Source organism: Bombina bombina, chromosome 4 (genome assembly GCF_027579735.1).
Source record: "Bombina bombina isolate aBomBom1 chromosome 4, aBomBom1.pri, whole genome shotgun sequence".
NCBI classification, from domain to species: Eukaryota; Metazoa; Chordata; class Amphibia; order Anura; family Bombinatoridae; genus Bombina; species Bombina bombina.
Window position 1 is genome coordinate 904,927,110 of NC_069502.1, and position 72,089 is coordinate 904,999,198.

General features: G+C 38.4%; 1 protein-coding gene across 1 annotated transcript; it reads left to right on the forward strand.

The window, feature by feature from the left end:
* The first annotated feature begins 15,527 nt into the window (after positions 1-15,527).
* LOC128657474 (sulfotransferase 6B1) lies at positions 15,528-55,430 on the forward strand. The gene is made up of 7 exons (XM_053711829.1): positions 15,528-15,806; positions 32,124-32,233; positions 36,027-36,116; positions 37,909-38,035; positions 45,293-45,387; positions 52,601-52,757; positions 55,220-55,430. The coding sequence occupies exons 1-7, from the start codon at positions 15,587-15,589 to the stop codon at positions 55,348-55,350; spliced, it is 930 nt and encodes a 309-aa protein (XP_053567804.1). The 5' UTR covers positions 15,528-15,586; the 3' UTR covers positions 55,351-55,430.
* The last annotated feature ends 16,659 nt before the right edge of the window (positions 55,431-72,089 follow it).

A 72,089-nucleotide genomic window follows, 5' to 3' on the forward strand; every position in this document is an offset into this window, starting at 1 on the left:
CTACAAATGATTGGATTGATAATCATGGAGGTGGAAAAAAAGTGGGGGGGGAAGAGGATGATAAAATATAACTTTTATTTAGATATTTACTTAAAAGGGGGGAAAAAAACCAAACAATTAAAAACACACACAATGTCGACTCATGCGTAAAGTAACCTTGTATATCTGTATATCAGATTGCCCTTTGTGAATAGGGAATAGGTTTGAGACCAGTCAAAGAATCCGGACTACAGGTGGTGTTGGTAACAGTTGGTCTCCAGATGTACTCATTACATAGGTACACAATTGTAAATATAATAGCACGATTGATGAAACTGATCAAAATTGATCCAGATTATATGTCATAAACTCATTTCAATATGGTTCACTATCATAGATTAAACAAGTATATGTCCAGTATCAATCTAGTGTATTTAATAGTTTTACAACCTGGCTCAAATCTGGTCTTGATAAATTAAATCTATCTGCTGACCATTGCAGTTATACTGCAGGTTGCTAGTAACGGTGGTATAGTGATATAAATTATATATATATAATCATTATAGATTTAATTATGGAAATAATAAATATATATAATATATCATTGAGTATGATACCACAATTTTGATAGTACACTGAATTTGTTTGGACAACAATAGTATGTGTTAGGTTTGCATTGCAAGCTTCATTGATGATTTTGTATATTGATTACATGTATATATGGGTAGTTTGACTATAAGTTTGGCAGTTTGTGCTCTTAATGAGTCTTACTGCAACTATGTGTTTAACCTTGCAAATTGTATGTGTTTCTTTATATTTTTACACCACTCTGAAAGTTTATGTATTGATATCTGTCTGTTTATAAATTTTTGTTTTCTAAATCAATACTATTATAGTTGTTTTTATTAAGGAAATATCCAATTTGTATATTGAATAAATCTATTTTGTAAGAAGTGAAGACAGTGTTGCAAAGCTAATTGAATGCGTGTTTGATTCAATATATATATTTTGTTTTGGAGTTGAAATTCCAGTTGTAGCTTATTCACTGTTGCCACATACTAATATATATTCATAATGTCATGCTTATGAATTGTATATTGAAGTTTCATTAAATTGCATTGCACATATTTTGTTGTATTGGTGTATACTTGTTAATGAGTGCCTAAAGGAACTGCAGTTGTGTCACTGCTATTGAAGTACAAGCTACTAAATATAACATTTTAATAAATTTATAGATAATTTAATGAAACTTCAATATACAATTCATAAGCATGACATTATGAATATATATTAGTATGTGGCAACAGTGAATAAGCTACAACTGGAATTTCAACTCCAAAACAAAATATATATATTGAATCAAACACACATTCAATTAGCTTTGCAACACTGTCTTCACTTCTTACAAAATAGATTTATTCAATATACAAATTGGATATTTCCTTAATAAAAACAACTATAATAGTATTGATTTAGAAAACAAAAATTTATAAACAGACAGATATCAATACATAAACTTTCAGAGTGGTGTAAAAATATAAAGAAACACATACAATTTGCAAGGTTAAACACATAGTTGCAGTAAGACTCATTAAGAGCACAAACTGCCAAACTTATAGTCAAACTACCCATATATACATGTAATCAATATACAAAATCATCAATGAAGCTTGCAATGCAAACCTAACACATACTATTGTTGTCCAAACAAATTCAGTGTACTATCAAAATTGTGGTATCATACTCAATGATATATTATATATATTTATTATTTCCATAATTAAATCTATAATGATTATATATATATAATTAATTTTATATCACTATACCACCGTTACTAGCAACCTGCAGTATAACTGCAATGGTCAGCAGATAGATTTAATTTATCAAGACCAGATTTGAGCCAGGTTGTAAAACTATTAAATACACTAGATTGATACTGGACATATACTTGTTTAATCTATGATAGTGAACCATATTGAAATGAGTTTATGACATATAATCTGGATCAATTTTGATCAGTTTCATCAATCGTGCTATTATATTTACAATTGTGTACCTATGTAATGAGTACATCTGGAGACCAACTGTTACCAACACCACCTGTAGTCCGGATTCTTTGACTGGTCTCAAACCTATTCCCTATTCACAAAGGGCAATCTGATATAGAGATATAAAAGGTTACTTTACGCATGAGTCGACATTGTGTGTGTTTTTAATTGTTTGGTTTTTTTCCCCCCTTTTAAGTAAATATCTAAATAAAAGTTATATTTTATCATCCTCTCCCCCCCCACTTTTTTTCCACCTCCATGATTATCAATCCAATCATTTGTAGTGAATAACACATAGTTATTTCATCACAATTTGTTGTTATATAAATATATATATATATATATATATATATATATATATATATATATATATTAATAGCTCTTGAGTGCTATATGTGTATTCTTTCTTGGTGGATTTCTACAATCCTCCATAAACTCGTTTTTATTCATCAATGAGTTTGGTTGTGTGATTCAAGGAAAGTGTGTCGTTTTACAAATGAGAAAAATATAACAAAGTTGACATTCCAGAAGAAACAGGTCTGTTGAGAACTGATATTAAAAACTGGAGGACTGAACAAGTTTAAAGGGACAGTGTACTGTAAATTTTTCTCCTCTTTACCGTGTTCCCAATTGTTTATTTTACCTGCTGGGGTGTAAGAAATTAATTACAAATAACTTATTTAGCTTTATTTTGTCATTTGAACTAGCTGCTTTTGCCTGTTGTATACCCAACTATACTGAACATTTCAATTAGTATTTGCTATTGAAAAGCTATCGCCTAGATTTAGAGTTCGGCGGCCAAAGGGGTGCGTTAGCTACGCATGCTTTTTTCCCCCCGCACCTTTTAAATACCGCTGGTATTTAGAGTTCACAGAATGGCTGGGTTTTCAGTGCGTTAGGCTCCAAAAAGGGAGCGTAGAGCATAATTTAACGCCACTGCAACTCTAGATACCAGCGGTGCTTACGGACGCGGCCAGCTTAAAAAACGTGCTCGTGCACGATATCCCCATAGAAAACAATGGGGCAGTTTGAATTGAAAAAAAACCTAACACCTGCAAAAAAGCAGCGTTCAGCTCTTAACGCAGCCCCATTGTTTTCTATGGGGAAACATTTCCTACGTCTGCACCTAACACTCTAACATGTACCCCGAGTCTAAACAACCCTAACCTTACACTTATTAACCTCTAATCTGCCGCCCCCGCTATCGCTGACTCCTGCATATTATTATTAACCCCTAATCTGCCGCTCCGTATACCGCCGCAGCATACATTATCCCTATGTACCCCTAATCTGCTGCCCCTAACACCGCCGACCCCTATATTATATTTATTAACCCCTAATCTGCCCCCCACAATGTCGCCGCCAGCTACCTACAATTATTAACCCCTAATCTGGCGAGCGGAGCTCACCGCTACTATAATAATTTTTTTAACCCCTAAAGCTAATTCTAACCCTAATAACCCCTAAGTTAAATATAATTTTTATCTAACGAAATAAATTATTTCTTATTAAATAAATTATTCCTATTTAAAGCTAAATACTTACCTGTAAAATAAACCCTAATATAGCTACAATATAAATTATAATTATATTATAGCTATTTTAGGATTTATATTTATTTTACAGGCAACTTTGTATTTATTTTAACCAGGTACAATAGCTATTAAATAGTTAAGAACTATTTAATAGTTACCTAGTTAAAATAATTACAAATTTACCTGTAAAATAAATCCTAACCTAAGTTACAATTAAACCTAACACTACTCTATCAATACATTAATTAAATACAATACCTACAAATAACTACAATTAATAAACTAACTAAAGTACAAAAAATAAAAAAGAACTAAGTTACAAAAAATAAAAAAATATTTACAAACATTAGAAAAATATTACAACAATTTTAAACTAATTACACCTACTCTAAGCCCCCTAATAAAATAACAAAGACCCCCAAAATAAAAAAATGCCCTACCCTATTCTAAATTACAAAAGTTCAAAGCTCTTTTACCTTACCAGCCCTTAAAAGGACCTTTTGTGGGGCAGCCAATAGAATGCAAGCTCAATCTGATTGGCTGATTGGATCAGCCAATCGGATTGAACTTAATTCTGATTGGCTGATTCCATCAGCCAATCAGAATTTTCCTACCTTAATTCCGATTGGCTGATAGAATCCTATCAGCCAATCGGAATTCGAGGGACGCCATCTTGGATGACGTCCCTTAAAGGAACCGTCATTCTTCAGTTGGACGTCGGAGGAAGAAGATTGGTCCGCGCTGGAGGTCTTCACGATGGAGCCGTTCCTCATCGGATGAAGATAGAAGATGCCGCTTGGATCAAGATGGTTGCCGGTCTGGATCGCCTCTTCTTCCCGGATAGGATGAAGACTTTGGAGCCTCTTCTGGACCTCTTCAGCCGCAGGATTATGGATCGCTAGGCCCCGCTTGGGTTGGATGAAGATTTCAGAGCCAGGACCGATCGGTGATACCCGGCGAGGTGAAGATAAGGTAGGAAGATCTTCAGGGGCTTAGTGTTAGGTTTATTTAAGGGGGGTTTGGGTTAGATTAAGGGTATGTGGGTGGTGGGTTTTAATGTTGGGGGGTATTGTATGTTTTTTTTACAGGCAAAAGAGCTGAATTCTTTGGGGCATGCCCCGCAAATGGCCCTTTTCAGGGCTGGTAAGGTAAAAGAGCTTTGAACTTTTGTAATTTAGAATAGGGTAGGGCATTTTTTTATTTTGGGGGTCTTTGTTATTTTATTAGGGGGCTTAGAGTAGGTGTAATTAGTTTAAAATTGTTGTAATATTTTTCTGTTTGTAAATATTTTTTTATTTTTTGTAACTTAGTTCTTTTTTATTTTTTGTACTTTAGTTAGTTTATTTAATTGTAGTTATTTGTAGGTATTGTATTTAATTAATTTATTGATAGTGTAGTGTTAGGTTTAATTGTAGGTAATTGTAGGTATTTTATTTAATTAATTTATTGATAGTGTAGTGTTAGGTTTAATTGTAACTTAGGTTAGGATTTATTTTACAGGTAAATTTGTAATTATTTTAACTAGGTAACTATTAAATAGTTCTTAACTATTTAATAGCTATTGTACCTGGTTAAAATAAATACAAAGTTGCCTGTAAAATAAATATTAATCCTAAAATAGCTACAATATAATTATAATTTATATTGTAGCTAAATTAGGGTTTATTTTACAGGTAAGTATTTAGCTTTAAATAGGAATAATTTATTTAATAAGAGTTAATTTATTTCGTTAGAATAAAATTATATTTAACTTAGGGGGGTGTTAGGGTTAGGGTTAGAATTAACTTTAGGGGTTAAAAAATTTATTATAGTAGCGGTGAGCTCCGCTCGGCAGATTAGGGGTTAATTATTGTAGGTAGCTGGCGGCGACGTTGTGGGGGGCAGATTAGGGGTTAATAAATATAATATAGGGGTCGGCGGTGTTAGGGGCTGCAGATTAGGGGTACATAGGGATAATGTATGCTGCGGCGGTATACGGAGCGGCAGATTAGGGGTTAATAATAATATGCAGGTGTCAGCGATAGCGGGGGCGGCAGATTAGGGGTTAATAAATATAATATAGGGGTCGGCGGTGTTAGGGGCAGCAGATTAGGGGTACATAGCTATAATGTAGGTGGCGGTGGTGTACGGAGCAGCAGATTAGGGGTTAATAATAATATGCAGGGGTCAGCGATAGCGGGGGCGGCAGATTAGGGGTTAATAAATATAATATAGGGGTCGGCGGTGTTAGGGGCAGCAGATTAGGGGTACATAGCTATAATGTAGGTGGCGGTGGTGTACGGAGCGGCAGATTAGGGGTTAATAATAATATGCAGGGGTCAGCGATAGCGGGGGCGGCAGATTAGGGGTTAATAAATATAATATAGGGGTCGGCGGTGTTAGGGGCAGCAGATTAGGGGTACATAGGGATAACGTAGTTGGCGGCAGTGTACGGAGCGGAAGATTAGGGGTTAAAAAATTTAAATATAGTTGCGGCGATGTGGGGGGACCTCGGTTTAGGGGTACATAGGTAGTTTATGGGTGTTAGTGTACTTTAGAGCACAGTAGTTAAGAGCTTTATAAACCGCCGTTAGCCCAGAAAGCTCTTAACTACTGACTTTTTTCTGCGGCTGGAGTTTTGTCGTTAGATTTCTAACGCTCACTTCAGCCATGACTCTAAATACCGGCGTTAGAAAGTTCCCATTGAAAAGATAGGATACGCAATTGACGTAAGGGGATCTGCGGTATGGAAAAGTCGCGGCTGCAAAGTGAGCGTTAGACCCTTTCCTGACTGACTCCAAATACCGGCGGTAGCCCAAAACCAGCGTTAGGAGCCTCTAACGCTGGTTTTCACGGCTACCGCCCAACTCTAAATCTAGGCCTATGTAAATATAACCAGGAGATTAAATTACACTCTCAGTGGGGAGGTCATAAAGATAAGTACTAAAAAGTTAATTTTAAAAAAAGTTAATTGTGTGTAAAAAGTGATAATAGGTGAATTGATCTCCCTGGTAGCAAAAACCAGCTACTTCATATTCAAAAATAAACATAAAGGAACATTTTCCCATTCATTTTATACTCTTCAGCTGGTATATACAGCTGAGACCTGACTCTGTGAAGCCTTGGCTCTGAGATTCAAAGTGGCTCTGAATTATAAGTGGCCGAGTTAAGAACTTGAGGGGAAACTGCAAACCCCACCAACAGGTAATCCTTACTAACTATACACCTGCACAATGCTCTCTATGTCCTTTATGCTCTTTCTGTCTGCCATCTTCCTAAAACTCACTGCATGCCCTTATAACATCAATAATCCCCACACTATCCTTATCTCTCCCTCCCTTCTCTCATCCCCTATGCTGTCCTCTCATGAGCTACTCTGTTTCCTTAGCAATACTTCCCCATCTAACTCTCCTGTGTCTAGTCATACCTGCTCCTACAAGTCTCACTCTCACCTTCTGTCACTCTCACTGCTGCTACTGCTTGCTTCTGGTGACATCTCTCCTAACCCTGGCCCTTCAGCAATCACCACACTCTTACACTCTCGCTCAGTCCCCCACAATACAAACTCAAGGTCACGCGATCCCAACAATCTCATCTCCATTAACCCACAGCGCTTATCACCTCTCTTTTCTTGTGCCCTCTGGAATGCACGCTCTGTCTGTAACAAACTTACAACTGTTCATGACCTGTTTGTTTCTAACGCTTTCAATCTTCTAGCAATTACTGAAACCTGGCTTTCTTCCTCTAACACTGCTTCCTATGCTGCTCTAACGCACGGCGGTCTCCACTTTAGCCACACACCTAGGCCAGGTGAGAGACATGGTGGCGGTGTTGGAATCTTACTGTCCCCCTCCCCACTCCTGCTCCTATCAGCACCTCCATCCTCATCCATCTCTCTCTTTCTCCTCCTTTGAAGTCCACTGCATCCGCATTTTCTCCCCCCTCTCCCTCAAGATGGCAGTTATCTATTGCCCCCTGGACCAACCTCCAAATTCCTCGACAACATTGCTGCCTGGCTTTCTCACTTTCTCTCTACAAATACACCTGCTCTAATCCTAGTGGACTTCAACATCCCCATTGATAACCCATCTACCCCTGCTGCCTCTAAACTTCTCTCACTCACAAACTCCTTTAGTCTCTCACAATGCACCCTATTTCCTACTCACCGTGACGGACACTCTCTTGATCTGGTATTCTCCTACCTTTGCTCTCCTTCTGATGTCACCTGTCGCCCATTTCCCATCTCAGAGCACCATCTGCTCACCTATAATCTCAATGTACAGGCTAAACCTATTTCTACCCCCCTCCTCCGCACCTGTAGAAATCTGCACACTGTGGATCCTCTCCAACTTTCTAACCTTATTCAAAAACGCCTTCCCCACATTTCCACGGTATCCTGCCCTGACCTTGCTACAAGCCACTATAACAATACTCTCTCCTCTGCACTCGACACCCTTGCTCCTCCACAAATATGCAAAACCCCACGTTGTCCGCTCCAGCCCTGGCACTCTCAGCAAACATGCTATCTATAAAAATGCTCCCATGCTGCTGAACGTGCCTGGAGGAAATCCCGCTCTGAGCCAGATTTCCTACACTATAAGTTCATTCTTTATTCTTACTCCTCTGTCCTTCACTTAGCCAAGCAAAACTACTTCTCTTCTCTCATATCTTCTCACTCCTCAAACCCTAAACGTCTCTTCTCCACTTTCAACACTCTCCTCTATCCACCTGCACCACCCCCCTCATCTGACTTTAGTGCTCAAGACTTGGCAGACTACTTTTTCAACAAAACAGTTACCATCAGAAGTAACATCCCACCACAAGACTGCAACCTTTCATCTCCGCCCCCGGTCACCCCCTCCAACACCCTCAGTACCTTCCCCCCAACCACTGTGAATGAAGAGAGTTCCCTAATATCTTCCTCACACCTCACTACCTGCCCCCTCGACCCTATCCCTTCAGATCTAATACCTTCTCTGTCCTCTACCCTCATGCCAGCTCTTACTCACATATTCAACCGATCCCTTACTACTGGTTCATTTCCATCATCCTTCAAACATGCAAAGGTTACCCCCATCCTCAAAAAACCCTCCCTCGACCCCAATTCTCCTGCAAACTACTGCCCCATATCACTACTTCCGCTAGCTTCTAAAGTCCTGGAAAAACTAGTTTTCGATCGCCTAACACACTTCCTATCCTCCAACTCATTACTTGACCCCCTGGAATCTGGCTTCCGTCCACAACACTCAACTGAGACTGCCCTCACCAAGGTTACTAATGATCTTCTTTCTGCTAAAACAATGGCCACTATTCTATACTTATCTTACTTGACCTGTCTGCTGCCTTTGACACTGTTGACTATCCCCTCCTCCTACGGACTCTCAGTTCCCTTGGGCTCTGTGACATTGCCCTCTCCTGGATCCACTCTTATCTCTCTAGTAGGTCCTTTTCTGTCTCATTTGCTGGCGACTCATCCTCTGCATTGCCTCTGTCTGTTGGAGTACCTCAAGGCTCTATCCTAGGCCCTCTACTCTTCTCTATTTATACTTCCTCACTGGGTAAACTTATCAGTAGCTATGGCTTCAACTATCACCTCTATGCTGATGATACTCAGATCTACCTATCCACCCATGCACTCTCTCCTTCTGTCCTTTCCCACATCAGTGACTGCTTATCTGGCATTTCTTCCTGGATGGCCTCTCACAACCTAAACATCAACATGTCCAAGACTGAGCTTCTTCTAATCCCCCTAACTAATTCTACTCCAGTTTCTAACTTTACTATCACTGTCGGTGACACCACTATCTCCCCATCACCCCAAGTCCGCTGCCTAGGATTTACACTCAACTCCAATCTGTCCTTCATACCCCACATCCAATCGCGCTCTTCATCCTGTCGCAACCACCTATGCAATATCTCCAAAATTCATCCTTTTCTGAGTGCTGAAACTACTAAACAGCTAATCCATTCCCTAGTAATTTCCCGGCTTGACTACTGTAACAACCTACTAACTGGCCTTCCTCTCTCCCGCTTCTCCCCTTCAGTCCATCCTAAATGCTTCTGCCAGGCTAATCCACCTCTCCCAACGCTCTGTATCCGCCGCACCCCTCTGTGAGTCCCTTCACTGGCTCCCCATTCACAGTAGAATTAAATTCAAAATTTTCACTCTGACCTACAAAGCCCTTACCAATGCAGCCCCCCCATACCTGTCCTCACTCATCAACAAATATACTCCAGTCCGTCCCCTAAGATCCAACAACGATCTACTCCTTGCCTCTTCTACCATCACCTCATCTCATGCTAGACTACAGGACTTCTCTCGTGCGGCACCAACCCTCTGGAATGCACTTCCTCGAGCTGTCAGACTTTCCCCCAACCTCTCCTCCTTTAAACGCTCCCTAAAGACCTTCTTGTTCAGGGAAGCCTATCACCAAATCAGTAACAAATGAATTCCACTTGCCTAATAGTTGCCCTCATCTAACTTCACACTAACATCATTGCCACCTTTGCAGTCCCCACCTCCTGTTTCTCACCCTCCTACCCATTTAGATTGTAAGTTCCCACAGGAACAGGGCTCCCAATTCCCCCTGTATTTGTTTGTTAAATATTGTCTGGTGTCTCATATTGTACTGTCCTTTTATCTTTGTTACATATGAACAGCGCTGCGGAATCTGTTGGTGCTTTATAAATAAAGAATAATAATAATAATAATAACAGGTCTTTGGAAACCCATCCAGTTTTACAATACACTGTCACTTTAACTTTACAAAGTGCAAAATATGACCATTTGAATGTTAGTAAACAGTGCATTAAGTCATCAGGTAAGACCAGTGGAATGCTTGGTTTTATAGGAAGAGTGAGGCTCATATCAGAGCTCCTAACTGTCCTTATTTAAGAGGGACAGTCCCTATTTATATGCTTTGTCCCGCTGTCCCTCTGAGACATCCATATGTCCCTATTTGCAGAATTTCCCTTAGACACACCCATACACCAACTAGATATGTCCATAAACTGCCCAGACACACCCAGTGACCACTCAGATACACCCATACTCCCGCCCACAATCCACCCATGACACCTTGCCCCCTTCTGACATGGCCCCACCCACAAAACAGTGACAGCCCCCTCAACCTCTTGAGTCCCAAGTACCTAATCACAAATGTTGGGAGGTATGTCATATGTCCATTAAAAGATCTCTAGTCGGGCCTTATCTTGTGTATATTTCTGAAAACTATGGGGCCGATTTATCATGGCCCGAATGGGGCCAAATACATCTGTTTCCGCGTGAGCCTTTTCGCCGGAAACAGGAATTAAGAAGCAGCGGTCTTAAGACCAGCAGGGAGGTGTCAATCAACCCGATCGTACTCGATCGGGTTGGATTGTGGCGATTCCTGTCCACCTGCTCAGAGCTGGCGGACAGGGTTATGGAGCAGCGGTCTTTGTAACCGCTGCTTCATAACTGCTGTTTCTGGCGAGTCTAAAGACTCGCCAGAAACACGGGTCGTCGAGCTCCTTTAGGAGCTTGATAGATAGGCCCCATAATATCAGTTCTTTGCACCTGAACTTTACCATCACTTTATGATCTCTTAAAGGGACATTTTAAAACATTTTTACTACTGCGTCATTAATAGACCAGCTGATAAACATGTTTTTTTTTGGGAGGGTTGCATGAAAAATGTTAAAGGGACATTATAGTGAAAAAATGGCATGCTCTAATTCGTCAGCGAGGTACCTTATATGTTTAACATCTTTGTGGGGGTTAAACACATAGCATTGCGGGATTGTCAGTGATACAATTACATTTATGAGCATATATTTTCTTTCAGTGTAATATCCCTTTAAATAAAAGTTTTTTTTTCAATTTAAAGGTACATTAAAAGGGCCCAATACTTATTCTTTATTACTTATTGTTATATACCAGACAAGCATCTTGCAATGGGTTCCGCGTCTATTTATGGGGAATGCAATGCTGCAAAATGCCAAACCAGAACTGCCCCACAAAAAAGCAGGACATCCTAGAGGCAGTAATGGTTCTGAGAGCTATCTTTTTATGTAGGTTGCACTCTTATATACAGGCTGTTCAGACCTTTACACCACACTTGCCTACTGTGAGTTCATATTAGGTCACAGCAAGCAAACCTCTTTTTAAAAGATGCTATAAATCCCTCATTGCATAGATTGGCTATACAGAACAAGACAGTTTGCAGAAATCATAACAGAAATGAGGACTGCATCTTAAATTGATCAATATACTAACTGACAAACACAGCTCTGATGTATATATTGCAGCATAACACATTTCCCCCTTTTTTTCTTTAACAGACATTTTATTGCAAAATAATTTGTTCATACATTGCTGCCATCTAGCTCTCAAAAGAATTACTGGAAACTTCTGCCATACAGCTCTCCAGAAAAATGCAGGCTACCTACCAAGGTATTCTCTTTAACAAAGAATACCATGAGAAAATAGTAAATTTGATCATAAAAGTAAATTGGAAGCTTTTTCAAAACTGAATAATGAAAGAAAAGTTTTGGGTTTGATACTCCTTTAAACATAACTAGGTAGGCTCAGAAGCAATAATGCACTATTTAGAGCGAACTGATTGGTGGCTACACACATATGCCTCTTGTAATGTGTTCACCAAATGTGTTTAATTATCTAACTTTAACTATGTGTTTAACACATTTGCAGGGGGTTAAACATTGGACATGCAAACAGTAGTGCATTTATACAATGTTCTAACACATTACTATTGACTTTTTATGTCCCTTTAAAGTTACAGACCTGGTCACAATGAATTGGTGTTGCTGAGAAGGACACAATCAATCAGCCAATCATGAGTAGTCTTTGTACATATCCACCAATCACTGGGCATATCCTGCTCAGGAAAGCACAGGAGCATACAATGTGTTCAGCTTTAACCCTTTCATGCCAGGGTTAACTTGTCTACATCAGAACAACTGTTCCGATGTAAACAAATTGAAATATCGCAATCGTGCACGTGATCACGAGATTTCAATGATGGGATTGCATAGTTGCCAACAGTCCCTGATTTCCAGGGACAGTCCCTGGATTTTGTGGTATGTCCCTGGATTTATATTTGTCCCTGGAAATGTCCCTGAAAATCTCTTTTGCACAACATTTGTTGTTTGTATATATATATATATATATATATATATATATATATATATATATATGATAAAGTAAGATAGCGTCAGCACTTCTTCATACAAAATTCCACTTTATTTTGTATGAAGAAGTGCTGACGCTATCTTACTTTATCATATCCATAAATGTGGGCTGGCAGACCCCACTCAGTGGTCGTGCACTGCTATAATCTTGAAAAAATGCTGAAAAAATAGCATTAAGAAAGGTGCTGGACTTACCTGTTAAAGTTGTATATATATATATATATATATATATATATATATATACACACACATACATATATACAGATAGATAGATGATAAATAGATATAGTGTAATATTTAAATATAATTAATTCCTAATGGAATATTATTATTATTGAATGGGTTCACATATTATTAGTCTTTCTAATTTTGATGCTGTATTGTATGCCCAGAATGTGTTCCAGAGACTGGGTAGGTGTAAGAGCTTGGTGCTGTAATCTGTATAATAAACTATGGATAAGTCTAAATTATACTATTACTTTCAAATGGGTGCGTTTTGATTGCAGAACTGAGTGGGCGGAGCAGTTGAGCAGTAGGTCGTCAATACTCTAGTAACCCGCTTGCTTGCTCTGCTGCAAAGTGTCCCTGGAATTTTTTTGAAATGTTGGCAACTATGGGATTGTGTCAGGGGGGGAGTCCCTATGATGCCAGGCATGCAATGTAGACTGCGATCCCATCAGGGAAGCGCCAGTGGCTTCAGGAAAGCCAATCGGTTACAACGTTGTATTTCGTCCTTCGGTGCTAAAGCCCAACAAAATACGGATGAAATACAACGTCCCAACGGCGTTAAAGGGTTAACTATTTGTAAGCATTTTGCAATTGTTAAAGGGACAATGAACCCAGTTTTTTTCATTTGTGATTAAGATAGAGCATGCAATTTTAAGCAACTTTCTAATTTACTCCTCTTATCAAAATTTCTTCATTCTTTTGGTATCTTTATTTGAAATGCAAGAATGCCGGCCCATTTTTGGTGAAAAACCTGGGTTGTTCTTGCTGATTGGTGGATAAATTCATCCACCAATAAAAAGTGCTGTCCACAGTTCTGAACAGAAAAAAAGCTTAGATGTGTTCTTTTTCAAATAAAGATAGCAAGAGAATGAAGAAAAATTGATATTAGGAGTAAATTAGAAAGTTGCTTAAAATTACATGCTCTATCTGAATCACGAAAGAAAAAAATTTGGGTTCAGTGTCCATTTAAACACAAGATAATATAAGAAGGGGAATCTTCTCCCTTCTTTTTGAATTAAAACTAATATAACCTGTTTTTGGCCCCTGCTATATATTTTTAAGCACCAGGTTTTAACCAACCAGTTGTGCTTTGATTAGGGTGTCCATTTTTTTAAATGTTTTATTTTTTTTACTTTTTTAATTTTTCTTGGTAATGAATGCAATGTACCTCATTCTATATAAACAAACTAAAAATGAATAATTACACATTCACTCAGGAAACAAATGTATTGAATCCACACACACACAAAGGTCAGGAATGGGCAAGATAGCGGTAAGAGTACATTTTGGTTTTGCTAATTGGGAGAGGTTTAATGTGGGATGGTCAAATGAGGGTAGGGTTGCCACCTCGGCCAAAAGAGCCCTCAAGGACATTCTATCTTAACACCCTCATTTAGGGTTGCCACCACGGAAATGTTTACCTGGACACTTATGAGTTACACATGCTGTAGGGTAAGCTGGGAGGAACATGTATTGTGCGGTTTATCAGCACTAATAATATGATGTCCAGAGGCACAATACGAGTTCCCCCTGCTTACCCTGCAGCATGTGTAACTCATAAGTGTCCAGGAAAACATTGCTGTGCTGGCAACCCTAAATGGGGGCATTAAGATAGAATGTCCTTGAGTGCTCTTTTGTGATCAATCCTTAGCAAGTGCATATTCCAATTGTAAACTTAACTAGCACTGATGACAAAAGCATAAAAAGATTTATATTGTTGTTATGTTTACAACTATAATGTAATCTAGCATCTAATATAACTTATATCCCCCCCCCCTGTAACAGTATACCACTTTACAGTTCCCGATAGATAATGTAAAATTCCCATTGTAGCCCCCAAACTGCACATTTGCTCTCCTGAACGTTCCTTCCTGCTTTTCAACAAAGGATAACCAGAAAACCAAGACAATTTGATAATAGAAGTGAATTGAAAAGTTGTTTAAAACTGTATGCTCTATCTGAAACATGAAAGAAAAAAATTTGGGTTTGATGTCAACACATTAGATTTGCATAATCAACAAATGCAAGATAACAAGACAATGCAATAGCACTTAGTCTGAACTTCAAATGAGTAGTAGATTTTTTTATAACAAATTTCAAAGTTATGTATATTTCCACTCCCCTTGTACCATGTGATGGCAATCAGCCAATCACAAATGCATATACGTATAGTCTGTGAATTCTTGCACATGCTCAGTAGGATCTGGTGACTCAAAAATTGTAAATATAAAAGACTGTGCACATTTTTTTTTATGGAAGTAAATTGGAAAGTTGTTTAAAATTACATGCTGTATCTGAATCATGAAAATTTAATTTAACCTGAGTGTCCCTTTAAGCATTCTTCTTTTATCTCTGGCAAGAGAAACCCTGTAATAGTGTTGTCTAATACCAATTTTTAGAGTAAAACAATGTTGTGTGGCTAAGAAAATAGTTTAGAACTCATAAAAATGGTTTCCTAAATGATGATTTAAAGAAAACCAGGGCTTTGCGTGCAGTGCATGACTGTAACTTGACACTGGGTCTATAAACACACCCTTTACATTTTTTTTTTCTTTTCATTTAATTTAAAGTCAGTTCCTGTGAGAGCTGAACTCATTTGTATTCCCTTTACACGATAGAAAAATGTCGAGCTCTGAACAAGAAAAAACAAAAAAGGAACAATTCCAGGAACAAATGAGGCAAATAGCTGAAGAGGCCAGCAAGAAAACTGCAGAGGAATTGGTCCTAGATTACAAAGGGCTCCTATACCCCAGTGTGTTGTGCAGTAAAGAGACTTTTGAAGCCTTAGAAACTGTTGAAGCCAGAGAAGATGATTTGCTTATTGTAACGTATCCTAAATGTGGTAAGTAATTCAATAACAATCCCAGAATGCATTGTAACAAAATGCCTGCATGTTTTGTAAAACTGCAAAAACTAGTATCTTGTAATGCAAAAAAGAAAATGATCTAATTGCTTGTGGTTTGTGTGACTTCCGCTACTGATTGGCTCACTGGCCGTGTCTGCACATTTTTACACTAGAATGTCATTTTAAACGATTATTACATTAAATGGAGATTTCTAGGCTAGCAAAAAAAAAAAAATATTCCTGCTTTTTAAAGGGAGATTCTAATGAAAAAAAGCAAAATGCTCTAATTTGGTAAAGCACACTATATTTTTTGTCCCTTGTTAGTTATGTATTTAACCCTCTTCAATGGATTAAATACATAGCTAAAGTCCAGACTGGGAACCTTTTCACATTGCATCTCTTTCAGCAGCACATTGTTGGTGAGCTAATTAGACTGGCTAATTTATCTGCCAATCATAGGCTGACCATATTTCCTTGAGACAAAAACGGGACATTGAGCGGTCAAAAACGGGACGGGGTTAATATTCTTTATTTATATGAAATAAAGTAAGATTGTAACAAAAGTTAAGTTTTATGACATGAATTTAAACTATTGAGCCAACATTTATCCTTCAGTGACAGAAGAACTCATACAAAAATTTTAGGTAGACGTAGAGCTAGAGGGGGTCTGTATTTCATCATGATTGTACCATGAATATTTGTCTGATGAAACAAATTTACACAGCAAATTTCGGTCTTTCAACACCATATAATAAAACTTCTCACACTCCATGGGCTGATGTATCATGTATATGAAATTATTTTTACTTAAAATTTGATGCACACAGAAAATTGGCAAATCTATATAAAAATAAAGCACAAATGTTCTGACTTATAAAGACACCCTATAAAATGCTTTTTATTATAACTGTTGTTAAGGGAAATAAAATTACTTATCCAATAACCATTCTAAATACGAAGGTTCCCTCCATTAGATCACATCCATCATGCCTCCCCCCCACAATATTCATTAATATTAATATATATTATGGAACTTGTCTCAGACTCATTGTCACTTTTAAACAGATGGATAGCCAAGCCAAATTTGTTGTTTAAACAAAGAAAATCAAAGAGAACATGCTTATATAATAAGAAGAGCTGATTCTGAAGCTTGTGAACAAAAGTATTGCAATTTAATTTATCATACAAACAACAAACATGCTTTAAAAAAGTGAGATTATCCTATGTTGTCAAGGCAAATTCCCCCATATTAACTGATTTTAAAGGATAAAAGCCTCTGAACTTGCGTTTGGTTTGAATATCTGGATAGTTGTTGTAGATTTTTTTTAGATGAGTTGCCCAAAATCATTGTTGCACATGTAAATGGTTGAAGAACTGATAAAAATGTGGAACTACATAGTTACTTGATAATAACCGTTATTTTATAACGCCTGTACTACAACCAGCACTGCAGCAGCATAATAATAATAAGCATATGATATAATAAATGACAATTAATTTAATTTAATTGATTGCCAGGCACAGACACTGGTCTTACCTTGGCCGTGCACAATTCTTGCAGAAGCTGAAGTTCAGAACATAGACTGTAGACCGTTGAATCGATCTACTTCCAGACCAGACCATAACACTAGTTTGTATGTTCACTTCACACGTCTGTTACACAAACAAGAAGAAGATGGCAACAAGAATTATCTCTCTGGTGTCTGGTGATGGTCAGGTCAGCCTATAATTCGGATGATGGTGAGGCAGCGGCTAAAAGCAGATGATTGATCATCACATCCGATCCAGATGATGACTGACTGAATCTCAGATATTTTTAGTCCGACTCCTGCTGACCCCTGTGCTGAGCCTGTCCTGAGTGTAAGTTACTAGTAAAGTATTGGCACTACTGCAGCTGAGCTAGCTAGTAATCTAACTTCCCTCACGCTGACCAGTGACCAGTTTCCCTCCTAGGCTCAGTACTGACCTACTGTCACTGACTCTTTATAGGCACCTATCAATGACATGCCCCTAATTTTGAAGAGCACGGGCGGCATAGACTGCTAAGACTGCATGAAGACTGCATGCTGTGGATCATGTGGGAACGGCCACCCAACGCCAACCCAGCTGCAGTTAAAAAAAAAAGTTTTTAAAAAAACTGCCCTCCCCGCCGGCGGGGAGTTTAAAAAAAATTTAAGTAGTGTGTGTGCAATAAAAAATTACACTTGCGCTGCCCGCACGGTCTGATAACCCTCAAAACGGGACAAAATGACTATTAATAAAGAAAAGACGGGACAGGGGAAAAAACATAAAATAACGGTACTGTCCCTTTCAAAACGGGACATATGGTCAGCCTAGCCAATCACTATATGTGTTCTAATCCGGAGCTGCAATGTGTTAGCGTTCCTGAATGGGACTTTATCTGTGTATTTAAGGGAAACGTGTAAAAAGAACATGATCAAATATTCTCTCTGTCTCTCTCTCTGTCTGTCTCTCTCTGTCTCTCTCTCTCGTGCCCATAGTACCCTTTTTCATTTAAAGGGACTTTGAAGTTATTTGTATTTTAAATCCATAATATAAATCAACAATAAAAACTTTATTGCTAATATATAGCACAATTTCATAAAATAATAGTTAACTAAGCATTACAGTCTTAGCAAATTAAATCAAGTAGTAAGGAGCAGCCCAGTGACAGAATGTCAAAACATTTGTTATGAATGAAATGATGTCACCCAAACGCTGAATCCACTACAGTCTAAACCCAACCTGTCGGCAATCTCAATGATTCAGCAGACTTTCATTTCACACAAGGGCAGGCTGATACACAGGTGATAGATAATATATGAGAATAAATTCTCTTAAAACAGTATGAAACTGAATATGCTCTCCTTAAGTACACATTCTGCTATAGTCCCACTTAGTTCAAATATTGTGCGAACTTTGGCACTAGTACCATATTTTCACCACCCCTAAATAAGAGTATTTTATTTTTGCATTCAAATATTCTTTTAAATTAGATTTGCCATTATAGGCAAAAAAGTATATGCTCTAAAAAGAGCATGCATTTTTTTTAAAGGGACAGTAAAGTCAAAATTAAACTTTCGTGTTTCAGGCAGAGCATGCAAATCAAATAACTTTCCAATTTACATCTGTTATCAAATTTGCTTTGTTCTCTTGGTATCTTTTATTGAAGAGTAAAACTAGATAGGCTCAGGAGTGTGCACGTGTCTTTAGTACTCTATGGCAGCAGTGGTTTGTAACATTGTATAACAAAGCTACAAACTGCTGCTGCCATAGAGTACTAAAGACACATGCACACTCCTGAACCCTTGGGAGCCTAGCTAATTTTACTCAATTTAATAACAGAAGTCACTTGGAAAGTTGTTTAAAGGACCACTAAATGCAGTAGAATTGCATAATTAACAAGTACATAATAACACCTACTCCAATTTTTTGCCCCCCCTGTATCATGTGACAGACATCAGCCAATCACAGACTAGTATATGTATACACTTTGAGCTTGTGCACATGCTCAGTAGGAGCTTGTTCCCTAGAAAGTGTGAATATAAAAAGACTGAGCAAAATTTGATAATGGAATTAAATCGGAAAGTGTCTTAAAACTGCATGCTCTATCTGAATCATAAAGGTTTATTTTGACTTGAGTGTCCCTTTAAAATTGTATGCTCCATCTGAAAAATGAAAGTTTAATTTTGACTTTACTATCCCTTTAAGACTAGCGACCTTTTAATGCTATGTGTTATTTTTTCACATACATACTCAGATGGCAAAAATACTTTGACCAGCAAAAATTATGTAATAGCTTTCCTTTCTATGAGTACTGGAATACTAAATAATGTGTGTGTGTATATGTATATATATATATATATATATATATATATATATATATATATATATATATATATATATATATATATATATATATAAATTATACACACACAATGCTAATCATATATACTACTTAACTCTCTCTGCCAATCCTCTCTCTGCCAATCAATACCAGCATTTTTGTTTTTCTTGCAAAGCCTCTGCATGAGGTGTATTTTTACTGTTCAGTAAACTTGGCAGTTTGAAATATTTATTTTGCAGGTACCATATGAAAAAAATAAACATTGCATTTCTACATATATTTATTTTCCAGAACATTTACAAAACCAAAAAAGTCTCTGTATCCCCTCAGCTGTTTGTTTTGTTTTTTTGCACAAGATGATTTGGAGTAAATATGCATTTTAATATACAGTTGCTTTAAAACCGACCGTTCATTTTCACAGAGGAATGACGCAGCAAATTCTGAAAATGTGTAGAAACACTCCTACATCTTAAAAAAAAAGCAATGGGGGCAGCACTATGTGCTGTATCTAAAGGAAGATATTTTAGAGCTGTAAAGTTACTGCTTTAAAATAGTGTGACACACTATTTGACATCTGTTCTCCAAGTCAAACCATGTATTCGAAAATAAAAAAGCACACTATGAAATGGAAAATCAAATTTTGCACATTTCTTCCTGTTTGATCACATAGACATATTCAAAAAGTTTCCTTTTAACCAATTTTTTGTTTTTTACAGTAAAAAACAATAAAATGTTTTTGAAATGGGTAAATTTTCTCACAGAAATTATATTATATATATATATATATATATATATATATATATATATATATATATACAGAATTACAAAACTTACATAATCAGATTATTACAAGATGTTAATTATGAAAAGTAGAATAAATCAGTCATTTTAATATGCACATATACTGTATTTTGTTTAAAGGCCGAAAGTTATGTGATTCAATGCATTTCACTTTTGAATAGAAACATTTTTGCAATATACAGTCATAATGGCCAAAAATATTGGCACCCCTGCATTTCTGTCATATAATGCATCCCTTTGCCCAGAAAATTGTTGCCATTACAAATATTTAGGCATTCTCCTGTTTCTTTTGTTTTGTATTGTTATGACACAAAAAAGTGGAGAAATAAAAGGTAAATCTGACACTTTCCACGCAAAACTGTAAAAATGGACTGGACCAAATTGTCACCGTCTCAAAATTGTAAGAAATAACTGCATTCCAAGTGATGCTCCTGTAATTTGTAATTAAACTCACCTGTATCAATTAACAGGTGTTGACAATATAAGAATCATACCGGTAACCAGTTAAAATGGTGAAAAATTGACTCAACCTTTCTGGGGGTCGATCCGATATAAATCGTCGCCCGCAAAAGCCGGCGACGCCAATATTTGCGCGGATTTGGTATCACATATACGGCGTAACCTAGAAGTTACGCCCGTATATTTCTGCCGTCGCCCGCAGTTTTTTGGGCCATAGGCAGGTATACCAAACCCGCGCAGTTTGGTATCCAATATGCAGCGTAAGGACTTACGTGGCGAAAATGGAGAAAACTTACTCCATTTTCACCTCGCCACAAAAAGCAGCCGTAAGAAGCCTTACGCTGACTATTGGAGCCCCGTAACTCCCTAAACTAACTAGAAAATAAACCTAACACCTAACGCATGCGCAATGTCTATCTCCCTGTCAACCGCGATCTGCTAAAATAAACCTAACACCTAACGCATGCGCAATGTCTATCTCCCTGTCAACCGCGATCCCCCCCCCGAAATCCCTAATAAAGTTATTACCCCCTAAACCGCCGCTCCCGGACCCCGCCGCCATCTACATAAACTAACCCCCTACTGTGAGCCTCTAAAACCGCCGCCATCTACCTTATCTATCCCCTAATCTGACCCCTTACACCGCCGCCACCTATATAAAAATTATTAACCCCTAATGTAAGCCCCTTACACCGCCGCCATCTCTATTAAAATGATTAACCCCTAATTTAATCTACCTACCCCGCCGCCAGCTATATTATCTATATTAACCCTAAGTATATTATAGTTAATATAGGTATTACATTATATATATTAACTATATTAACCCTAATTATATTAGGGTTAATATAGTTAATATAGTTACTATAGTATTTATATTAACTATATTAACTCTATCTAACCCTAACTAAATTTATATTAAATTAATCTAATTCATTTATAAACTAAAATATTCCTATTTAAATCTAAATGCTTACCTATAAAATAAACCCTAAGATAGCTACAATATAATTAATAATTACATTGTAGCTATGTTAGGGTTAATATTTATTTTACAGGTAAATTGTTAATTATTTTAACTAGGTATAATAGATATTAAATAGTTATTAACTATTTAATATCTACCTAGTTAAAATAATTACCCAATTACCTGTAAAATAAATCCTAACCTAAGTTACAAATACACCTACACTATCAATAAATTTAATAAACTACAAACATCTATCTAAAAATACAATTAAATTAACTAAACTAAATTACAAAAACAAACAAACACTAAATTACAAAAAATAAAAAAAAGATTACAAGATATTTAAGCTAATTACACCTATTCTAAGCCCCCTAATAAAATAATAAACCGCCAAAATAAAAAAAAATTCCCTGCCCTATTCTAAATTCAACAAATTTCAAAGCTCTTTACCTTACCAGCCCTTAAAAGGGCATTTTGTGGGGCATGCCCCAAAGAATTCAGCTCTTTTGCATACAACAAATACAATACCCCCCCCCCCCATTACAACCCACCACCCACATACCCCTATTCTAAACCCACCCAAACCCCCCTTAAAAAAGCCTAACACTACCCCCCTGAAGATCTCCCTACCTTGTCTTCACCACACCGGGCCGAACTCCTGATCCGATCCGGGCGATGTCATCCTCCAAGCGGCAAAGAAGAATTCTTCCTCCGGCGACGTCTTCCTCCAAGCGGCAGCAAAGTCTTCATTCTTCCGGCGGCATCTTCAATCTTCTTTCTTCGCTCCGCCGCCGCGGAGCATCCATCCCGGCCGACTGCTGAACTTGGAATGAGGTACCTTTAAATGACGTCATCCAAGATGGCGTCCGCCGAATTCCGATTGGCTGATAGGATTCTATCAGCCAATCGGAATTAAGTTAAAAAAATCTGATTGGCTGATTGAATCAGCCAATCAGATTCAAGTTCAATCCGATTGGCTGATCCAATCAGCCAATCAGATTGAGCTCGCATTCTATTGGCTGATCGGAACAGCCAATAGAATGCAAGCTCAATCTGATTGGCTGATTGGATCAGCCAATCGGATTGAACTTGAATCTGATTGGCTGATTCAATCAGCCAATCAGATTTTTTTAACTTAATTCCGATTGGCTGATAGAATCCTATCAGCCAATCGGAATTCGGCGGACGCCATCTTGGATGACGTCATTTAAAGGTACCTCATTCCAAGTTCAGCAGTCGGCCGGGATGGATGCTCCGCGGCGGCGGAGCGAAGAAAGAAGATTGAAGATGCCGCCGGAAGAATGAAGACTTTGCTGCCGCTTGGAGGAAGACGTCGCCGGAGGAAGAATTCTTCTTTGCTGCTTGGAGGATGACATCGCCCGGATCGGATCAGGAGTTCGGCCCGGTGTGGTGAAGACAAGGTAGGGAGATCTTCAGGGGGGTAGTGTTAGGCTTTTTTAAGGGGGGTTTGGGTGGGTTTAGAATAGGGGTATGTGGGTGGTGGGTTGTAATGGGGGGGGGGTATTGTATTTGTTGTATGCAAAAGAGCTGAATTCTTTGGGGCATGCCCCACAAAAGGCCCTTTTAAGGGCTGGTAAGGTAAAGAGCTTTGAAATTTGTTGAATTTAGAATAGGGCAGGGAATTTTTTTTATTTTGGGGGTTTATAATTTTATTAGGGGGCTTAGAATAGGTGTAATTAGCTTAAATATCTTGTAATCTTTTTTTTATTTTTTGTAATTTAGTGTTTGTTTGTTTTTGTAATTTAGTTTAGTTAATTTAATTGTATTTTTAGATAGATGTTTGTAGTTTATTAAATTTATTGATAGTGTAGGTGTATTTGTAACTTAGGTTAGGATTTATTTTACAGGTAATTGGGTAATTATTTTAACTAGGTAGATATTAAATAGTTAATAACTATTTAATATCTATTATACCTAGTTAAAATAATTAACAATTTACCTGTAAAATAAATATTAACCCTAACATAGCTACAATGTAATTATTAATTATATTGTAGCTATCTTAGGGTTTATTTTATAGGTAAGTATTTAGATTTAAATAGGAATATTTTAGTTTATAAATGAATTAGATTAATTTAATATAAATTTAGTTAGGGTTAGATAGAGTTAATATAGTTAATATAAATACTATAGTAACTATATTAACTATATTAACCCTAATATAATTAGGGTTAATATAGTTAATATATATAATGTAATACCTATATTAACTATAATATACTTAGGGTTAATATAGATAATATAGCTGGCGGCGGGGTAGGTAGATTAAATTAGGGGTTAATCATTTTAATAGAGATGGCGGCGGTGTAAGGGGCTTACATTAGGGGTTAATAATTTTAATATAGATGGCGGCGGTGTTAGGGGCTCACTTTAGGGGGTTATAGATATAATATAGCTGGCGGCGGGGTACGGGAGCGGCAGTTTAGGGGTTAATAGCTTTTTTATTGTTAGGCTAGTGAGGGGGGATAGCGGATAGAGGGTTAGACAGTGCGGGCTATGTTAGGGAGGCGTGTTAGACAGTGCGGGCTATGTTAGGGAGGCGTGTTAGACAGTGCGGGCTATGTTAGGGAGGCGTGTTAGACAGTGCGGGCTATGTTAGGGAGGCGTGTTAGACAGTGCGGGTGTTTTAAACTTTAGTCAGGTTTTATAGGCGCCGGCAGTTTCTAACGTGCCGCAAGTCACTGGCGACGCCAGAAATTTGTACTTACGCAGATTTCTGGACATCGCTGGTTTGTGAGACTTACGGCACGTTAGCATCTGACGGCGACCTATATGGGATGGCTCGAGTTGCGAGCTGAAACTGCGGGCGACGCCGGTTCCCTCGCTTGCGCCGCAAACTGCGATCGATATCGGATTGCGCCCCTTTTATGTGCAGGGATAGGCACAGACCAAGGCTGTGGCGGACATTTTCCAAGGTACAGACCTTAGTGAAGGACACCAAGGTACGTTTCAATTTAAAAAACTTCAAAAAACACTCTCTTTACTGAGAGGGTAGTGGATGCATGGTGGAATAGCATCCAGCAGAAGTGGCGGCGAAGGGCAGTACACGAAAAGTGCTGCCCTGTACTAGTCTTTATTACAGACACCAATTAACTAGTCAGGGCAGGTTTTTTTTTTTTTATAATCCCTCCCTCACTGGATATCACCCCCCCTGCAGCACACCAATCATCCATACATCATGGGCAGCACGTTTCATGTACTGCCCATCAGCATGCAGAAATAAAATTTGTATATGTGATGAAGCATGACTGAATTCCACCTAAATACAAGCAGAACAGAATTGTTACCTGCTCTCCTAGATCTATTTCCAGCAGAAAGCCTGTTTTAACCCTTCACTCTCCCCTGGGTGGTCTCAGCATGCAGACCCCCTGGCTGCTAAGACATTCACTGGAAGTCCCAGTACGAACAGAACAGCAGGCAGCTTGCTTCTTCCCTCTCTCTCACTTACTTTCCCGCTACTGAGCTGTATCACGCCGGTGTACCCAGCCCCACAAAACTGGGCGCTGCGTACATTAAGGAGGAGTCAGTACCAGCATTCATCTGTCCTACTTCTCCCTTCCCACCACAAAATGGACGGTGGACACTGCAAGGGCCAGTCACGGACACCAGTGTCCGTGTATTGACAACTTGCCTATCCCTGGGTGTGTTCTGTGTGTCACACTGAGCATGGAGAAGAGAGAGAGCAGCAAAGAATTGTCTGAGGATTTGAGAACAAAAAATGTTGAAAAGCATTGACAATCTCAAGGTTAAAAGTCCATCTGCAGAGATCTTAATGTTCCTGTGTCCACTGTGCGCAACATTGTCAAGACGTTTACAGCCCATGGCACTGTAGCTAATATCCCTGGACGTGGATGAAAGAGAAAAAATGATCAGATTGCAACAAAGGATTGTTCGAATGGTGGATAAAAAACCTTGATCAACTTCGAGACAAATTCAAGCTGACCTTCAGGCACAGGGAACAAATGTGTCAGCTTGCACTATTACGTTGCCATCTGAATGAGAAGGGACACTATGGTAGGAGATCCAGGAAGACCCCACTGCTGACAGAAACATAAAAAACCAGATTGGAGTTTTCCAAAACTTACCTGAGGAAGCCAAAATCCCTTTGGGAGAATGTGCTGTGGACAGATGAAACAAAATAACAGCTTTTTGGTAAAACCCATCATCCTACTGTTTTCAATAAAAGAAATGAGGCTTTTAAGGCACTGGATGTCTTGACTGTGTGCATGGCATTATGAAATCTGAAAAGACAATTTCCCCAAAGCGTGGGGGGAAAACCCTTCTACAACAAGAAATTGTAAGTGTCTCTACGTAGAATACTGTACTTGGGAATGTGTACTCCCCCCCCTCCCGTTTCCTACCTTCTTCACGGTTCCAATGCAGAACTAGCCTGGTGCAAAGCTGCCGTTAGGGAGACCTCTCTCCTGGGCAACTGTCAGTCCGCGTACTCCGCTTGGAGCCTCAACGCTCTCACAAGCTGCTTGGTCAGGACGCCAATTACTCGCACACACTCCGGCTCAGGTACATGACATCATCACTCTGTGCCGACTTGCGGAGGGTAAGGGATCTCCAAACTTCAATCTCCGTGGCCACCTCCAAAAAGCCTCCTTCATCCACCAAGTAAGTGTTCTTGTAATGACAGCTTGCAAACGGCTTGAGGGGTATTACTGCTTGCTCCAGAAATGACTCAAAATGTTATCAAAAAGGAACTTAGGAGCTGCAGTAAAACATAATCTCTTTATTTTCATCCATAAAAACGGAACATAAACATGTGGCAAAAAACAACAAACATGCCCTTAGTAGAAAGAAAAGCTTACGCGTTTCGGCATACGGGCCGTACTCATAGCTCTCTGATTACCCTTGTTACTAATGGGCTTTTTAAAGGGTGTAAAATTGTGTGATTGGCTGAAGGGCATTGCATTGTTTAACTCTTCCTTTGCTGCAAATGCTTAACCTTTAAATATTGCATTAATACAAAATACTTTACTATCTATGTTCCCTGTGTGTATACATATTAAATGTTAAATGTGTGTTTATGGCTATACCATAAATGACCATATATTTAACCATTGACTAATAAGAAATTGTCTAAACCAAAATTTAATTGATATGTGGCAGGTGTTATTATAAGAATTCTTCATACACTCAACCCCTCACTACATTCTTTTCAGTGCACTTAAACAAAGATTGTCTATACTATGTATCTATACTGTGGCCTCACTCCCTTAATTTGTTATATACATTCATTGACTAGCTAATACAATTACTACACCAATACAATTGCTAGGCTTATCTGCATATAAATAAGAGATCCTATACTCTGTAACTAAGAGTTAAATGAGGGGATAAGTGAGCTTTATATTAAAATTATCATACTGAATATATTTATTGGTTAATATTATTAAGTACATCTAATACCAATGGTTAATAAGATGGATGTCTGGTTTTTAACTGAAATATCCAGTATACCTCTCTCTTGGCAAGTGCCCTCTCTCTATCTCCCCCTCTGTCCAGCATCTACAATTTCTATTATGGCCCATTTGAAGCTAGTGCTGCACTAGTGGGGTAGTTAGGGACCCTGTTTTGATATCAGAGAGGTGTTCCCTGATTCGTACCCGTGTCTCCCTTGTCGTCATTCCTACGTACTGTAGGTTACAGGCCGGGCAGCCTGCTAAGTACACAGTAAATTTTACTTCTGCAGTTCATGCACTTCTTATGATTGCAACTTTTATTGGTAACACAACTTTTGAAACTTTCACCCACCAACAAATGCTCACAGGCTTTGCATGTAAAATTGCTGCATTTATACACGTCCTTGAATCTGAGCCACGAGCTTTGTTCTTCCCTCTGTGGAATTTTAAGTTGGATGGGTGCCAATAAGTTACCCATCAAGACTCCCCTCCTAAAGGAGCACTTACATCCCTTTTCAACTGTCTCTACCAAAGAATCATCCACTGCCAATAATCTAAAATGTTTTCTCACTATCTGGCAGATTTTGTGATACTGTGTACTGTAATCAGTTACAAATAAAATTCCATCACTTCTGCCGGACATTGATTCCATTTTGTTCAGCAAATGCTTTCTATTGGCTGATGCTCTTCATTTCTAGCTTTTGTGATATCATGGGATTTGTACCCTCTTGTCATGAGACGGTCAGACAAATGATCAGCATGTGCCTCATATTGTTTTGTATTACTGCAATTTCTTTTAAGTCTGGTAAATTGTCCCTTAGCGACTGACTTAAAAACCTGTTTAAGGTGACTGCTCCTGTCGTGGAGAAGCGTATTACCTGTAATTGTTTTTCTATAAACTTCGGTTTCAATCCCTAAATTGGGTGTCCCCCTCAGGGTTAGATCAAGAAAATTAATCTTTGACCTATTATGTTCAAAAGTGAACTCCAACCCAATGTCGTTATTGTTCAACCATTCAACGAATGACTTTGCACTCTCTTCAGTACCTCTGCACACCAGGAGCAGATCATCTATATACCGTCTGTAAAATTATATATTCTTCCTGAAAGGGTTTCCATCTCCATAGATGCGGGACAACTCCCACCAACCCATATAGAGGTTGGTGAAAGAGGGCGCAAATTTTGCGCCCATAGCTGTCCCGCATCTCTGGAGATAGAAAGCCCCTCAAAAGTGAAATACTTATGCATCAAGAGATATCTTACAATCCTCAACACATATCCCACAAGTTCATCAGAATAGCCGGTGTTCCTTCGTAGGAAAAATTCAATGGCCAATAGGCCCTTGTCATGCGGTATGAAGGTATAAAGGGCCCTAACATCTATAGTGAGACACATATCGGTTTCCTCCCAATTCAATTTTTCCATCAGGTTTAGTACATGTGTCATATCCTGTAGGAAGCTGCTTAGGCTCCCTACCAAGGGTTGTAAGATGCTATCCAGCCACTGTGAAACTCTTTCCAGTAGTGACCCTATACCACTTACAATGGGTCTACCCATGACCCCCTCCACCAAATAATTTTTTGGTGCAATATAGGGCCCAGTGTCAGAAAGTTGGGTTTCCGTCAGAGGTAATGGGTGTTACAGCAGGACAATGACCCAAAGCACACGTCAAAAAGCAGCCAGAAATGGTTTAAGACAAAGCGCTGGAGAGTACTGAAGTTGCCAGCAATAGAGCACCTGTGGAGAGATCTCAAAACAGCAGTTGGGGAAAAGGAACCCTTCTAATCTGAGAGACCTGAAGCAGTTGGCGAAAGAAGAGACAATTCCAGTAGAGAAATGTAAGAAACTCATTGATGGTTACAGGAAGCGATTGATTTCAGTTATTGTTTCCAAGAGGTGTGCTACCAAATATTAAATTGAGGGTGCCAATAAATTTGTCCAGTCCATTTGTAGAGTTTTGCATAGAATGTGTCAGATTTTGGCCTTTTTCCTCCACTTTTGTTTGTGTCATACCAATACAAATAAAAGAAACAAACATGAGAATGCCTAAACATTTGTAATTGCAACAATTTTCTGGTGGAAGTGGTGCATTATCTGATAGAAATGCAGGGGTATTTTGGTTATGAATGTACTTGCATTTGCAGCAATGCTTCTAGTAAAAGCTGTCTTTAGTGTGAACATTTACTTTGCATGTGAAGCATATCCAAATATGCTTCATGCACCAATACAGGAGAGCTGTGAATTCCTGTATTGTGTTAGTGATTATTTGATTTACAAGCTCTCTGAGCAGACACTGTTTAAAATGCTAGTTCATTAAGCAAATGCAATCATACTGCAAAAATGCTTCTATCCAAAAGAGAAACGCATTTAATGGTTATTTCGATTTTGTCAGGAATGTTCTTTTTGGAGTAATAATAAATACATTAAAAACACTTAAAGGGCCAGTCTACACCATAGTCATCTTAAAGTCTTACCTTAGATTAAGCTACACATGGCCTCCTGCACCTTTTCTATATTATTCAGCAGGATTGGTAAAAAAAGCTATTTTAAAATGAATATTTTTTCTGACCACTTTGAGATGACTGCCAAGCTCAGCCCACTAATGACATCATGATCTGGGCAGCATATGGCATCCAATCACAAAAGGTTCACTAGTTGGATTCAACAGACTGTTAATGCTATTCAGCAGAGTGCCTAGATGTAGTCCATATCATGATGTCATCAGTGAGTTGAGCTTGGCAACCATTTCATACTGGCTTGAAACAATATTAATTTTAAAATATTTTTTTTTTTACCATTCCTGTTGCATGATATAGAAAGGGTTCAGGAGGATATTTGCAGCTTAATCTAAGGTAAGACTTTAAGATTACTAGGGTGTAGGCTGTCCCTTTAAATTGCAAAAGATTTTTTAAAAAGTGTTTCTGCAACATTTCATGTTGAAATAATTGAGTAGCAGATTTGAATAAATATTCTGCAATAAAAAAATGAGACTCAAATTAATAGAGAGAGACCCGTTTTGTGTGTTCTAGTAATTTTCTTAAACTACTTTCTATGATATCCAATCTGCAAGCAAATGCATACTATGAAACTTTTTTTTTTTTACTTAAAGTGAATGTAAAGTTTAAAGGGACAGTCTAGTCCAAAATAAACTTTCATGATTTCAGATAGAGAATGTCATTTTAAACAATTTTCCAATTTACTTTTATCACCAATTTTGTGTTATTCTTAGTTGAAAGCTAAACCTAGGAGGTTCATATGCTAATTTCTAAGCCTTTGAAGGCCGCCTCTTCTCTAAGGGCATTTTGACAGTTTTTCACCACTAGAGGGTGTTAGTTCATGTGTGTCATATAGATAACAATGTGCTCACACATGTGGAGTTTCAGTGAGCCAGCTCTGATTGGCTAAAATGGATGTCTGTCAAAAGAACTGAAATAAGGGGACAGTCTGCAGAGGCTTAGATACACTTTTTACCTCTGTGATTACCTTGTATTTATATAATTGTGTTGGTAATGCAAAACTAGGGAATGGGTAATAAAGGGATTATCTCTTTTTAAACAATAAAAATTCTGGTGTAGACTGTCTCTTTAATGAATATGTGTCCGGTTTTTAAAAAACAGCGGCACATTCATTAAACTTTACATGGAAGCGACTTTTTTAAAATACCTTTTTTTTTTTTTCCTTTATGAAACCAGACCGACGATCCGCTGCCCCCAGCTCTTGCTGTACTTGGCACTGCAATGATGAATCCGGCTTCCTCCCATCATTGCGTGGCCTAACAAGCTGGTCACCTAGGATGGAATATAATGATTGGAGGAAGCCAGGTTCGTCATTGCTCTGCTAACTACAGCAGGAGCAGCGGGCGGAAGATCGCTGGTCGGCTTTCATAAATAAAAGGTAAGTATTATTAAAAATTTGCTTCAATGTAAAGTTTAATGAATTAAAGAGCCCCTGTTTTTAAGAGTTTATTTAAATACCGGGCATTCATTCATTCATTCAACTTTACATTCACATTAAAGGGACAGTCTAGTCCAAAAAAAACTTTCATGATTCAGATAGAGCATGTAATTTTAAACAATTTTCCAATTTACTTTTATCACCAATTTTTCTTTGTTATCTTGGTATTCTTAGTTGAAAGCTTAACCTAGGAGATTCATATGCTAATTTCTTAGACATTGAAGGCCGCCTCTTAAGAATGCATTTTAACAGGTTTTTCACCACTAGAGGGTGTTAGTTCATGTTTTTCATATAGATAACACTGTGCTCCTGCACGTGAAGTTACCTGGGAGCCATCACTGATTGGCTAAATTGCAAGTTTGTCAAAAGAACTGAAATAAAGGGGCAGTTTGCAGAGGCTTAGATACAAGATAATCACAGAGGTAAAAAATATATAACTATAACTGTTGGTTATGCAAAACTGGGGAATGGCTAAAAAAGGGATTTTCTAACTTTTAAAACAATAACAATTCTGGTGTAGACGGTCCCTTTTAAGTTGTCCAATCTGATATTTAAATATAAATTGTGTTGTTTTATTAATATATTTTTCTAAATAACGTCACAACCATGTATTTCCTCGGGGACAGCTAGAGGGGGGAACATCTCACTCAACATGATACAGGAGGCCAGCAAATTTAAGTAAATTCAGAAATTTGTCAGAAAAAACACTGCTCAAGTTCTCTCTCTCTCTCTATTTCCTTTTCTCTCTTTCTCCCACATTGACCTGAATTTTAAAGGTACCGCTCATGTATGTAAAATACTGGCTGAATGACAACCAAACTGGAAGTTAATGATATTTTTTTTTTTTTAAAGGGACAAACTGGGCCGTAAAAATCCTGCATGAAATGGTATATTCAATTCATGGTAAGGAACCAGCTTTAATTCAAGCTATGATAGAATTTGGAAAACCCGAAAAAGTAGAGGTAAGAAAAATGTAAAGTGAAGGGTGTGTCACAAGCTTTTAGAAATCGTTTATAAATGATTTATCTACAAAAATCCCCAAAGACATTAATGCTGGTTTTCTTTAAAAAACAAAAAACATACGTTTTTCTAAAAGATTTTTACAACCCCAGACTGAAAAGCTTAAAAGGATTTGAAACCCCCAAAAATATTTTCTGATTCAGACAGAGCATACAATTTAAAAAAGAAAAAGATTCAAATTTGCTTCTGTTATCAAATTTGCTTTGTTCCTACGGTATTCTTTGTTGAAGAGATCTCTAGGTAGGTGTCTGGAGCATTACACTGCAGGAAATTGTGCTGCTATCTAGTGCTCTTGCTAATCTGCTTCCATATGGTGTTTTAGAGTTTGTCTCTGATTTTAAACAAGATACCAAGAGAACAAAGAAAAATTGATCATAGAAGTAAATTAAAACGTTGTTTCAAATTGCTTGCTCTATATGAATCATGAAATAAAACAATTTGGGTTTCATGTCCCTTTAAATGCTTTAAAACATGTATTTTATATGTAGATCTTTTACAATATAGTGCTTATTTAATGATATATGCAGATCACATGACTGGACATTTTCACTAATTCTTTACACTTGGACGTTTTTTTTTCTCTTACTGGTAAACAATAATAATAGCAATAGTACAGTTTACGGATAACTTTACTGTAGTGAGCTCCCGCACTGGATAAGCTGACATGCTTTTTCCAGCACTGGAGTGTACTACAATAAAATGAAGACGCTATCAATTGGATTGATTAGGTTAATTTGCCAAAGGGCTAAGAAGAGAGAATGGTGGGCTGTTTTGGGGTACATAATTTATTGAAGAGGGGCTTTATAACAGGTGAGTTACTGACTACCATATACTATACACTCACCAGCCATTTTATAAGGTACAGCTTGCTAGTCTAGGGTTGGACCCCCTTTTGCCTTCAGAACTTCCTTCATTCTTTGTGGCATAGATTCAACAAGGTGTTGGAAACATCAGACATTTTGGTCCATATTGACATGATAGCATCATGCAGTTTCTGCAAATCCATAATGCAAATCTCCCATTCCACCACATCCCAAAGGTGCTCTATTGGATTGAGATCTAGTGACTGTGGAGACCATTGGAGTACAGTGAACTTATGGTCTTGTTCAAGAAACCAGTTTGAGATGATTTGAGCTTTGTGACATGGTGCATTATCCTGCTGGAAGTAGCCATCAGAAGATGGGTACACTGTCATAAAGGGATGGACATGGTCAGTAACAATACTCAGGTAGGCCGTGAAGTTTAAATGATGCTCAATTGGTACTAAGGAGCCCAAAGTGTGCCAAGAAAATATCCCCCACACCATTACACAACCAGCCTGAACCGTTGATACAAGGCAGGGTGGATCCATGCTTTCATGTTAATGCCAAATTCTGACCCTACCATATGAATGTCACAGCTGAAATCAATACTCATCAGACCAGACAACGTTTTTTCAATCTTTTATCATCCAATTTTGGAGAGTCTGTGCAAATTGTAGCCTCAGTTTCCTGTTCTTAGCTGACAGGACTGGCACCTAGTGTGCTCTTCTGCTGCTGTAGCCCATCTGCTTCAAGGTTTGACGTGTTGTGCATTCAGAGATGATATTCTGCATACCTAGGTTGTAATGAGTGGTTATTTGAGTTAATGTTGCCTTTCTATCATCTCGAACCAGTCTGCCCATTCTCCTGACATCAACAAGGCATTTCCGTCCACACAACTGCTGCTCACTGGATATTTTCTCTTTTTCTGACTATTCTCTGTAAACCCTAGAGATGGTTGTGCATGAAAATCCCAGTAGATCAGCAGTTTTTGTGAAATACTCAGACCAGCCTGTCTGGCACCAACAACCATGCCACATTCCAAGTCACTTAAATCCCCTTTCTTCCCCATTCTGATGCTTGATTTGAACTTAAGCAAGTCGTATTCACCACATCTAGATGCCTAAATGCATTGAGTTGCTGCCATGTGATTGGCTGATTAGAAATTTGTGTTACCAAGCAATTGAACAGGTGTACCTAATAAAGTGGCTGGTGAGTGTACATATAAAATCACATACTGCACAATAAGGATAAAAGAAAAACATTTGCTGTACCATTAAGTAATCATTTCCAGTCAAGAATATTTATTCAATATATGTAATACACTGAACTTTATTTGTAGTAAGTGCAAAAAAGAAGTAATATTTTTGTCTTTTCTACTTGCTCTTGGGATTATATTTTGTTTTCTATTATAGTTTGATATAATACAGTAAATAGAAGGCTGTATTGTCTCATGATTTTAACAGCATACAAGTCCTTAGGCCATTAAGACGTGTATATATACGTTGTGCGGTTCTGTGCTTATCGTACCGCACAACGTATATACACGTCAGAGCTGCAGTAAGCTCTAGCAGTCTCGGCTGTTAAGTTACAGCCGAGAGCTGTCGTCCCTGAGCTCCAGGCATCTGCCCGCATATGGAACTGGAATGCGACCTGTGCTCCGGTTGCATATGAAGGCAGCTGCTAGATCTTTACAGATGGTGACACTGTGTGTATCATCATCTGTAACAATCAGCTGTTGGTGTGGGAGGGGGAGGGACTGGGAGGGCCCTACACTGTAAAAAATGGAGGGAAGGGGCACTACGCTACAGAAAAATTTGGGGGTGGCAGTTCCCTAACTAATGATTGTGGGAGGGGGGAGGTTGGGGGACCACTACACTACAGAAAATGGAAAAAAAATTACATTTTATAGGTACTGGCAGACAGCTGCCAGTACTAAAGATGGCAGGCATAGTTAGAGGGGGGAGGGTTAGAGAGCTGTTTGGGAGAGATCGGGTATTGGAGGGTAAAGGTGGATCCTACACTGCAGAAAATAGATTGTGTGTGTTTTTTTTGTTTTTGTTTTTTTTTTAAATACATTTGCTTAGAACTTCACATTGTCAGAGTGTCTGTCAATACCGAAGATGGGGGTAACCAGTGTGTGTGTGTGTGTGGGGGGGGGGGGGGGGGGGGGGGGGGGTTGAGGGAAGGAAAAGAGTTGATTGGGAGGGATCAGGGGGGTGGGAGGGTAATCTCTGCACTACAGCTTAAAGTAACCTTACAAGCTACCTGATTAACCCCTTTATTGCCGGGAATAATAGAAGTGTGGTGCGCAGCTGCAATTAGCGGCCTTCTAATTACCAAAAACCAATGGCAAAGCCATGCATGTCTGCTATTTCTGAACCAAGGGGATCCCAGAGAAGCCTTTACAATCAGTTGTGCAATGATTGCACAAGCAGTACATAAATCATTTCAGTGAGAAACCCAGTTTGTGAAAAAGTTAACTATTTATTTTTATTTTAATCGCATTTGGCAGTGAAATGATGGCATGAAATATACCAAAATGGGCCTAGATCAATTCCTTGGGTTGTCTACTTTAAAAAATATATATATATATATATAGTTTTGTCAGGTAAATAGAAAAAAACAAGGCTCTATTTCTGTTTAAATGGAGTGATAGCAAAAATGCTAAAAAATATCTGGTATTTTGAGCAAGTTCTTCTCTGAAAGTCCCGGTAGTGAAGGTGTTAAAGGTGTTTATCCCTGAACTGCTCCACATAATTCTCCTTTAACATCTAAGGTGGAATTTTGTAGACCAATTCTGTGCTAAACTTTTCAGCAGAAATATCATATCATATATCTATAAATCTCTTGCAATTCAAAGTGACATCAATAAAGAAGTCTGAATAATAACACCGAATTGATTAATTTTATTTCTGTTTTCATCTATTTAAAGTATCTGAAGCAACAACCTTCACCAAGAGTCTTTTGCACGCATCTTTATTACGACGACATTCCAAAATCTTTCTTTGAGAAGAAAGTAAAGGTATGAATGTTTGTATAACGATATTTGCATTCCATTTCTACTTTTTATGTTTTTTTTTGTTTCTTTTACTTAAACGGATATGAAAAACAAATGTGTATGATTATCATATTAGCTTTGTTCCCATGTTTTTCTTTGTTGAAGAGAGGCTTAGGTAGGTGTCAGGAGCATTACATAGAAATAGTGCTGCCATCTAGTGCCCATGGAAATGGATAACATTCTTGCAAAATTGCTGCCATATAGTGTTCCAGAGACGTGCACTCTCCTGAGCATACTTTCCTGCTTTTCAACATAAGATACCAAGAGATCGAAGAAAATTTGATAACAGAAGTAAATTAGAAAGTTGTTTAAAATTGCATGCTCTATCTTAATCGTGAAATAATAATTTTGTTTTTCATGTCCCTTTAATACTATTTTTTTATCTAATTATTTCAAGACAAAGTTACCTTTTATAGTGTGAGCCTATAAAAGTGACTTTTTTGTTGGCACCAAAAATACATTATTATTATTGCATTCTTTTCAAGTATTTCTGTGGGTTTAAAGGGTCTGAATTAGTGTGAGACGCAGATGTAATAAAATTGATGTTTACCATTTTTCTGGCAGAGCTTAATTACATTAAAGGGATGTAGTGGGGGGGAAAAAAAACTGAATAATTCATAGTATCTGCCACATACGTATCTATAAAAAAAAAAAATTTTTATTATTTTTTTTTTCTTTTTCTTCTGCTTGTCCATCAAGATACAATTATACATGTTGTGTTTTTACATCAGTTCTCAATTAAAATACTGCTATATACAAACCTCATGTTAGAGTTGCCCAGTGCATGGGAATTAAAGGGAAATTCTAAAGCAAAATTGACATGCACAAATTTAATATAGTGACAGAAGAATCATGCCCAGCATGTCCACCATTACCTACATACAAATGACATTCAGATGGTTAAGTAGTGGTGAGGATGGAATCGGATAGCAATAGGTTAATGCCACACATGTAAATGAGCATTTCCATTACATACTGAACGTTGGGCTTAATTCAAGAGCACTTTACTGTAACCGTAAGAGATGTGAAAGGGCTATTGTATATGTCAGTTTCCCAGATCCTATCCCAAAAACAAGTACTTAACACACAAAAAGGCCTTTTCAGGGACTTTTCTGTTGAAAAGGCATTGTGGCTGTGAGCTTTTAACTCAAAGACACATTTTGCATTTTGATAAAAAAAAAAAAAACAGACCAATTAGGCTGGAAAGCAAAATACATTTTGAGAGCAAATCACTAATAGATTATGATTTATCCCTATGTGTTTAAACCCTGAATATTATTAAGTTTAGCTAGGTACTAATAGCGCATTGCTGCTTTCAAACTGACTTTATCTGCTGAGCCAATGACAAGGGGCATATGTGTGTAGCCACCAATCATGAGCTATCTTCTAGTAAGGCAATGGTGCTCCTGAGCCTATCTATGTATGCTTTTCAACAAAGGATAGCAAGAGAACAAAGTAAATTTGGTAACATTTAAAAGTCTCTGAAAAAGGCATTCTCTACCTGAATGAAAGTTTTTGACAGTTTATTTTTATATGTATTTACAACTTAATCACCTCCATTGGTTTTCTTTTCTGTTTTAGTAAAATATAATATTTTTAGTGACACTTTTATTTAAAATATTCTTCAGACATAATACATGGCATTAAGGTATTTTTAATAGTGTTAGGAGCAATAATGATAGTCGTATTATAATGTTGTGGGTGATTGATTTCATTCTTTTTATTTATTTTCCATATTTGTTTTTCCTTTAAACAGATGTTGGTGATATTCCGAAATCCCAAAGACACAGCTGTCTCATATTATCATTTCTGTAACAATAATCCAGTGTTGCCAAAATACAGCTCTTGGGATTTATTTTTCCAGGATTACATAAATGGAAAAGGTGCAGTTTTTTTAATTGTTTAAACTTTCATAAACAAATGATGAGATTATTATAGAAGAGCTACGTTTTCAAGGGTCCAGTAAGCCAATTTGTTAAAGGGAGAAACAATCTGTATGTATATTAGTTAACCTAAGATTGCCACCTTTCTTGCAAAAAAATAATGACAGTGCTAGTTAGCATCAATTAGCAACAAGAGCATAACTAGATCTAATTGGGCTCCTCAGCAAAGGTTGTGGTGGGGCCCCCTATTTCTAGTCATCCTTCCACCTTGGATAGTCCATAACAATAGATTTTCACTTCCTGTACAAATATGGTGGCAGGTTTTCTATAGAGCAACTGTGGCAGCCATCTTGGAAACCCTGCTACCATATTCGTAAATGCAAATCCAAACATTTTTCTTACACTGTGAGCCTAGTTTTTCAGGGGCATATAGATAAGCTAGACAGAAAGCAGGTGGAGCACAGGACCCACCAGGTACCCATGTAGCAACACCATTACTGATTTGAGGGGCATATGGACCACCTAGAGGTGTTGGCCCAATCTTAACTGAGACCTCTAAAACCCCTGTAGTTACACTCCTGAAAAGCAAAAATAAAAATACAGGATAAGTCGTAAACTAAAGCTGTAAGACTTGTTCCCATTGGAATAGGGCCCTCAATTCCTCCAGTATTTGATACATTTTTTCATGTCTCTTAAAAATATTGTATCATTGTTGTATTGTTATAATAATAATAATAATAATAATAATAATCTTTTAATACAAATTCAATTCTACCCCACCATATAAAGGTCTTTACTTTTGAGTTATGTGTTTCTTAACCTACCCTTGAGAACACAAAATTTCATGCATATATTTTTTTATTTATTTTTTATGGGAGAAATCAAAACATAACATGATTTATATTTAGATCTTTCAGAATCTCATCTAAATTAAAGGGACAGTATACATCAATTTTTATATAACTGCATGTAATAGACACTACTCTAAAAAATAAGATGCACAGATACTGATATAAAAATCCAGTATAAAACTGTTTAAAAACTTACTTAGAAGCATCCAGTTTAGCTCTGTTGAAAAAGTTACTGGAAAGCCCACTGCAAGTGGGAAATAAGACATTCCCCCCTCCCCCTTCTTTTGCATATGAAAAGACCCTTTACACAAACAGGAGCAAGCTGGAGTAGGTATACGTCAGTATTCTCCTAAAACTTTGGGACTTGGTTAGGAGTCTGAAAATCAGAGCAATGTTATTTAAAATAAGCAAAACTATACATATATAAAAAAAAACAAAAAACTTTATGGGCTATATAAGTAAATCATCTTCAAAACATTTATGCAAAGAAAAAATGAGTGTATAATGTCCCTTTAAAGGGACTGTCTACTTGAAATGTTTTATTGTTTAAAAAGATAGATAATCCCTTTTATTACCCATTCCCAAGAGTTTTGCATAACCAACACTGTTATATTAATACACTTTTTTTTACCTCTGTGGTTACCTTGTATCTAAGCTTCTGCAGACTGCCCCCTTATCTCAGTTCTTTTGACAGACTTGCATTTTAACCAATAAGTGCTGACTCATAAACAACTCCACATAAGTGAGCACAATGTTATTTGACACACATGAACTAGCACTGTCTAACTGTTTAGAACTTTCAGAATACACTGAGATAAGAGGCAGCTTCAATGGCTTATAAATTAGCATATGAGCCTACCTAGGTTTTAGCTTTCAACAATGAATACCAAGAGAACAAAACAAATTAGATGATAAAAGTAAATTGTAAAGTTGTTTAAAATTGCATGACCTATCTGAATCATGAAAGTTTAATTTTAATTGACTGTCCCTTTAATTGTATTGTTTAAGGAGGAAAAAGGTATTGCAAGTTCATTTGCATACAAGGTTGTTTGAACACATTTCTTCCATGTTTAAGATGGACCTAATGGCTAATTTTCTATATGTTCTTTTTATGAAACCCAAAACTGATAGTTTACTATGAACTTCTAGAGTGTAGCATCTAGTTCCAGATCCCCTGTGCCACTGAGGACCTGATTAATATTTTTCCTTTTATATATATATATCAGAATTCACACTTAAATATCCTAATGCTAAAACAAAAAATATTCCCAACTAAGGTAGCATAAGAGTAACTGTACATGGTTCTAATTACAAAATCCATGATTACAATTCCATTTAACATATTGGCTGCAATACATGCAATACTAATGAATTGGTAGAACTTGAAATGTGGTATTTTTTTTTTTTTTTTTTATATTTAATTTTTAACCAAACATATTTTATTTAATTGAAAGACTCACTTTCCTTACTCTGGCAAAATGGAACGTGTGTGCACTTTCACGGTTACGGACAAAATGGAAGCTCACACATGAATGCAGTATAACAATAGCAGTGTTTATTATGAATTTATTGCAATCATAAGACAGTAATAGCAAGATGATGGTTGTACTATAAATGAGTTACTTATCTTTGGATGTCAAATAAGGCATATGTTAGACATCTCTCGAAGATGTTGCCAGAAACTTCTCCCCAAAAAGGACTTCCTCAATCTAATCCTTCTAAACTAATCCGCCCCCCTTAGCAACTCTAATAATTAAGTAACTGTTGGTGTAGCAATTGTTAGTCTAACTTAACAGCTTTTTCTCAAAACAAAGTATATTCTCTCAGACAGATTTTGAACACTCCGCATTGGAATGTGATCCCCCTTCCTCTTCTGAGATAAGGATGCTGTCTGCTATGTTAACAGACAACAGAGCAGGACCGAGAAATACATGTGAAGCAGTGTAACTTAATTCTTAAAGGCATTTTGTCTTAAACGCACGAATGTTACTTACTACCTATATGTATGAATACTGTTTGTATATATGTTCTCTGATAAGCTAAGGTGGTAATATAAACTTCTAATACTTTGACTATTGATTAATGATTTGTGTGTGGAATCATCCCTCTCAGCCTGATCCAATTAAAGCTGAACAATGTGACAGTTAAAACCATTCAAATATTCCTTTATAGGTCGACATAAGATGTGCAAGAAAATAGTTATGAATTGTGGCTCAGGCTATGATAACATGTCTATTTTATTTACAAAAGTTAAAAACATGACTTACTTGAGCAAACACATTGACGCCCACAATGTTATTTGACGCATTTCGCTTTCAAAGATGACTAACTTCTAAGAAAATATAGCAAACTATTAAAACCTCTCTGCCAGTGTATATACACACCCACCAGAAATTCTGTATAATCACAGATATGAAGATACCATATATGTGGATTGTCAATAGAAACCAATAGTTATTTTATGAATCAGTTAAGATATCAACAAATGACAAGTATGTACTTATCTACACTTCAGTTGTTGCTGCTACAGTCAATACAATACATATCTAAAAGTAAAATTAAGTGACCTCATTTGTTTCTAGGTAAGATACTGACTCAAATAGATTCTGTAAAGATGGTAATATCTAATTATTCACCTTCTCTATCTGTTAGGGATCAGATAGCGAATCGCATATAAGAATATGAATGTACATAAATCTTTAAAAACAAAAATATTTTTATGCATATAACTCTCCAGCTATATTGTATGCTACTATAAATTCCTATGTAACATCTAAAAATGTGTGATATTGGTAATTGTAAAAAAATTACTCCTTTTGTTTGTAATATTGATATTAAAGGGATACTGAACCCAATTTTTTTCTTTCATCATTCAGATAGAGTATGCAACTTTAAGCAACTTTCTAATTTACTCCTACTATCAATTTGTCTTTGTTCTTTTGGTATCTTTATTTGAAAAAGCAGGAATGTAAGGTTATGAGCCGACCCATTTTTGGTTCAGCACCCTAGGTAGCGCTTGCCGATTGGTGGGTACATTTAGCCACCAATCAGCAAGCTGTACCCAAGTGCAGAACCAAAGATGGGCCAGCTCGTAACCTTACATTCCTGCTTTTTCAAATAAAGATACCAAGAGAACAAAGAAATTGATAGTAGGAGTAAATTAGAAAGTTGCTTAAAATTGCATGCTCTATCTGAATGATGAAAGAAAAAAATTGGGTTCAGTGTCCCTTTTAAAGGGATATTAAACACTAAATAATTTTTAAGCATAGTATTCAGGTTACTCCTTGCTCCCTCTACTCCATGGGTACCGCTATGTTAAAATTTACCTTTCACTTCTTCCCAGTGCTGATGTGTTTGCGCATGTACAGCAACTCTTTTTCAGATACCCGCAGTGTAGCCTTGGTTTGAAAGTGGTGGCACCCTAACTGAAGCAGAATTATTGTTATAAAGACCATACTTTAAAAAATATATATAATTCCTCTATACAATAGTATATAGTTTTTATAGATTTATGTCCCATATGTTCTTTATACTATATAAGGTTTCTGGATTTTAAGAGCAAAGATTTGCCTCTAGGTGTAATAGATTTTTAAACCTATCTTTTACTCTATGTACTGATACAAAATTTAAAGCCTGGACCTAGAATTCTTTTTTGACCTCATTATGTAGTGTGAAAAGTTTTGAATGGTCTGTATAAATTAAGTTAAGTTGCTCTCTAATATGATCCTTTAACATCCTGCAGCTACCAATATGGGGCCAGATTATAATTGGCACGCAATTTAGTGCTTTCGCTTGAGCGATAACACCTCAAGATCTTAAGGGGTCGATTTATCAAAGGCTTCACAAGCCTTTCGACCCCGTATGACTGCAGGTTCTCAAAAGAGAACCTGCACGCCGTATTTAACAAGCAGCGGTCATTTCCTAACCTTTCGCCACCTCTAAAGTGTCAAATTTCAATTTCCCTGGTAAAGTCTGACCGGATAGATTGACAGCTTCTGGCCACACGTGATTGGCTGTGCTCGGGTAGGGGGCGGGATTGCACGCAAGCGCAAAATAGCACTTGTGTGCAATGATGAATTCCGCCAGAGGAATTCAGCCTGCCAGAGGCGAGCTGCGGTGGACAGGGGCACGTATGTACGCCCCTGTCTGCCTCAGCTTGATAAATCGCCCCCTAGGCACACATATTGCAAGTTAAAAATAAAAGTTTTGTCTGTGACCAAAATCCGACGCACGCTAACTAAAGGACTAAGGGTATTGCGACCGCACTGTCTTATTCTCCCCTTCAATATATTCTATATATTTTAATAATAAAAATTAAGTTTTTTTTTTTTTTTCATGTGAAAAACATTTGAATGTAAAATATGCATAATACGCTTTCGGTCTAACTCTGTCTGATTAGTGCACACAGAATTAGTTATCAAGGTGTGTTATGTAAATAAAATAAAAAAATTTACATACATTTTTTACATTTTTTTATGATACACACACATATATAATCACACACTGTAGTAGGACGATAGGGGCTGTAGTGTATCTAGGGTTGCCACCTCGACCATGTTTTCCTGGACACTTATGAGTTATACATGCTCCAGGGTGTGCAGAGAGGGACATGAATAGTGCTGTTCAGTGTCACTATTTGAGTGCTATCCAGGGTTGAAATTCATGTTCCTCCCTGCACACCCTGGAGCATGTATAACTCATAAGTGTCCAGGAAAACATGGCTGAGGTGGCAACCCTAAGTGTATCCATGAGTTGCAAGTACATGATGTAGTTTGTAAACTTTATTTTCAGTGCTGGGCACTAATATGTATGTATATGTGTGTGTGTATATTTATGTATGTGTGTGTGTGTGTGTGTGTGTGTATATATCTACATATCTATATATATCTATATATATCTATATCTCCACTAATCTTGGGTGAGTCAGAAATGAATCATTTGGCAATTTCCCCTAATCAGTAAAGTATATTGATATTTTCCCACCCATTTGTATATGTGTATGTATTTACAATTATTCCTGTATTGTTATGAACTCTTACATTTATATAGGAAATAATTGACTACTAATAAAAAAGTTTGCATGCTATAAAAAGTCTAATACAAACCAGACTAGAAGGTGTAGAATTGAACAATATCTATACACTATAAAGCTGCACCCTTTGTCTCACAGTGCTATTTGCTTCTAACATTAGGGAAGGGAGATTCTCACTCTCTCACTTTCTCAGCCAGAGGACATAACACGCGGCTCACACTCACCGACCATGGCTGCCACTAGATGTCTCTCCACACTTCAAGTTCTCCGGTCTCACTGAGTCACTACTGCGTTAGCTGGCTGCAGTACAGACCAGTTCCAGACTTGACTCCTAAGCTGCACATGCAGTCACAAGACAGTTGAGGAGACTACACATGCAGCCAGTCAGTCAGGAGGCCGACTCTCTCTAGCCTATCTGCGTGGCCGTGCGCGCCAAAATGGGAAGTTCCAGCACAGCCGGTGTTCTGTCGAGAACTGCAATTCGTTGAAAACTGCAATCTGACGTCACGTCTTCTATTTTAATATCTGTTTTGCCTCTGTCTGGAGGCCGCACCGCCGATCCTCTGGCATACTCCCCAAGTAAACCTTAGGAGAATGAGGTGTACAAGGGGGGCTTTGCCCCCCATGAAACCCCCAGGCAGGGGCAAAATAGATAGTGAAAATAGGTGATTACAGTGCCCATCTGAATGGTTGTGAATCCTGTCACTAACTGGACACGGACCAATCAGATGTATGGAATCACCGGAAGTGACGTCAGATTGCAGTTTTTGATGAATTGCAGTTCTGGACAGAACACCGGCAGCTAAAATAAAGTTTGTGTTGTGTCAGTGACAAGTCTTGTGCAATTGTGCTGTCTGACCTGGAAATTGAAATAAAAGTTAAATATATATTTGGATAAAATGATTAATATTGGACCAAAAAAAATACAACCTTAAGTGTTGGGCCCCCCTGTGGGAGGGACCTGCTGGGCCCGATCGCAATGGCGACCGTCGCATCAGCAGTAGTTCCGTCCCTGTCTAGGGGACACCATAAAAAAGCTGTAGTCTGTTTCTTGCTCCTTCTCAGTTGACTACTTTTGCAACAAAATCATGTGACAATAAAACTTAAGTTTAGTAATGGTAACTTTCTTATCTAGCTGCAGGCAGTGGATACATTTCTAAGTGCTCATGTAGCAAGAAAACTAGCAAGGTGTTGGCTGTTTATTGACGGGACTAGTGGATCACTGGAAATTTCTAGCCGTATGTATGTATGTATGTATGTATGAAATGTATGTATGTATGTGTGTGTCCCCGCTGTGTAAATCATCTGCACTACTTAGTATTGTATGTATTCAGTATTGTAAATATTTAGCTTACTTTTTTTTTTTTTTTTTAGCTTTATGGGGGTCATATTTTGACCATGCTGTTGCTTGGAACAAGCACATTGATGATGAAAATATCTTGCTATTGACATTTGAAGAAATGAAAGAAGTAAGTTAAGATTTATGTTTGTTGTCTCCACTTCAGGTATGGATCCTAGTTAAAGGCATGCAAATGTCCTACTTTATAGGTCCCTATTACACTACATACTAAAAAATACTTTTTAATTATTAGTAGCAAAAAAATTAAATAATAAAAAAATTCTTCCTAGACAGTTATGGTGGTTTTTGTGCTAGCTTCCAGTTGTTAAAGATACTTTCATGATTCAGATAGAGCATGCAGTTTTAAGCAACTAATTTTCTCCTATTTATCAATTTTTCTTCATATTCTTTGTATCTTTATTTGAAAAAGCAGGAATGTAGCTTATGAGTCGGACCATGTTTGGTTCAGCACCCTGGATAGCACTTGCTGATTGGTGGGTACATTTAGCCACCAATCAGCAAGATGTACCCAGGTGCTGAACCAAAGATGGGCCAGCTCGTAAGCTTACATTCCTGCTTTTTCAAATAAAGATACCAAGAGAATTAAGAAAAAATAACAGGAGTAATTTAGAAAGTTGCTTAAAATTGCCTGCTCTATCTGAATCATGAAAGAAAATAATTGGGTTCAGCTCGAAAATCTGTGGAACTACTGATCTATTACTTTTTATGTAGAAGTTGCACAATACATTGTTACTCCACTGTAAAACGTTGTAAATAGCATTACACACTAAATGCATTTTATAAGCATAGTATTGATTTTATTTCCCGGCTCCCACTAGTCATGGATGCCGCCATGTTGAAATCTAGGTTTCACTATATTCCGGTGCTGACCTGTTTGCACATGTGCAGCAGCTCTCCTTCAGATACCTGCAGTGTAACCTAGGTTCCATAATGGCAGCATCCATGATTTAGTGTCCCTTTAACTAAGATAATTATTTTTAAAATATTTTTGTAGTAAACCGATTTATTTGTAGGATTTAGCATTTTATATTGAGACTGTTAAGAGAAGCCAATGGTTTCCAATGTAGGATTACCTGAGAGTTGACCCCAGAATTATTTCCTGAAGAAACTATCAATATCAAAATAAAATATACTTTGTTGAGAAGATCTGCTAATATATGTGTAATATGCTGCCCTATTGAAAACAAACTGGATATCATGACAATTAGCTTTAAAACCTTTGTGAAATTAGATTTTATTCATTGTTATTGAGGGCCATGCAGATTGTAGAAGCAGAACATGGCAATAATAGATGGACTCAAAAACTATGCATGCAAAGCTATACTTAAAGGGATACTGTGACAGATACCCCCGGCTAACCCGACTGGGTAGCTCCGCCAAAAGGGGTCCTGCTTCCTCCCTGCCGACTGCAGCTATGTAGCTGGCAAGTGACCACAGCCTGTAGCCACCCCTGATGCCCGACAGCGCCAATACTCAGGGTCCCACCCTGTGGCAGACTCCAGCTACCCAGACTAGGTAGCTCTTCCAGCGTGTCCTTCCACTGCCTGGAACAGGCTGCTATGTAGCTCAGGATAGTGATTTTAGCTGGAGTTCACCCAAATAACTAGACACACTAGCATTCAGGTTACACAGGAACTGATTTTATTGAAAACCTACACTCCTTTTATACAGACAGTTCATCTTGATAAGACCCTGGACAATCCCACTATTTTCCTGCAATTCCCGCCCCTCCAGACAGCCCGGCACCTCCATAGGAGCCACAGTCTCACATAATCCCAATACTTAGGGGTGGCGGTTTTGGGTGATCCCGGTGGAGCGGCGGCCCTTCCAGGGTGTCATTTTAAAGCTTTCGGTCCTCAGATGCCACAGTCCAAAAATCAGCATGATTTGTTACTGGGGACCGGAGTTACAGTCCGTTGAAGTTAGGGGTGCCCAAAACCCCAAGTTCCCAAAGGAGCTCCCCTCCGGTAATTACCCCACCTCTTGTCCTCCCTAGGGGCTACTAATCCCCAAAAGAGCGGAGCTCTGCGGCACATGGTTGCTGGAGCGACATGAGGTAAAGTTTGCGGGTTTCCTGCTGTCCTGTGGCCGACCAGGAGTTCCAGGAGCCTGGCCAGCCTGAGAGGGGTTAGGCGGGTGTCTGTTGTGAGGTGGCCGACCAGGAGTTCCAGGAGCCCGGCCAGCCTAGGAGGGTTTTCCTGGTCATAAACCAACTCTTCTCTGAACACAAAAACATGCCAACATAAAGCAAACAAACAGTCTCCAGAGATGGTGGTTGCTCTGAGGAGCCCAAAACCACTGAGAAACAACAGAGGTGATGTTGTAGGGGGGTGGGGGGTAGCCTTAGCCGTCTGATATCCATGACATCTCCCCCCCTCCAGTTTGTCAGACCCAGCTAGACCCTTAACGGGTCGGCCTGGGACTTTCCGACGGTGGCCTTCCACTTCTCGGTTGCTGAGAGAGGTTATCCCATCTCTCCTGAGCTTGGGGCACCCGGGGGGGGGGGGGGGGGGGGTTCCTGCTGGAGTTTATACCCTGGGCGCAGGGATAGTCACATAATGCAAAGTCCCAAACAAGTTTGCTAAAGCCGGCTCCCAAACAATTGCTGTTCCACAAGTTCCAGTGTCCTTAAGTTCCATGGCCAAACTGTCTTCCTCTGTGACACTCTGTTGAGTACCGGCTGACCCATCCACAAACAAAGCTAGTGCCGGTTTCCCAGCTGTATTCCCACCCCAGACCAGAGGGGGAGGTTGCTCCTTGGTGGGGCAGGTAAAGCTCGGGTGCCCAAACATGTGGCACCAACTGAATACACTTTTATCCTCCTTGCCCAATGCAATGACTGCCCCCTGTGAGAAATATATTCCGGGACAAGAAAAGGGTAGTGACCCTGCCAAGCTACTAAGGGGAGAGTCCGTCTGTCTCTTCTCCCGAGAAGGAGATCTACCGCTGGGGAGGGAGGTCTGCTACTTCCGCTCCATGGGAAACTGTGCTTCCGCTGGGGAGAGAGACCAACTGTCTCCTCTCCCAGAAAGGGATTTGGCCGCTGGGGAGAGATATCGATACCCATCTCTCCCTGCAGGGGTTTCTCTGTAATGGGAGGGAGGACGACTACCTCCGCTCCCGGGGGATGGCTCTGCCGCTGGGGAGAGAGACCGACTGTCTCCTCTCCCGGGAAGGGGTTCTGTTTACGGGGAGGGAGGACGACTACCTCCGCTCCCAGGGGATGGCTCTGCCACTGGGGAGAGAGACCGACTGTCTCCTCTTCCGGCTCCTGGCTCTGCCACTGGGGAGAGAGACCGACTGTCTCCACTCCCAGGAAGGGGTTCTGTTTACGGGGAGGGAGGACGACTACCTCCGCTCCCAGGGGATGGCTCTGCAGCTGGGGAGAGAGACCGACTGTCTCCTCTCCTGGCTCTGCCGCTGGGGAGAGAGACCGACTGTCTCCTCTCCCGGGAAGGGGTTCTGTTTACGGGAGGGAGGATGACTACCTCTGCTCCCAGGGGATGGCTCTGCTGCTGGGGAGAGAGACCGACTGTCTCCTCTCCCGGCTCCTAGCTCTGCCGCTGGGGAGAGAGACCGACTGTCTCCACTCCCGGGAAGGGGTTCTGCTACTGGGGTTATTGACATCCATCTCTACCTGCAAGGGGTTCTCTGTAAGTAGAGGGAGGATGACTACCTCTGCTCCCAGGTTTCCTTGAGCTGTTACAGGTGCTGGGAAGAGGCTGGCGGCTCTCTGCCCTGTTGTCAGCACTTCTGCTGGAGTGACTCCCTTGTCCAAGTCTATAAGCTCAGAGCCAGACTGCTGATCAGGATCCAGCAGCCCTGGTTCCCTTTCTCTTTGCTGCCACACCTCCACATTCGAGCTCCATGAATCCCAGAGGGCTGCACCCCAGATCTGTATGCCCCTGGCACGCTGCTTAGCGAGATCCAGCAGCTTCTTGTATTCCTTGACCAGTGCCTCTTCCTGGTCAATTATAAAATCCAGATTGTCCAGCAGCTAGGTCTCCTCCAAAAGATCCAGCAGTTCCTCTTGGAGCCCAGAGATATCCTCCAGACCCTGGTCTGTCTCGCTCCCAAACTGTGGGTCCTCTGTCCTTCTTTTTGTAAACAACAATCCAGGGCCACTGAAGCCAAAGCCCTCTGTGGGGAATCCTTCCTCCAGCCATGGCTGCACTTGCATAGCGAGCCATTGGAGGGCTCGATAGCCGTCCTCCACCCACATCTCTTGCTGGATCAGTCTATGTAGAACAGCTAGCCATTCCTTCTTTGGCTGTTCTCCCAGGAAAGGCAGTCTCACGGTCCACCGTACCCGGAATCTCGTGTCATTCGTGGGGAGGACCTTTCCATTTTCCTGCTCCTGTTGCAGAGCCTCCCCCCATAGGTCTCGGAGGGCAAGGTTCCTCCATGTCAGAATGTCCTGTTCCGAACAAGGATCCTTTGTTCCAGTCAGCATCTTTTGTACTCTCCCTAGGAACTCTGCCTCCATATGTACTGGCTACTGTGGTACGTCTCCTCTGTCAGCAGGAACCTTGTAAAAGAAGCAGATCCCACTGCTGCCAGCCAATGTGACAGATACCCCCGGCTACCCCGACTGGGTAGCTCCGCCAAAAGGGGTCCTGCTTCCTCCCTGCTGACTGCAGCTATGTAGCTGGCAAGTGACCACAGCCTGTAGCCACCCCTGATGCCCGACAGCACCAGTACTCAGAGTCCCACCCTGTGGCAGACTCCAGCTACCCAGACTAGGTAGCTCTTCCAGCGTGTCCTTCCTCTGCCTGGAACAGGCTGCTATGTAGCTCAGGATAGTGATTTTACCTGGAGCTCACCCAAATAACTAGACACACTAGCATTCAGGTTACACAGGAACTGATTTTATTGAAAACCTACACTCCTTTTATACAGACAGTTCATCTTGATAAGACCCTGGACAATCCCACTATTTTCCCACCATTCCCGCCCCTCCAGACAGCCTGGCACCTCCATAGGAGCCACAGTCTCACATAATCCCAATACTTAGGGGTGGTGGTTTCGGGTGATCCCGGTGGAGCGGCGGCACTTCCAGTGTGTCATTTTAAAGCTCTCACCAGATGCCATAGTCCAAAAATCAGCATGATTCGTTACTGGGGACCGGAGTTACAGTCCGTTGAAGTTATGGGGTTAGGGGTGTCCAAAACCCCCAGTTCCCAAAGGAGCTCCCCTCCGGTAATTACCCCACCTCTTGTCCTCCCTAGGGGCCGTTGTGAGGTGGCCGACAGGGAGTTCCAGGAGCCCGGACAGCCTAGGAGGGTTTTCCTGGTCATAAACCAACTCTTCTCTGAACACAAAAACATGCCAACATAAAGCAAACAAACAGTCTCCAGAGATGGTGGTTGCTCTGAGGAGCCCAAAACCACTGAGAAACAACAGGGGTGAGGTTGTAGGGGGGTGGGGGGTAGCCTTAGCCGTCTGATATCCGTGACAGATACTAAACCCACATTTTTTTTCTTTAATGATTCAGATAGAGCATGCAATTTTAAGCAACTTTCTAATTTACTCCTATTATCAATTTTTCTTCTTTCTCTTGCTTTCTTTATTTGAATCTAAGCTTATGAGCCGGGTCCATTTTTGGTTTAGACCTGGGTTACGCTTGCTTATTGGTGGTTAAATGTAGTCACCAATAAGCAAGCACTATCCAGGATGCTGAACTGAAAATGGGCCGGCTCCTAAGCTTTACATTCCTACTTTTTAAATTAAAGATAGCAAGAGAACAAATAATAGATAATGGGTTTAGTGTCCCTTTTAATGGCATAAAGGCTTAGCCTGAGCAAGGAATCCAAGACATCACAAAATGATAAGAGTTGATAAAGGGGCATTGGCTATTTAGCAGTGAGATTGATGAGTTGGGTTTTAACCCTTTGAGTGCTAAGCACTTTCCCACCTGGGTGCTAAGCTGTAAGTTGTCACCGCACAAAACGTTAAGCCCCGGCAATGCCTGTCACTATACAGGCCCGATCACCGGGGTAGGATCGGGTGGGAGCCCCCAGATCTCCCTCAAGGTGGGAGAGTGCTAGCAGCGGCTCTGAGCTGTCGTTAGAACCTGAGTGGAGAACTCCGCGACAGCTCAGAGCCATCGTTAGCACTCAAGGAGTTAAAGGTTATTTCTGGTCAGCCCAGACACATCTCACCCTTGTAGTTTCTTAATACAGTCAGAGGTGGACAACAATGGTTTATTTAAAAGGACAGTGATTAATGTCCCTTTAACAATCTTGTGCATAAATGACATGCTCTAATTGGTTGGACCATATCATTATTTTTACTACTGACCCTTTAAATATGTGTTTTTATCTCCCGCAAAGAAGTTAAAAACCGGTCAAGTCTTTCTTGATGGCCAAAGAGAATTGCTGATCCCCCCAACATGATACAGCTGGTAAGCCAATCAGCAATTCTCTGTCACTTCCAAATAAGACTTTAGCTATGTGTTTAACCCTTTGGTGGGATTTAAACAGTAGTGTAAAAATTACAATTCATTCATTGTAATTTTTCCACTAGGAAGTCAATTTTAATTAGGAATAAGCTCGGAAATATCAGCTCTGTTGTAGAGTAGAACCAAGCAGTTTTTTAGTGATATTCATGATGTAGAAATTAAGTATCAACACTGACTTCATGTTGTAAAAATGAAGTATAAATAAGCACTGGGACTTCTAAACCTGTTTATTGTGGCTTATTTGAGGGGCTGTGTATAACAACATTAGTTGGGAAAATATATGGGGAGGTGCAGTTTAACAATCCCCTCCCAGCACCTTTTAAGAATGTGACAACCTTATAGATTGTGACAACCTTATAGATTGTGACAACCTTGTAGAATGATTTATAAATTGGGGCCAGGTTTCTTATATAGAATGTTACTTACTTTTAAATTAAAAAACAAAACTTAAAAGGACATGAAATCCCAATTTTTTTCCCTTTTATTATTCAGTTAGATAATATAATTTTAAACAAATTTCCAATGTGTTTCAATTATCAATTTTGCTTCATTCTACCTTTAATCCTTTATTAAAGGAGCAGCAATGCACTACTGGGTGCTAGCTGAACACACCAGTAAGACAAATTGATAAGAGGTATATTTGTTCAGCCACAAATAAACAGCTACCTCCCGGCTTATGAGCCTACCTTGGTATGCTTTTCAACAAAAGATACAGAGAGAGAGTGAAGCAAATTTGATCAAGTAAATTGGAAAGTTGTTTGCTCTCTCTGAATCATGAAAAAACATTTTTGGGTTTCATGTCCCTTTAGGAATACACATATATAAAGTAAATGACTTGAGTAATGTTGTTTTCTGTATTTAGGATTATACATCAAAACTTAAAAAGATATCTGAATTCTTTGGTCTCTCTTTGACGGATGATCAACTTAATACAGTTGAAAATGCAACTTCTTTTAAATCTATGAAGGAGAACTCTAGTGAGACCCACGGCAAATTGGGTCATGTGTTTTTCCGAAAAGGTATGTAGTGGCTAATTAACTGTTGATTTTACCTGGTACTGGACAAACAAATATCTATATACACTTTTAAGTAATATATGCAAATTTATGATAAAAAAAACTGTTTAAAGTAAAACATTTTATTAAAAAGTACTCCATTCCAGATTGCTTAAGAAAAAAAAAGAAAGTTTTGGCTTTTCAAACTCCAAAATATATTTCTGGGATCAGTTGAAAACTTGCATCTCATAGCACACAGTGCTCTAGATTAATTGAAAATGTTTTGGCTGTGAGGTGTTACTGTGACGGGCAGATCTCCAACAAAAAATATCATGGGAATTCAGCAAATGTAATAATAGAATTAAAATGGTATGCTCTGTTTTACCTCTGTAATTACCTTGTATCTAAGCTTCTGCAGACTGCCTCCTTATCAGATCCTTTGACAGACTTGCATTTCAGGCAATTAGTGCTGACTTAAAGGGACATGAAACCCAAATTTTCTCTCTCTCATGATTCAGATAGAAAATACAATTTTAAACAACTTTCTAATTTACTTCTATTATCTAAGTTGTTTCATTCTCTTGGTATCATTTGTTGAATAAGCTGCAATGCACTTATGGTTTCTAACTGAATTCATGGGTGAGCCAATCACAATTGATATATATATATTCAGTCACCAATCAACAGCTAGAATCTAGGTTCTCTGCTGCTAATGAACTTGCCTAGATAAACCTTTCAGCAAAGGATAACAAGAGAAGGGAGCAAATTAAATAATACAAGTAAATTGGAAAGTTGTTTAAAATTGTATTCTCTACCTGAATCATGAAAGAAAAATTTTGGGTTTCATGTCCCTTTTAAATAACTCCACTGGAGTGAGCACAATGTTATCTATATGGCACACATGAACAAACAGTACATGTAATTAGCTATTTACTGCCAGAGAGTGAGATAAGAGGTGGCCTGCATAGTCTTAGAAATCAGTCTATAAGCCTACCTAGGTTTAGCCTTTAACAAAAAATACTAAGAGAAACGGCAAATTTGACGATAAAAATAAATTGGAAAGTTGTTTAAAATTTCCTGCTGTATCTGAATCATGATAGTTTAATTAGTACTTTACTGTCCCTTTAAAACTGTTGGCATGACCTGTGTCTCCAAAACCTCAGAATGCAGGATGGTTGAGAGCTCCTGTTTGGGAAACTGATTTAGGAAATTGCAGCTGTTTTAGTAGCTTAGAGTTAAGCTTTACATATGGTTTTGGAGTGGAGTTACCAGTTGTCCTCTACAATAAATACTAGTATACGTATGACCAAGCAGGTGGTTGGTGTGAAAGAGGTAGGTGGGTCATGATCAAACATAGTCTTTCTGCTTCTAGGAGTCATATAACAAAAACAGACCCCATTGCCTAAATCCCCATAGTTATATGCCCATAGCAGACCTCAGAAATCTACCCAATCGATTGAGTACCATTAGTTTAACATACAGATTACAGGACAGCTAGTTAAAATATTGGCCACCTAGCAACCCTATTTTGTTGTTATGTGTAGACACTAGATTTTTTTTTAATAAGCAGTGGGACCCACAACCTCTTAAAGAAACACAAGCTAAATATAACACTATGCTTAAAGGGACACTGAACCCAGATTTTTTTCTTTTGTGATTCAGATAGAGCATGCAATTTTAGGCAACTTTCTAATTTACTCCTATTATCAAATTTTCTTCATTCTTTTGGTATCTTTATTTGAAGAGCAAGAATGTAAGTTTAGATGCCGGCCCATTTTTGGTGAACAAACTGGGTTGTCCTTGCTGATTGGACAACACCAATAAACAAGTGCTGTCCATGGTCTGAACCAAAAATGTGCTGGCTCCTTAGCTTAGATGCCTTCTTTTTCAAATAAAGATAGCAAGAGAACGAAGAAAAATTGATAATAGGAGTAAATTAGGAATTTGCTTAAAATTGCAAGCTCTATCTAAATCATTAAAGAAAAAAATTGGGTTCAGTGTCCCTTTAAAGGTATAGAAAGGTCCACAATGAAATGTGCATGGGTAAACTTCAGTTTAAAAATATAAGTATTTTTGCAATATACTTCCATTAGCATAAATGCTTCTAGTAAAAGTTCTAAGTGGTTTTTCATGCGGCATACGCACATATCTTGTAAAGGCCCGTGCACCAGAATTAAAACCCCATAGTTTCCAGATTGTCAGTAGTGGCTTGTATGTCACAAATTACATTTTCAGAAGCAATACAGATCAATACCAGATGTGGCGTTTGAATACTTGGCCCTTCACAGGATATGTGCGTATGCTGCAGAAAAATAACTTTTACTAGAAGCAATTTTGCTAATGGAAGTTTCTATTTCACATTGAAGTTTCTATTTCACATTGAAATGTACCCATGGACATTTCATTTTTGACCTTTTATATCCATTTAAAATAAAGACACTTTTTTTTTTTTAATATTACAATATTTTGTTTGCTTTTCCTCATAGGAGAAATTGGAGACTGGAAGAGCCTTTTCACTGAAGAACAAAGCCAAGAAGTGGATTCTAAATTTGAACAGTTCCTTGCAGGAACACAACTGGGAGAAAAGTTGAAATATGATTTATACTGCAAATTTTAAAATGCATTATTTAAAAAAACAAAAAAAAAGTATTCTTACCTTCTACCTCTTTTAAATATCAAATAAAGCTATACAAAGTTTTTAATTAGTATTTTTTTGTGTGTGCAGATTTATCAAATGTGTTAGTTTTGTTTTCCTGTGCCTTAGTGCTTTGTGACATCTGCATCTTTATTCTTTTTAGTAATTTTTTTTTACTTTCTATAATTTAACATCTTATTTGAATTTATGTTTTGGACCAGGTTTAGCACTAGAGATAGAACTTAGGTTATTGCTCATGTAAATTCACTTGGATAACAGAGGAGACTGCAATGTATTATGTATTTGCTTTTCAGTAATAAAATATATCATAAGATTTATATGTGTATGTATGTATATATATATATATATATGTGTGTGTGTGTGTGTGTGTGTATATATATATATATATATATATATATATATATATATATATTCTATCCTCCATGTGTATCTGCACTCACAATATCATTAGGTCATCAACCAGGGTGCCAAGTCAGTAGTATTCACAGTCAATTCCAGTAAAGGACTGCACTCGCTGGATTTCAGATATAAATACTTTTATTGTGGTAACGTTTGGTGGTGCACAGACCCCTTTCTCAGACCAGGTCTGAGGAAGGGGTCTGTGGACCCCGAAACATTACCACAATAAAAGTATTTATATCTGAAATCCAGCGAGTGTAAAGCGCAGCTGCTTAGAGCTAAGATTATTAGACCAACCAGTGTTGCTAAATACTGATTGTAAAAATATATATCAATGAATGTGGTGCAGACCCTTTAATATTATGTAATGGGTTTAAAAGAGAGAAAAAATCCTGGATTATAATCCTGGATAAAAGACAGGGAATTCAGCACTCTTTTATAAAGAATTTTATTAGCTCTTACAATAGGTAATGTATCCAAACTCTGCTTTGGCCGCTGAGAGAGAAGGCAGTCATCTACACCCCATGTACCTAGTCTCCCAAATACTGTAGCTGAAAAGGCAGGAGTACAAATTGTACATGTGTGTAAATATTAACAGCAATAATAAATCAACATTAAAACCTGACGGTCAGGGATCTGTGTAAGTACCTAGTAAAGGATGAATACATATAGCATAGGTTAATGGCTAACCTCAAGCGTCAATGAATGTCAAAAGCAAGTTATGCAGAGATATGTACATATGCATAATGTATATGCAGGAGGAACAGCGCCCAGACTACTACACCCTGATGCGTACGGCACCTCTTATATGAGGCTAAATAGTTAAAGGAGCCCTAAATGAAGCGGCCCATTTGCGCCGTGAACATCTCCTTATGCCAAAGGAAAAAGCCACACAAAGCAAAATTAGACTGATTGCAGATTACAATTGCCATTGGACTGCCTTGAGGCAGATCCTGGATAAACACTGGCATTTCTTACTCAGTGATGAAGGAGTATCACGGGAGGTTGGTGAACATCCAAACATCACAGCCAGGAGGGCATTTAAAAGATAAATTTGTAAGAAGCCAGTATGTATCGACACAGAAACAAACTGACTGGCTCAGCAAACACAGGTCCACTGGCAATCATCCCTGTGGCAGATGCGTAGCATGCAAATATATGGTGAAAACTAAAGTTTTTGCCACTCACACAGGGAAGACATATAAATTAAAACACTGTGTAAACTGCAACACCGAGGGTGTCATTTATCTTCTCTCCTGCAGCTGCCACCTTTTTACGTGGGCAAAACCAGGAGAGCCATCAAGGATCGAATAACGGAACATCGGGATGATGTTAAAAACAAAAATCCCAAAAGCAATGTTGCCAAACATTTTGAAAGTCTTCATGCATGCAATCCTGATTCTCTTTCCTTCATTGGCATAGACAGGGGCATCACAAACAATAGAGGAGGTGACAATGACGAGGTACTCCTCCGTAAAGAATGCCGGTGGATTTCTATTTTGGAAACTCAATTGCTTTTAGGTTTAAATGATAGATATGGCATGTTTCCTATAAATCATACAGCTATCTCTAATACTAATGCCTGACATCCTGTTTGCTGATTTATTGGGTCAGACACGATAATGTAAACACAGAAATTTAAAGGCATAATGTCTATATAATTTAGTTACAACAGGTACTTTCTTATACCATGATGAATGTGTGTTTATATTAAAGTATTTAAGGTTTTTGTTATTTTATTAATATTTCTATTTTATTTTAATTAAATTTACTTTTGATATGATAAGCGTAAGTCATAGCTCTGATGCTGTATGTGCTCTTTTCCAAAGAATCATTTACACTTTAGTGGTTTCTTGTTGTGATTATTTCACCCTCCAGCAGAGGCGCTCACACTGGCTAGCATAAAGGAGGACGTAAGGTTCTCCACATCATCACGCCCTGACGAAGCCCGGAACGCCAAGCGGGTGAAACACGAGATCTGTGTTTGTACTGGCGAACCACACACACCTCTAACAGTATGTCTGCAAGTTACGCCAAAGAACGGACTTAAGCACTAAAGGGTCCAGAGGCAAAGACGGCTCAAAGCAAGCAGTGACAACACTTGGAAGCTTAGCCATCTGGATAAAGGTCATATTGTTCTCTGAATGTTGCCTTGATTGATTGGCAAGCATTGCGATATGCATACTTAGCTACCCTGTCGAGGGGGCTTACTTTGCTTCTGAGATAAGAATCCGCAAGTATTGGATGTTCGATGCATATGAACTAGCGCATTGACTGACAAGCTGGCTTTGTGTTCTCCTGCATCTTGCTTTCTTTTCTCATGGCTGTATACTGCTATTGCTTGCATGTCTGATCCATGAATCCCAAGTCTAACATACGACCGCCTACATTTACTACTAAGGACTGATTGCTATCATTGCTATTATTGCACTCTTGCCGTTTTACTTATGCCTCAATATTTTTCTGCTGTATTGTACATATTTTAGGGACACGATCCCAGTGACTACTTAGATCCCATATGTATTAACCTGCCCGGCAAGTAGCCTCATATAAGAGGTGCCGTACGCAGCAGGGTGTAGTAGTCTGGGCGCTGTTCCTCCTGCATATACATTATGCATATGTACATATCTCTGCATAACTTGCTTTTGACATTCATTGACGCTTGAGGTTAGCCATTAACCTATGCTATATGTATTCATCCTTTACTAGGTACTTACACAGATCCCTGACCGGTCAGGTTTTAATGTTGATTTATTATTGCTGTTAATATTTACACACATGTACAATTTGTACTCCTGCCTTTTCAGCTACAGTATTTGGGAGACTAGGTACAAGGGGTGTAGATGACCGCCTTCTCTCTCAGCGGCCAAAGCAGAGTTTGGATACATTACCTATTGTAAGAGCTAATAAAATTCTTTATAAAAGAGTGCTGAATTCCCTGTCTTTTATCCAGGATTACAATCCAGGATTTTTTCTCTCTTTTAAACCCATTACATATATATATATATATATATATATATATATATATATACACACTGCTCAAACTTTCAAGCCCTACCCTACTAGCCAGCCCAAAATGTTACTTGCCACTTTTGATCCCACCCATACCACACTCTCTAACCCATCCCCTCCTCTTTGCATATGTTTAGCCAATGTGAAACACCTTATTGTGAATTAATTTTTTACTATTGTTTTTGTTTTATACCATAAATTAAATAATGCTAAATACCCGTAATAAATTAACAAAAATAGCAAAATCAACTAGGGTTCTGGGGAAGACAACAGCTGGACAGAAAAATGTTGTCGAACTGAGAGAAAGCAGAGATTGTTGACATTAATATGAGGTCATAGCAGACCTGGAAAATTGTTTTATAATTATCATCTCTCATCTATCTGTCTCCAGTGCCTCCTTTCTTTGATCTCTCTTTTTACCCCCCTCCCTTCTCTCTCAGGCCATGGGGCCGATTTACCATTGTGCGGGCGGACATGATCTGCATACACTGTCGGCATTTATCATTGCACAAGCATTACTGGTGAAATGCTTGTGCAATACCGCCCCCTGCACATTCGCAGGCAATCGACCGCTAGCAGGAGTGTCAATCACCCCGATCGTATGTGATCGGGATGATTTGCTGTCTGCCGCCTCAAAAGTGGGGGGCGAGTTGTGTAGTAGCGATCTCTTTTTTTTTTTTTAAATCACAATAACATTTCGGGAATAACTCTCCCCACTGTGTCAAATCAGAAAACACCTGACTTAATGTTCTCATCCCTTCAAGTTGAGTACTGTGATGAAGATTTTGAGGTGCTTTGGACCTACCAATAGAAATCACAGCACACTGTCCTAAGCACTATAATTGTATTTGTATAGATTTCTATGAGGGAAGTGTTTTTTGTGGGTTTTTTTTTAATCCACAAAATCAAGTTTAATTATGATTCCAATACATGTTCTTACAATGTTAAAGCTAAACCGAAGTATAGAAATATCACTAAAAGTGACACATTTTTAAAAATTTTTTTTTTTCTTTTATAGAAAAATGATAAAGCACAATTACTACAGACCTCCTACCATCCAAGAATTGGTTACTGTGGTACTGTCACTGATTGGGGGGGCTGTCATCCTTTCTAACTGCAGTATGCCTGGCCAGGGCAAATGTTGAGGTTTTTAGCGGTAGACCTACCTCTCCCGGAAAGCTTCCAGGAAATGCTGTGAGATATGTTACTTTCATATGTTATAATCAGGCATTGAAGTAGCCACTAGTCCTGGATGAGTAAGAATTTGCAGTGGGCGAGTAAAAAATTTGAGTAGACTAGTAGCCTTTTCCCACTTAGCTGATAACTTCCCAAGAATAGTAAAGTATAGTGATATTTTTCCATCCCTGGTTATTACAAGTAAAAAAAACAGAACTAGACTAAAAAAATTGTGATTTACATAACCAATTCCTTTAAGCTTTCTGCAAATACACAGGATATCAGTTTATTAAATAGTCTTATTTAAACAATTAAAATATGATTACTATTAATAATAATTTGAAATAATCACCAAAATCACAATCAACCATATTTAAAAGGACATGAAATCCAAACAAATGTTCTTTAATAACTTAGATAAAACATGTCATTTTAAAAAAGCAAAAAATACAATTAATTTCTGTTATCAAATTGACTTAATTGTCTTGGTATCCTTTGTTGAAAAGCAGCTTGATAGGCAAAATAACTTGCCTGTGTCTGGAGAACAGTATGAAAGCAGTTTTGCAAAAATGCTTTTAACAATGTTATACAATTTCAAGGTCACTAGATGGCAGAGGGTGTACAGACATATGCATGTAACCTACTAAGATATGCTCTTCAACAAAGCATACCATGAGAATAAAGCAAATGTAACTGTAGAAGTAAATTGTAATCTTTGTTAAAATTGTATTATTCATTTTAAAGCCAGTTCAGCAAGCATTATTACTGGCATACGTAAGCCTAACATAACTATAATTATTTACATAGTTATGTTATAGTATTTAGTGCAATATACTGGCGGAAATTACTGGCAAATAGTTGCACATATTTCTGAACCTCGCCAGTTTGACCTACTGATGCCAGAATATCATATGACAGTGTGTTTTATGCGATTCACCTGATGTGCGAGATGAACTTATGGGTGACGTGGGTTTCAGCAGTTGCACTGAAAATGACGCAACATATGTGATCGCATTTTTTGTCTACAGGTTTTCTGTTTGAGAGTTCAAAGTAAGGAGCATACATGTTGAAGTAAAGCTAACTATATAAAACACATGATATAACCACCTGTCCTGTGTTGCAAGGTGTACTATAGTCATACCCACTGAGAGCCCTTTTCACAACACTTCCTCTTGGGGCCTAAATCTTTGCTGCAGGACTTTTATTGCTGGGCTTCTATAACCTCATAGGAAGCCCACCCAAATGGGTTGCCTCATCACTACCAACAGCTTGCTCAGTGCAAGCTTCCTGCTACCCTATATGAGTATATAATTTGCCTCAGCTGTTATACAAGGGACCAACTAACTGTTCAGTCCTGGCAGATGCCAATATATGCCTGCATAGCTGATCATTGTTGCCCAAAACTGGAAATCTTAACCTTGAACTCACTGCACCGTAAACAATAGAATTCTGTAATTTAATGAAATTAAATAAATTCATTTAAGTAAAGTTTGCATGCTATGAATTCCATAACTACAGCATCTTCAGGGAACGCCTGTATATAACCTGGGAGAAGTTAGCAACCATCCGGAGCAGTAATATGTACTATGGTTCTATCTTCTGAGGAGCCAAGCCTATGCCTCCAGGAGATCTGCCACACAGGATACCCCAGCTGTTTGTAATTATTTTGCACATCTTTGCACTTTTCCTACCAACCACAAAAAGAGGTTACCTTGCTTGTAAGATATGGGTAGGCTGACCATATTGCCGCTTTAAAAAGGGACACATATGAAAAATACATATGTCAGGGCTGTTTGTAGAAATGCTTTGAATAATGTTCTGTTATAAGAACCCCGACATGTATTTTTTATATGTCTTTTTTTAAAGCGGCAATATGGTCAGCCTAGCTATGGGACTTACAAGCCTTAAAGGGACAGTGTACTCCAGAATGTTTATTGTTTAAAAAGATAGATAGTCCCTTTATTACCCTTTCCCTAGTTTTGCATAACCAACACTGTTATATTCATATACTTTTTACCTCTGTGATTGCCTTGTACCTAAGGCACTGCAGACTGCCCCCCTATTTCAGGTCTTTTGACAGACTTGCATTTTTGCCACTCTTTGCTGACTCATACATAATATTCATGGGAGTGAGCACAATGTTATCTATATGGCACACACAAACTAGCACTTTCGAGCTGTGAAAACTGTCAACATTCATTGGGCTTAGAAATTAGCATAGGAGCCTACCTAGGTTTAGCTTTAAAAAAAAAAAAATACTAACAGAATAAAGCAAACTGTATGATAAAAGTAAATTGGAAAGTTTAAAAGTGCATGCCCTATCTGAATAATGAATCAAGTTTAATTTTGACTAGACTGTCATTTTAACCAATAGAAATGCTTTACAGCACATGGCACTCTCAGATTTTTTAAAAAGATGTCAGTGTCAGCTTCATACATATGGACCCTGTTTCGTTAAAGGGACAGTCTAGGCCAAAATAAACTTTCATGATTCAGATAGGGCATGTAATTTTAAACAATTTTCCAATTTACTTTTATCACCAATTTTGCTTTGTTCTCTTGGTATTCTTAGTTGAAAGCTTAACCTAGGAGGTTCATATGCTAATTTCTTAGACCTTGAAGGCCACCTCTTTTTAGAATGCATTTTAACAGTTTTTCACCACTAGAGGGTGTTAGTTCATGTGTTTCATATAGATATCACTGTGCTCATGCACGTGAAGTTACCTGGGAGCCAGCATGATTGGCTAAACTGCAAGTCTGTCAAAAGAACTGAAATAAAGGGGCAGTTTGCAGAGGCTTAGATACAAGTTAATCACAGTGGTAAAAAGTGTATTAATAGAACTGTGTTGGTTGTGCAAAACTGGGGAATGGGTAATAAAGGGATTATCTATATTTTAAAACAATAAACATTCTGGTGTAGACTGTCCCTTTAAGCCTCAGATAGAGCTGGAGCTTGCACTATTTTGGGAACCCTGAAAGCCCTTGCAACAGGCAACTCCATAATGCTCCTCTTTAACAATGTGGCTGCTTCCTTGTCCATGAAAAGCCTCAAAAAACAATACCCAAAAAAGCATTTGAGACATAAATTACACAAATTAACGTATTAACGCCTTAACAACGGCCAATATACCCCATATAGCAGACTTCTGTAGCAACCCCAGGGCTGAAGACTGCACTATTTCTGCAGCCTTGGGTATTACACAGTTGTTAAGCGATATTATATTGGTTTCTAGAGAGGAGGCCATACCCCCTTCTCAAATTTTGCTCCTTATATACAAACATAATAACCCATTTGAGCTAGACTTTGATGCCAATGAGTAACATTTTTTAAAAAATATGTGTATCTTATGTGTACAACAAGGAACCCTTACCTTTTTCTATTGATATCATTATGCTATGGTGATTAGATTATTCTGCCCCCCTAAGAGAAATTTCTGTGGAATCCCTTGTGCACATGCAGATATAATCAAGTAGCACCACCATAGTTAAACAGTATTTTATGGGTCACTGCCATTAACATCTCTTTTTATTGTAGTTTTGATTAAAAGTTGCTATAGGATTGAGCTTCTTGTAGCCTACTTTGCCAAGTTAAGTTTATTTATTTGATTAGGTGGTGAGAGTCCATAAACCTTTACGCATGGAATTCAACTCCGGGCGACTAGGAGGAGGCAAAGTTTCCCAAAACTCTCAAGTACATCATGCCTTCCCCCTCACTGGTATGCCAGTCTAAAACGTTGCTTCCCTGGAGGTGGGTGAAGAATTGAGGTGGTCTTAATTTTCTTCATTGACAGGGGTTCTCAGACTGACTTGAGGCAAGATTTCCCCCATCAGAAGCTGCTACTGAGAGACAGAGGGGAGACTGGAGTGTGGGGTAGTGACACAATTACTCCCGGCAATGGAGCTAGTCATTAGCCTCCTTCTTTTCGGGTCATCGAGATACTCCTCAATGATATCCTCTGCTGTAATGTGCTCAGCACTGGATAGGCTACCTACTGAAAGCAGTTTGTTCTATGGCTGTAAGCACAGTGTAGTGGATGCCTGACAGGAAAAGACTGTTCCAACATTTGCACTCACATATCCCTCATTAGCAGGTACAATGGTAATGTTAAATTATAGCCAGGGATCTTAATTACGGCAGACATTTTCACACTAGACTTTACATGTCATTATTGTCTATGTGTTTTTCTGGAGACTGTGTGGGGGAATGTAGGGGCCTCTGTTTTCATGTACACACTTAATTTGATTATTTTTGGGGGCTGCTTTACTGGGCTCATTTATTGCTCCCCCAGATTTTTATGTAATTTTTAGTCTGGCACTTTTTATATAAGTATAAATTACTTGGCTAAGAGGCATTTTGATTTTATTGGCACTTCCATCTACTGTGCTATAACTTTGATGGACTTTTTTCTTTTTATAGCACTCATTGGATTATCTGATTCAGTGTGGATTATTCCACCTTCTCCAATGCAAAGGATTTAAAGTTATTAATTTCCTTAGTGGAGTTCTACCATCACCTCCTCTCATTCTAGACTACAGGACTTCTCTCGTGCAGCACCAACCCTCTGGAACGCACTTCCTCTAGATGTCAGACTTGCCCCTAGCCTCTCCTTTAAATGTTCCCTAAAGACCTTTCTGTTCAGGAAAGCTTATCATCCAACTTATCAACAAACTAACTTCACTTAACTAACAGTTGCCCTCTATCTCCTCACTAATATCATTCTCACCTCTGCAGTCCCCACCTCCTATTTCCAATCCTCCTACCCGTTTAGATTGTAAGTTCCCACGGGAATAGGGCCCTCAATTCCCCCTGTATTTGTCAGTAAAATTTTGTGTCTTATTGTATTGTTTCTCCACTGTACTGTTATCCTTGTACCCATGGGCAGTGCTGCGGAATCTGTCGGTGCTTTATTAATAAAGAATAATAATATTAATAGTAGTGGAGGTTAGATCCTACGAGACATAGCTCTGTGCACATATGATTGTTATGTGCAGTCAAGCTGCCTGTATACATCCAGTCATGTTAATATATATTATGTATTGGAGAACATGTGCCTGATCCACTTTTACCCATGCCTACTATTAGCTGGGCCAACTATGCAATATGATAAACTCTAATCTGCGGTGACAAGGCCGGGATGACTGCGTTCTTGTTCAGTTCTGAATTCAATTAATTACTCCAGATAGATGTTCAAGCTTTCAAACTTCAATATACAACATATAAACTTATAACCAACATAACTTAGTCACAATCCTACTGCTAAGTGTACAATATTTTTTGTTACAATACATTATAGTCAAGTCCAATCACGTATGTGGAGATGATCTCGATAATTAAGATTAAAGATTAAAGAAGGGGAAGCAGAAAAAGAAAGTATGGAAAAAGGGGGGGGGGGGGTTAGAAGATAGGTAAATTACTGTGTCTCTCTGGTATCCATTTTCCCTAACAGGGATTCCCAATAGAACTTAACATCATAAAATTTATGGAAAGTCCCATTTCTGAAATAAACATATTCCTCTTGAGACATGAGTGTCGAAGTGTATTGAATCCAATCCGCCTTCGAAGGGGGCTGAATGGATTTCCCTTTCCTTGCAATTAGTGTTTTAGCACTGTTCAAGCCTATTACCAATAGGTTCCATCTGATAGTACACATTTTAGTGGGTATATGGTTTAGTATTGCAGTAATGGAATCTAATACAAAGTCTTCCCCCAAGAAGATACAAAAACTTGATTCAATCTGTGACCAAAGAGGTCCAAGTATCCTACATTGCCAACATATATGTGGCATAGTTCCCCTCTCTCCACACCCCCTCCAACAACCACCACTAGCATTGTGTCAGTATCTTGTAGTTAATTTCTAAGACTTGGTGATTTAGGAGTATTGTAAAATAGGTTTTCCCAATCTTTGGTTTCTAAGGTCAATCCAAGCTCTTCCTGCCAACCCGTTATATATGTGGGTAAAGTGGACCGTGTTGATTCTTCTAATAACCCTCTAGCTATTGAAAGAGTCCCAGAGGAAATTGACTATAGTAAGCAGAGTTTTTCAAATGAGGTGGGAGTTCTCAACAGGTCATCTCTGTGTGGGGAGTTTTAGAGAAGATGTTGCAATTGTGCATATTTAAGCCATGAGGAATAATTCCCTCCAACAATATCTGTTAAATCTTGTCTCTGTTTCAATTTGCCATTATGTGTCAAAGTTATGAAAGGTACTGTGTAACCTAGTTCCCCACATTGAGCATGTATGGATCCAACCCACCTAGAAATTCGGCATTATAAGATATAGGTGATAAAGGAGAAACCCTGGAAGATATACCATTGTGTTAACTAGCTATTAGTATTACTTGTATAGCAGCAGCCTCTACTATTTGGGTTCAGCAATTTAGCTGAGCAGATGTCAGATATCTCTGTTGATGAAGGATTTTAATCTCGTTTGAAGCATTTTCAGTCAGTCAGCAAATGCCTTTATCTGTGATGCCATTGTTGACATTATCAGATTAAATGCCAAGAACATGGTGTTGTCGATTTTTGACAAGGAGAGCCCAGTGGCTCATAGATTGGTCAGCTGAGATGGTTTCAAGATCTAGACTTTTATCTCTTCATTTTAAAGAAAAGACTGTTTGGGGCTTGATTTAGATACTGTAATTTCTACTGTATCTGAAGATTTAGGAGTCTTTCTTCCGCAAGTCAAGGAGTCTAGAAGAGGGAATAGAACTTCTAATGGTTTTCTTCCCAACTTTCCTGGGAATCTTACGCTTTCTGGAACTAGTCTATATTGTAATAAGGGCCTCCAATTCAGATGATATTGTAATGAGGGGCAGAGTAAGCACTTTCCAGAAAGCATGGTCTCAGTTTGTGCAAGATCCTTGAGAGTTATGGGTTTAAGATTGAGAAAATCCAGAGGAAGGTTTTGTTTGTTCCTTGTTCAAATAAGAACTCTTTGTAGGCTCTAGCCTTTTTTTTGTGTTCAGGATCTACAACTCATGGGAGAAATAGTTCCAGTCCTGATTCCAGAATAAGGACAATGTTTGTATTCCAATCTGTTTATAGTGCCCAAGAAAGAATTAACTTTCAAGTCAATTCTGGATTTAAAGACAATTTTCTAAGGGTTTATATCTTTAACTAGAAACAAATCAAACTTTTCTCCCCTTGTTCAACAGGGGCAATTTATGTCCACAATAGTTTTGAAGGATGATTACTTTAATATCCCTGTTTACAAGGATCATTATAATTTTGTCCTTTAAAGGCGTTATTATTGATTAATTGTCAATGAGACTTTTCTTGACAGACCAAACAAGAATAAAATTGCAGTCAACATCTTTGACACTTCAGTCTCTATCTTATCCTATTGTAGCTTTATGTATGCATATTCTTTGTCTGATGTTTCATAGATCAGAAGCAATTCCATTTGTTCTGTTTCACATCTGTTATGCATGCTATGCCAGTGGTGCAAGGTCTACATTTAGCTTTTTAAAAGCATATTTTAGGATCCAACTACAAGAATTCTCTATCCTGTTAGATATATAATCAGTCTATTTCTCAGGGATTATTTTTTATTGGTCCATCCTGGACAATAATCTAGGCAGACACACGTCTCATGGGTTGGGTGCAGTATGGAGATCCAGAAGGGCACATGGAGTTTAGTTTCCAATAAAAATTTTACTCCATGCTATCTTTAGGACTCTCCAGAGCTGGTTTTTCCTAAAAGTAGAGATTTTTTCCTTTTGCTTCATATGTCGAAGTGGTGGCATATATATTCAGGGGGGAACTCTCAGTTCTCTAGCAATGAAGGACTTCTTCCATATTAAATATTGAGCTCAGAAATATTATTTGCTTGATTTTTGTTATGCATTTTCCAGGAATAATGATGAGTTGGCAATCTTTTCACTCAAAGGAATCGTCAGGAAGTATTCTATCTGATGTAGACCTATGGGGTCTCCCAAAGATAGTCCTAATGGCTTTTCATTTGTATAATAGACTCAGGTATTTTTCAAGAATCAGGAATCTTCAAGCAGAATCAGCAGATGCTCTAACAGCTCCCTGATCATTTCAATTTGCTTACATTTCTTCTGCCCAGAGATCTCCGATCATTCAAGTGCAATATCTGTAATTTGATTGCTCTATCCTCCATAGCCTCTTCCTTTAAGGCACGTCTCTAAAGGTCCTTTCTATTTTTAAGATCTTGAGTTTTACATCTTGGAGGCTTGGGGATTAATCACTTAATTCTAAGCAAAGAGATTTTCAGTTGAATTTGTAGAAACCTTAATTCAAGCTATAAAGCCTGTTACTAGAAAAATATATCACAAGATTTGGAAACCTTTTCTGTTCTGTTGTGAGAAAATTGACTTCAGTTGGCATTCTTTTAGAATTCCTAGGTTTATTCAATTTTTTTCAAGAGGGTTTGAATACGGGTGTATCTGCATACACTTTAAATTGTCAATATTCTGCTCTGTCTGACTGTATTATTCCTCATAAGAGACCTGACATTCAGAGTTTAGCTTAAGCATTGTTTAGGATTCTTCTTGTTATTAAGCCAATCTCTCCACCATTGAATCTAATTTTTGTTCTTAAAATCTTACAGGTTTCTCCTTTGATCCAATTCATTCTCTAGTCACCAAGTATGTTTCTTGGAAGGTTTTGTTTCTACTAGCAATTTCTTCCTAGAACAGTTTCTGAAGTTATCATGCTCATCATTCAATAGATTGTAGATTCTTCTCTTTGTCCTATTTTTTTAAATTCCAAAAGAAAGTCTTCTTCATAATTTGGATGTAGCAAAAGTTTTTAAAAACATTATTCCTACAGACTTTAAAATATTTTAGTATATTATTTAATCTATTTTTTTTTTATCAGCTCCAAGTAAAGGCCAGAAGACCTCAGCTGTTTCTTCAGCTTTTTGGATAAAGCTCCTGATTCGTAAGGCTTTTTTGGAGACAGGTAAGTATCCTCCTAATGCAGTGTTTTTCAACCAGTGTGCCGTGGCACACTAGTGTGCAGTGAGAGATCCTCAGGTGTGCCACGGCAGACTGACAACAGTGTGACATATTTTTTAAACTTTGCTTGTTTTTTACTCCCAGTGCAGGGGTAGTTTGTAGGAGGCATGGCATAACAGCACAATACATACAGTATGTGTGTTTGTGTGTATGTGTATATATACATGCTGTATTAGGCTACAATGTGTGATTTTTTTAAAATTTTGGGATGGTGGTGTGCCATAGGATTTTTTAATGTAAAAAAGTGTGCCACGGCAAAAAAAAGGTTAAAAATCACTGTCCTAATGTATTACAACCCGCTCTACCAGATCTGTTTCTCTTCCTGTGCTTTCCAAAATGAGGCTTCTGTTGAACAAATTTGCAAGGCAGCAAAATGGTCATCTTTTCATACTTTTCGAAATTTTACCATTTTGATGGGAGTTTTTTGCATCTTCTGAAGGGCCTCTAGTTTGAAAGTTCTCCAGGTCTAGAGAATAGGTGCCTAGCTTCTCAAAGATAATTTTTGTTCTGGCCAACATTACTCATGGACTACACAGCTTGAGTTTTGGTTACCATGCGTAATGGATCATGGGCTCTCACTACCTTATGGAAAAAGGTAAATGTATGCTAAATTTTGTTTTTGAGGGCCACTTCTTATAGTATGCTTTTTAAATTGTCATTTTGATTAGAGTTTGTCGGTGTAAACAAAGTTCAAAATAGTTACAAGAACCAAGAAACAAAAGAAATATAGCTATTTACAAGTCTATAAAAGGTCCACTTGGGTTAAACTACCTTATGATTCAAGACTCTAATAGTAAGAGTGGATACAAAAAAATATAAAACCACATGGGTAAGATTCAGCCAATAGGAACATTATTGTCTCTGTTCTATGTACTAAAGCTATTTACCAATATATAATTACAGTGGAAATGCCCAAAATACACACAGTGCTCAATATAAATAACATTACTATTATGGACAATTACTTTAATTAATTAATTTAAAAGAAAAAGTAAAATATGGAAAATGTATTAAAATAATTCAAAATTAAAAAAATATAAGCATTAGCAGAATACTGGGGAATAGGTAAGCTCCTTGTCTTACCCATTCTCATGGTACATATAACATTTACCTTTCAACTCTTGAACCAAATAAAACACCCTATGAACCATTAGCACATGTCCAAGAACCTGAAGTGGAAAACAAGACGTATTAATGCGTGAAAAACCTAGCATCATATTCTTGCCAGGCAGTGCCTTTTACCTTTGCACACAATCTCATCAATAAAATCCAGAGATTTCCGATTGTTTAGAACCTGCTCTTTGGTGGTCTTCAGATAACGAGAGAACCTGGAAACAATGCTCTCCCCTCTTTTTTACAGCTAAACTTCTCCCAACACACCCCACTTCTGCTTGGTCCTCCTAAATTCACTTCTCTACAATATTCTAATTGTTTGCAGTGAGTGAGTAGCAATGCTGAGTAACAAGGAGGAAAACATAGGGAAAGATGCAACATGCATAATCAAATGTCTTATAGCTGGGCTCAGTTTGAAACCTTATCTAGGGGCATTTAAATTGTGAATTTGGCTCTAAATCCCCTTTCCCTTGGGTACAAACAATCCTTAAGTGACAGAAAGGTCAATTTGAATTGTGCAATTTAAAATAAAAACATTTTTGCTATGCAGTTTAATTAGCAGAAATGCTTCTAGTAAAAGTTAATTAGGTTTTTATCAGCATCAAACCTACATGCTGTATGCTGTGAGTACCCTGTGCACCAGTATTCAAACACCACACCTTTTCAGTGAGTCAGAGGTCGCTTCTTGTATGAAACAAATTAAAGGGACATTTCAGTCAATGAGGCCTATTTAACAATGGTCTCGCGGACCTGATCCGGCGACAGTGCGGATCAGGTCCGCAAGACCTCGCTGAATGCGGAGAGCAATACGCTCTCCGTATTCACCATTGCACCAGCATCTCACAAGAGCTGCTGGTGCAACGCCGCCCCCTGCAGACTCGTGGCCAATGGGCCGCCAGCAGAGAGGTGTCAATCAACCCAATCGTACTCGATCGGGTTGAATTGTGACGATTCCTGTCCGCCTGCTCAGAGCAGGAGGACAGGGTTATGGAGCAGCAATCTTTAGACTCGCCAGAAACACGGGCCCACAAGCTCCGTACGGAGCTTGATAAATGGGTCTCAAAATGTAAATCCACATAGATGAATTACATCTTTGAATAGAAACATATTTGCAAGATAGACGTTTTGGCAAAAAAGCTTCTAGTAAAGGTTAACACTATTTTAGTCTTAACATTTTTCTCTGCACGTGCATGTGAAGTATAGCTAGGTATTCTCAATGCACCAGCATTTTAAATACTGCTGCTACTCAGTGAACCAGTGGGGCGTGTATCATATTAGCAATTAACAAATTGAGTCATTACCAGATGGTACAAGTACCTTAGACTTTTTGAGCAAGTGCTGTGTTTAAAATGCTGGTGCACCGTGCATACTTAAATACACTTTTGAAACAGCTATAGCTTTTATTAGAAGGTTTTTGCTAATATATTGCAATAATGCTTCTATGTAAAACTGTGCATCCATGTGGAATTACATTTTTAGAATTTTCCTTTAAAGGGACACTCAATCAAAATTAAACTTTCATTATTCAGATAGAACATGCCATTTTAAACAACTTTCCAATTTACTTCCATTAACTAAATGTGCACAGTCTTTTTATATTTAAACTTTTTGAGTCACCAGCCGCTACTGAGCATGTGCAAGAATAAGTGTGTATGCATTTGTGATTGGCTGATGGCTGTCACATGGTACAGGGGGAGTGGAAAAAGACAACTTTTAAAATTGTCAGAAAAAAATCTACTACTCATTTGAAGTTTAGACTAAGTGCTATTGCACTGTCTTGATATCTTGCATTTGTTGATTATGCAAATCTATTGTGTTGACTGGTCCTTTAAGTCTTCACTGATGCTATACACAACACCACCAGCTCTTAGAGGGTATGATGTTTGATTGCTGGTGAATAGGGCACCTACAGCAAATATGCATATGTTATTGTAACACATTATACTAGAAAGCATGTCTGCTAATGGAATTATATTGCAAGAATGCTTCTATCTACATTTGAAACACATTCATCC

Bases quoted from the DNA above. Each gene is read 5' to 3' on its own strand.
- LOC128657474 (XM_053711829.1), top strand. From the start codon at position 15,587: ATGTCGAGCTCTGAACAAGAAAAAACAAAAAAGGAACAATTCCAGGAA. The intron at 15,807-32,123 runs GTAAGTAATTCA...TTTTTTTTAAAG, and splicing joins TGTAACGTATCCTAAATGTG to GGACAAACTGGGCCGTAAAA. The intron at 52,758-55,219 runs GTATGTAGTGGC...TTTTCCTCATAG, and splicing joins TCATGTGTTTTTCCGAAAAG to GAGAAATTGGAGACTGGAAG.